The sequence below is a fragment of the Gopherus evgoodei genome, chromosome 9 (assembly GCF_007399415.2).
Source record: "Gopherus evgoodei ecotype Sinaloan lineage chromosome 9, rGopEvg1_v1.p, whole genome shotgun sequence".
NCBI lineage: Eukaryota > Metazoa > Chordata > Testudines > Testudinidae > Gopherus > Gopherus evgoodei.
The window spans coordinates 81,961,150-82,027,289 of NC_044330.1; the positions used below are offsets into that span (position 1 = coordinate 81,961,150).

Consider the following 66,140-nt stretch of genomic DNA (forward strand, 5'->3'; position numbering starts at 1 on the left):
GGAGTGCTGAATCTAGGCTATGAGACTCAGTCCCACAAGAGATAAGAATGGTGACAGGCTTCATGCAGCTTTCCCACAATTAGTTTTCACACACAGATACACACAGAAAAAAAACAACCAAAAATTTACTGTATAAGGGTATGTCTACACTACGAAATTAGGTCAAATTTATAAAAGACAATTTGTAGGAAGCGATTTTATACAGTCGATTGTGTGCGTTCCCACTAAGCGCATTAAGTTGGTGGAGTGTGTCTACATACCATGGCTAGCGTAAGCCACAGCCTTTCAACTTCTTCAACCTTCATAACATGTGGGAATGGTTTCAAATAGCAGCTCCCTCTTTTCCCATACCAAGCACCCATTGGGTTGACCATTTAAAAGGAGGGGCTGTACTGGCATCCAAAGTCGTCAGGGAAAATTAATCATTATACATGTTTGCTTTTAAACCTTGCATTATATTTACAAAGGTACACTCACCAGAGGCACCTTCACCAGCTCCATGGTCCATGAGCCTGCCTTGGAAGGGTTGGGAGGGTATTGGCTCCAGGGTGATAGACAGTTCCTGCTGTTGGGGAGAATGGTTTCTCTGCTTGCATACTGTGCGCTATCCTCCTTCTCCTCCACCTCCTCATCTTCCTCGTGGCAAAAATTCTCATCCTTTTTGCATGAGACTCTCCCCTTGCAGATGTCCACGGACAGGAGTGGGGTAGTAGTAGGGACCTCCCCCCCTGAATTGCATGTAGCTCACCACAGAAGTGTCATGTCTGGGGCTCTGTCCCAGAACCTCTGTTTGCCTCTTTGGTTTTTTGGTAGGCTTGCCTGAGGTGCTTAATTTTCACATGGCACTGCTGCAGGTCCCTGTTGTAGCCTCTGTCCATCATGCCCTTGGAGATTTTTTCAAATGTTTTGGCATTTCATCTTTTGGAACGGAGTTTGGATAGCACAGATTCATCTCCCCAAACAGCGATCAGATCTAGTATCTTCCGTTCGGTCCATGCTGGAGCTCTTTTGCGATTCTGGGACTGCATGGTCACCTGTGCTGATGAGCTCTGTATGGTCACCTGTGCTGATCAGCTCGCCCCACTGGCCAAACAGGAAATGGAATTCAAAAGTTCCCAGGGCTTTTGCTGTGTAACACGCTAGTGCATCTGAGTTGAAAGTGCTGTCCAGAGCAGTCACAATGGAGCACTCTGGGATTGCTCCCGGAGGTCAATACTGTCGAATTGCATCCACTGTAGCCCAAATTCGACCCGGCGATGTAGATTTCAGCATTAATCTCAAAAACTGAAATTAATTTTAAGAACCCTTTAAGTCGACAAAAATGGCTTTGTTGTGTGGATGGGTGAAGGGTTAAATCTGCTAAATTCAACCTAAACTCATAGTGTAGGGCTAAGCTACTCACACTACAGTCTGCTCAAGGAACAGAAAGAGACTATTATGTTTTTCCCCCTATGTTTAAGTACATAGAAGGTAGTTACATACTAAGGTGATGGGGTCATATAATTACTGTACCCAGATTGATATTTTACAGATGCATACACTGAAGCACTAAGTGGCTTGCTCAAGATTAGCATGACTTTGTGACTGAGCTGGGAAGACAATCCTATTCTCTTGTTTTCTAACTGCTGCATTGCACAATGCTTTCTTGGCTTCCCTGTTGGACAAATCTTCCAAAGCTAGTAAGTGTTGTGAGCCTGGTTTTCAGAAGTTATGAGCACTCCCAGTTCTCATTGTCTCTAAATGCAGATGTTCAGCATCCATGAAAAACAGATCCCATAGAGGTAATAATGAAGTGTTGGAAAGGGATACTGTGGGCTTTTATGATACTCATAAGCCTTATTGGTGGCATCATAGATGGTCAATAATGCCAAGTAACAAGTAAGTGAGCAGGCTGTACATGCAAAATAAGTTTCTTTTGCTCTTAGATGCTGATTCTCCAGTGTGGCCTTAGTTTTGTTCCTCTTCTACATTATACCCTCTTTCATTTGCACATCCCATCCCTTGATTCAATGGTGACTAACATCAGGCCCCTTTGACTTTGCTTGAACTGATTTCAGCATCTAGTGTTTTTATTATTTCCAGCTGTCTTCATTTTTTTCTCACTTTTAAATTCTCTACTGACTTTAATTAAAGTTCTCTCTTGAGACATGGGAGCCTTTTCTTATTTTCTCAAGCACAGGAGAATTTACTGCCAAGATCTTACCAAAGGTGGGCTCAGAGCTGTGCTTTGCATACTTAGAAGTCTCTTTAGGTACTGATGTCTGACTCTTAAAAACATTGATCGGATTTTTTCATTGCCAAAAGGAGAAGTGTGAGCAGAACCTTGTATGGAATGTCATTCCGTTTACATCATACCTCAAGTAAACTATTCCAATCAATGTTTTGTATTAGCTTAATTGGAATGAGCAGTATGGTCACTAAACCTTTTGATTTTGCTCTTATCTCACAGTTGGGCTGGCTTAACATTTTCTGTTTATCTCTGAGCTCAGCCTCAGGCTCTATTATGAAACAGTAACTCTGTCAGTTCAGAGCCTTTTCATGTGTTCAGCATGGACACAATAACATTCCTGCCTTTGCTTATTTGATGAAGAGAAGATGGAAACTCAGTATTCTATAAACCGGTGACACTGGCAATAATGATCTTCAGGACCTAAGTGGCAGAAACCATGCTGCTTCCTTTCTTGTTCATAAGGGAACATTCTATAGGCTCACATGCAGATTGGTTTAAAGCATTTCACCTTGGAGATAACTGTTTATACATCTCTGGGGAAATTCACCCTGTGCAGTAGAGTCCCAGAATATGGGTCATGTCCCAGGGAAGAGATCTACCTGGCACATAGACCATTTGATATTTCATGCTGTATTAGGCTCTTGGGAAATGTCAGCGGAAAAATGTTATCTGGTTCTGACATTGTATAATGAATGGGAACTATGAACGGGTGAATAAATTCCAGTCAAATATTGAATCCTGACAAACCTTTGCCCAAATCTCCAACTGCACGCAAGCACAAGCTTCTGGCAGATTTGAAAAAGTTTGGTTAACTTTTTAAATCCATTCTTGTCAACCTCTGTATTTCGTGGTTTTGATGGGGCCCAAAAGCAGCAGTACCAAACCACCAGATGTGGTTGAATAATTTATAACGTTTATTTCCAAATATTTTCATGAATAGGGCTGGATGGGGTATTTGACCATCCCTAGAATGGATCTCAACCTCAGCTGCAGGCATAGGATCTGATCCCGTAAACACATGTGGGAGTAACTTTACTCACATCAGTAGTTCAATTGACTTCAGTAAGTGTACTTACCTAGGTAAATTTTCTTACATACTCATTTGCATGATTGGGAGCTTATCTGGTACATATGGTTGTACAGAGCATATCTGTGCACTTTCCAAGATTTCTGTTGGAGTCAGGTGTTTAATGGCAATAGGCCAAATTACCCATTGGTACAATGACACTGAAGCCAAGCAATAGGAATGATTTTGACTCACTATTTCTCTCATATTGAATATCCACAGTGAGGGCTCTATTCTCATCTTGATGCATATGGAATTCATTTTAGGCTGTTTCCTCTATCTGTGCAAGTCATTATTTCATATGAAACAGTTGTGGAGAGTCTCAGGCCTCTGTTCAGCAAAGAGCTTGAGCACGTGTTTAACTTTAAACTTAACTTCATAGGCAGTTAAATCAATGGGAATTTTTTGTGGCTAAAGAGTAGAGGTTCAGGGCCTTAATTTGCAGCGCTGGTGTTTTTTTTTTTATTGTAAGGACCAGCGTTTAAATACATGAATATTACCCCATTGTTTTCAAGATTATTAGAAGTGTCATATTGTCATTGACTCCAGTTATTCTTTATGGAAAATAAATAAACAGCAAGTATTTGTCAATCTCAGCAATAAACTATCGTGGCAGCAAACTTGATCTGGTGTTAATTAGGCTTGTGGAAAACTAAATCAAGCATCAAAAACCACAGATTATTTTAGGCTTCCTCTAGCATAAACAGAAAGGCTTGAGGATCCATAACATATTATTTTTGTTGACAGTTTTCCACTTTTCCTCCAATATATTTTATGAATCTGATACGTTGTTCCTTGATTGCCTCTAGTTCTATCTTCTTTTGGCCTCAGCACAGCCATTTGCTAATCCTTCCTATTTCTGTGTATTTAAGCAGGATTACAAACTTCAAATATATTGTAAAAGGAACCTGTATACAATCTTTCAAAACCACTTAAGTGGGCCAATGACAGAAGTACCGGTCTTGCTAGTAAATACAGAACATTTTGGAAATCATCCCGAGTGTTTATTTGTCAGCCATTTTTAATTACTAAGCAGGAATGAATGAAAGAACTGGAAAATGTAAAATGACAGAGGGTTTTGCATTGAATTACAGCTCACACAGAACAAGGGAGTGATCACAGTGCTTTCAAGTCCACATCATTTCACTGTGTGATTATGACCTGCTGGTTTATTGACAGTCTAATCAAAAAATAAACTGCAAACTCTTTTTCAAATAACAGAGAAGCCTGTTAAAAGGGGGGCCATTGGGTAAAACAGAGAAATAACATAAAACTGCAGCCGGAGGTAAAGAAGAAAAGTAGATAAGAGATGGATAGATAGTGTAGTAAACTGAGTCCAGCAACTAGATGAGCCACGGGACAGTAAGAACTGTATGCAGCTTGTAGATGGATCTGTGCTATGGTGAGAGAAGAATGTGCAGAAAATGCAAAGATGGATCTGGTGCCACAAAACAAAGAGAAACTGGAGCTATAAAGTTCGTTCGGATGCACAGCAGGACTTTCTCCACATTTGGAGTTGTCTGGCTCTGGAGGTTTGTTCAGCTTGCTGCAGGGTTTAGACCCGGAGCTGAACTTCCCCAAAGTTTGGAGGGTTTTGGTTCAGACCCATCTCTAGATATGCAGGAGATGTTTCCTGTGGATGACAAATAAGGACATTCTTCCTCATAGTGAAAAATACTCTGCTTTTGAAAAGTGAGCACTCCTAAAACTCCCAAATCACTCTGCTGTTCAAAGGTGCTGTTCAAAGGTACCATTCAATTCATGACCCACAGGCAGGGCCGGCTTTAGGCCTATTCCACCAATACCCCTGAATCGGGCCCCACGCCTAAGGGGGCCCCGTGCCTAGTGAGAATCCCTTCCCTGGCTAGAGGCGCCTTTTTGGTTTTTACTCACCTGGCGGTGCTCCAGGTCTTCAGCAGTGGGTCCTTTGCTTGCTCTGGATCTTCAGTGGCACTTCGGCGGTAGGTCCTTCAGTGCTGCCTAAGACCTGGAGCGAATGAAGGACCCACCGCCGAAGAGCCTGAAGACTCGGCGCACCACCCAGTGAGTACAAGCCCCACATGTTTTTTTACATGTGGTTTTGTTTGTTTGTTTGTTTTTAGTCATCCCTGCCGGGGCCCTGTCAAAACTGTTTGAATTGGGCCCTGCACTTCCTAAAGCCGGCCGTGCCCACAGGAAGCTGCTCTTGTCAAATCAGGCTTATTGGTTTATTCATCCTAAGCCAAGACACGGACATGTAGCAACAACCGAGAGCTAAAACCACATTGCACTACACCCAAGCAAGATTTGATCTGATAGGATGGCTTTTCACCCAACAAACTGCATTCTACCTATCTGACATACATACACAATTCCAGCATCTGCTTGTGGTGTTACCTATAGATGACCACATCTTGATGAACACCTAGATAGAGTCTATACCAAAAACAAGCTTTTCTGTTAGGCTATAACAATGTTGCACTATTGCATACACCTCACTGCATATAAGGAAGTGTACCAAAAAGAAAGAGTATATCATTTATAACATTGACCTGTATATCCACCTCTGCCTTTACATGTAGCTAATTAGCAAGGTTCCTGTGTACCTAACTGTAAATACCTTTAAAAATATAAACAAATGGTTCAAACTAGTTTAAGCACTGATCAAGAGGGTATATAATCTTGCAATTTGCTATCTGATTTAAATAGGTAAAATGTAGTGGTCTAAGGTACAGATTCAAAGGTACAGAGCAGTGTGCACCAAAGAATGATTCCAGCAGTAGAAGGCTAGGTGAGAGAGGTGGATTTGGAGTGTAAATTAATTTGTTGCACAGGTACTATGCCAAGTGTATGGTTGACATGCAAATTGCATGAGTTGAAGAAGGAGGTAAGGGAAACACTAATCTATATCCAATTGAAATTATCGAGCAATTGGAGGCTTTTTGGAGCCCCTACAGATAAGGTGAGGATGCTAGCTGTATCACTATCTGTGAACCACAAGTACTACCCGGATTTTTATTTATTTTATTTACTAGTCCCAAAACTTCTGCCTCAAAAGCAGTAGTTCCAACAATGGTATTTCACCAGCAGAAGCACTGATTGCCTGCTGCTAGGACATCATTTGGAGAACAGCCTTCTAGAGGGGTTCCTTCTGAGAGGGAAGTCCAGTGTGATACTTCAGTGTAATTACAATATTTTAGGGGCACCAGCATGCACTGGATGTTTTACTTCTGGCCTGTCTCTAGAACTAATGGCACTGGAGATTTTCCAAACAACTCATTCCTATCATATTCCCAGTCCCCAAATTTTCCCCAAACCATGTGTTCTGCACTCTCCAGCCTTTCCTGGCCAGTTCAGATATTAAAAGTCCATTGCCCCTGTAAAGGTCAATATTCGACAGTTTTCTACTTTAACTGGAGTTACCAATAGTTCCGTTTAAACACAGCACTGGATTAATTTTTATTTTAAAAAAAACAAGTTTATTTAACTACAAAGAAAGAGATTTTAAGTGAGTACAAGTATAAGTATTAAAGTCAGAAATGCGTACAAGAGAAATAAAGATAAAACACTTTCTAGTAGCTAAAGTTTAACAAGCTAGACTTGGTTCAAGATAAAATCCTTACCACAGGTTCTGAGCAACAATGCTGATCAAATTTTCACCTCAAGAATTCCCACAAAGTCCAAGGGCTGGTTTCTTTGTCATCTTAGCTGAAAGAGAGAGAGAGAAACTGGGACAGATCAGGAGAGAGAGCTCGGGGGTGTTTTTGCTCCTCACTTTTATGGTCCAGTCACCATTTCAAATGCATTTTCCTGAGGATTACCACTAGAAAAGTTCATTCCAGCTGTGAGGACAGAGACATCAAGTCTCAGTTTGAAAGAAATTGCATGTGGTTGTTTGCTAAAATTCAGATGGATGTGTTCCTGCCCCTCTTCATTGCCAAAGATGGCCACTTGATGGGTGATTGCCAATCGACTTTGACAACACCAGGCTAGAGGCATCAGCTTGTCCTTTGGGAAACCAGTTTACCCTCCCCCCAACCCAAACTTGTCTGATGAACACATTTTAGTCATAATTTCAGCTTATGTCCATAGCTCTTAATATGCATTCATACATTACACAAGCACATTAAGGATCAGTGTGTTATTAGTTTTTAAATTATACCTCAAGATACATTTTGCACAAAGATTATTACAATAGTGTGTATGGTATGAATACAGTAATGCTTTGGGTCTCAAGCACAAATAAACAATAAAAAGCACAACTAAATTGTTTAATTGCATATAGTTTGTTTTAGTAGGATGGGAGGGCTTGTATCAGTACAGTGTGAGGGAAGCATGTATATGTAACGAATTCTGTGGTTTATGGGCAATTCTGCAGAGTGAAATTAAAATTCAATAGGCATGAAATTCACTCCTAAAGTCTTCAAAATTGGGCTTAAATAGGATTTAAGCTGTGCAAAGGGTTTAGGCTGGCCCTTTGAGCAGGGTAAATTACATCCTAAGAAAGGATTATAAGGCCCTGAGTCTACAAAAATGGATGCACATGTTTAACTTTAATGGCTTGATATTGTAAAATTGTATGAAATCAGAAGTGCGGTGTCATGGTACAATTCCCCACTCTGAACCTTAGCGTCCAAAAGATGGAGTACCAGCATGAATTCCTCTAAGCTCAATTACCAGCTTAGAACCTGTAGCGCTGCCACCAACCAGGAATTCCAGTGCCTGGTACACTCTGGTCCCCCCAAAACCTTGCCCGGGGACCCCCAAGACCCAGACCCTCTGGATCTTAACACAAGGAAAGTAAACCCTTTCCCTATGTTTAACTTTAATGGCTTGATATTGTAAAATTGTATGAAATCAGAAATGCGGTCCCTGAGTTCAAGCACTGCTTGAGTCTAGCACCTCAATTCAACTGACAGCAGACTTTCTGAGATGGTGACATGGAGGGTCACAGTTCCACATCTCTAGACATGTCCGGGCAACTACGCCTGCACAGGAGAAGGAGGACATGCTACAAGTGCTCTGAAGGTGATGTAATAGCCATGCATGGGCTGATAATTGGGCCTACACGTTTATCCTAATTGTAAGCTCAGCTGTGAAAAATGAGTGAAAGTTTATAAAATGACCCAATAACCTATAACAACAAATGTTGATGGGGAAAGATGCAAAAGTGAGACAGACCAATTTAGTCCAAACAAAAAGGCCACAGATGTGGTTAAGATCATGCCTGGTGAAGCAGAGAAGTGTGGGATCAAAATTGGTGTATCAGAAATTAGGCCTGGCTGGTGAAGAAATTAATGAGGGGATGGACTATTCCACCCATCACTTCTTTCTGGGAGAAGAATTGGCTATTTGAGCAAGCTTCACCATCATAGCTACCACCTTCACCATCTCCTGGGACCCCAAACCTTCTTTATCCTAATCCTGACAGACATCTTGACCAGCCCGGGCAAAAGAGAGGGACCCAGATGATATTGCCACCTCCACTGGCTCTGGCTGAATACCAAACACTACTTGGGATGTGAGACTTTATGTCTCCCCTGACCCTGTGTTCTTTTCCTTACGCACATTATTTCTTCTTTCCCCTCTCTCTCCTTTGTTGCCTAATATGAATCTGGCTTAGCTGGCCAAGACTGCATATTTTGAAGCATTTCCTGTGACCAAAAAAAAGCACCTAAAAGCAATGTCTGATATTGGTAGAAGTTTGCCAGGTCTTGGAGTGGCTTGTGGTGAATCTGTGTTTTTCCAACTGTGAGGCTGCAAGAGGGAGTCAACACCAGAGACAGAAGCTGTATTTTTTCTCATTGCTTTCTCATTCTTTTCCTATTTGTCTTGTTTTGCCTTCTAGGACACGGGACTGGACTGTAACAACAACAGCTCCAGCCCATCTCAGCTAACTTCTCTTTTCCCCAAAAGATGGTTTATCACCATCCTTAATACCTTCTAGGAGACTGTCAAACAAGTGTTTTTTTTTTTTCCTTCTAAAGAGTCTCTACAGCTAAAGAGAAAGGGAACAAGGGATGAAAGCCACTCTTAATACTTTACATTTCAAATGCTTTTACTATTTTTCCCCCTCCTTTTCTGTCTCTTTAGTAAAAGGTTTAAAGGATTTTTAATGGTGTATTTGCCATGATAGTAAACACCCTGATATCTCTTTATACCAGGGCTGCCCAGAGGGGCGGGCAAGTGGGGCAATTTGCCACAGGCCCCACAGGGGCCCCCACGAGAGCTTTTCGGGGCCTCTGGAGTGGGGTCCTTCACTCGCTCCGGGGGCCCTGGAAAACTCTCATGGGCCCCGGAGCTTCTTCCACTCCGAGTCTTCAGTGGCGGGGGGTCCAGGTCTTCAGCAGTACTTCAGCAGCAGGGGGCCCCCGTCGCGGGTCTTCGGGGCACTTCGGTGGTGGGTCCTGGAGCAGAAGGACCACCCGCTGCCGAATTGCCACCGAAGCGTGGGCCCCCCACCGCCGAAGACCCCAGGCCCCCTGAATCCCCTGCTCTATACCAAACTCTGGACATTGTTTAAAACTGCTTAACGTTAAACAGTGAACAAGTTATGTTAACACCTTTGACACTGTGGGCCCATATATTCCATCTACATGGGTGCATCAGGCATCACTACTACAGGGTTCAGTGTATAGGCACAATGTAAATGTAAATGCTAAGGCATATTTGTAAAGCTCTCTCCATACATAATGTTGAGTCTAAGTATTTTTATGCACTGACTTTTGAAGTTACATTCTTAGAGACAGTGCACTTACTGAGCATGACAGGTGGTAACTACCAAAATGAAGATACTTTGCTGGATTGTAGAAATCCAAGGACCTACAATTGGATACAGTGATTTATTAGAAATCTTAAGTTATCTGAAAAGGAGAATGATGGAAATAAACTGATAAATAAAGGATAGCAGAGAAGTGATAAGGAGAAAACAAAATAAAAATAGCTAAACAGATAAACATAATAGAGCACGCTATTCCTGTTAAACATAAACAATCCAGCAAAAAGTAATTTTGGCCGTTTATACACATGAAAGGGAAATCTGTTACAGATGAGATTGGTTTAGTCAACATACTGAACACATTCTTTGCCTCATTATTCAGCAATGAAACTGGAAGGTCATCCTGTTTCAGGCTAGCAGACATATTACAGAGACAAAAGGAGCCATAGTTCTTTCAGAATCCTTTATGATTCCGGAAGACAGCATGTTTGGAGAATTGAAACTAGCAATGGCTGATGTGAATTCAGGCCCAGATTAACTGTACTCTGGCCTGGTTAACTCAAATCAATTATTATTCTTTAGTTTTAAATGCCACTCATCTGTGATAGTGGTGAGTGCATTATGAATGCATGTAATAAAACAAAAAATGCATCATTTTTCTAAAGGAGGTAGTAAATACATAGACTATGCCCCTTAACAATGAGATTTCTCCTAGAGCCAGACGACTAATAACCAGATCAACTTAGAAGGAAAATATTAAGGATGTGCCAACACCCACAACCAGGGAAAAGCCAAACCAAAGAGGTATTTCTTTAAATGAGACCAAACGGTACTCTGATGTATCTTCAGAGAGTTACTGCCATAGCTACTGCATGTATCTGAGAATAACCTTCTCGCAGCTCCTGCAAGTATAGTCTTGGAGGGCAACAACAGCAGATTCCCTATCAATCAATAGACTATGGGGAAGAAGTGGGTCCTAACTGTTTCAGGCATTGTGGGAAATCAGCATTCAGAAGTGAGAGCAGCCACTAAAGAGCCTGGAGTGTAGCTGTAATAAATTCTCATCTGTATGCCTACCAAAATAGTGGTAGCTGTATTCTGTGCTAATGTAAGCTGCCAGGCGGCATTCAAGGATGGTCCAAAGTTGGCCACAGCCTGAAGATGAGGAAGGCATGGATAATCATAGTAAGGCCCACATCAGAGAGAAAGGGATGCAAGCTTTATGCCAGCTGATGATTAATCAGACATAATAAGAGGCAGTCACTTTCTGAAGATACATCACAGACCATTTGCTACATGTAGGTCTCATTTAAAGAAATACCTCTTTAGTTTGGTTTTTCCCTGGTAATGGGTGTTGGCACGTCCTTAGTATTTTCCTTCTAAATTGATCTGATTATCAGTCCTCTGGCTCTAGGAGAAATCTCATTGTTAAGGGGCATAGTCTGCTACAGAGCAGAGATGAATTCCATAATAACCCAAGGTTACTTCATAGGCAATGAACATACAGACTCAAGAAAGGCATAATAATTGGCCTCTTTTAAGTTCCTCAGAGAACTCCCCACTGCCACAAAAACCACCTCCATTTGAGCCATCATGAGCTTAAGCCAGATGAATTTCATCCAGGTTCCAACCTTCACAAGATACTGTGAGAGCAGTGGAACATCAGTGTCTGAGCGGGATGGAAAACAGGCACAGGACCAGATTTGTAAAGGTATTTAGGTACCTAAGGATGCAGATAGGTGCCTAAGGGGATTTACAAAAGTGCCCATCTGCATCTTTATGTGCCTAAATACCTCTAAAAATCCAGCCCAGAGAGCGAACCATCCTTAGCCTATGGATAACACTTCAAACACCTCATAATGCTCAGTCTGAGGTGGATGGAGACTGAAAAACCTCACTGCTCCAGTGGTGCCTGACTGAGCATGCTGCTGCCAACTGAGCAGATGTGCTGAGGAAGGAGGGGCTACCTACCTATGTCATTCCCCATGCCACAAAACAAGCGCCCCATGTGGAGTGGCCACAATTTGCTTGAAAAAAAAGGTTGAAAATTATGGCTGCTTTATGCCACACCAGCAGCACAAAACAGCCTTAAAACCAGTGTAGGATTACCCAAGAGCTATAACCCCACTGTATTGGATATCTCATCCCCCTCTCACCCCACCCTCTCAGATAGGGATGGGTCACCACAGAGATAAAGGACTTTCTTCATGGGACCTGAGAAGCAGAGGTGCAGGAGTAGAGGAGAAGGTACAGTGTGGGCTGGGAGTTGGGAGTTGGTGGTGGTGGGACAGACACGGTAGTGGGAGAAAGGGGCAAAAGAGTTGCAGGTGGTAGAGAGTGGAATGGAGAGAATCAGTAACAGAGGAGAGAGGTGACAGAGCAGGGAGGAGTGAACTGAGTATGGCAGAGAAGTCATGAACATTGATGGACTGGAGTTCACATAAGGGGTGGGTGGAGAGGAAATGGGATAGTGCTGGCAGTTTGAGGGAGGGAATCCAGGGACTGAAATATGGGAGAAGCACTATGTTTAGTGAAGACAAGGGTTGAGTGAATGGCCTTTTGGTGAATGACAGAGTTGACCCAGAGGGGTAGGTAAAATAAAGATGTGAGGGTGAGGAGGCAAGAGGCTAAAGGCTCCGATAGGATGTCAACATGGAAGTTGAGGATAAGTGTTAGGGGATCGTGATGAGACGGAGAGCCAGATATCAGACCCAGAGCGTTGGACCATGAACAGGAGTCACGTGTGTGGCAGGTGACACCAATATAGAGCAGGCGAGAAGAGGAGGGTAAATGGAGTGTTGTCAAAGGAGCTGGAAAAGAAAGAAGGAGGAGCTGGAAGCAGCAGGAGAAGCCCAGTGCTCCTGCAGTTCTTTGGAAAGGACTTACACCAGAGGGAGTGACAGGAGAGGCCACTTGTGCTTTGCCCCTATCAAGGGGAGCAGCTGGTTGATCTTCATAGTGCCATAATCCCTAGTCCCAAATCCCAGGTATGAGGTGCTGCACAAATAGTTCTTGCAGAGCTAAGGTCTCTGAGCCACTGAAGGTACTCACCCTGTTTAAGGGATTCCCAAATTCTGACTGCACTGAGCAGTACAATCATAAGAGTTCCTGTGGGCATTTTTTTTTTTACAGTAGAGCTTCTTGATACCCTTCTTCCTCCAAACGTATATCAGAGGGGCATTCAACAGCATGGTTGGTTGGCCTTGCAGTAAATTGATTATGCAGTCAGTGTATAGTTGTTGTTACAGCCTAAATATAGCTAAGAGGGACACTGGGCTGAGATAGGAGAAGAAGGATTTCCCCCATTTTATAAATGAGGAACTGAGGCACAGGGAGATTAGGTGATTTGCCCAAAGTCACAGAGAAAATCCATGGCAGAGCTGGAACCTAACCACAGAGCTCCTGAATCCCACTCCAGTGCCTAAACAACCAGCCCACCCACTCCCCTTCACACCTGCAGATTCAAAGAGGAACGGAGAATAAGGAGTTATAGCAAAAATTGGCATGAAGAGTTTACACCAGTTTCTGAGCACAAAACAGAGATAAATATGGGTTCCTTTAGCTCAATCTAGCTAGTCTAACATGATGAAGCCAGTCTTCTCTGACCTTGGTGAAACTGAGATGTAGCATTTTCTCAGGCATGAGTTTTCCTTAAACAATTTCTCTTCACCATTAGACATAGGCATGTTTTTTATATTGCGGTCACAAGACATACCATTGTTGTCCACTGCTTGTTACAAGACTCTTACTCACTGTGGTCAATGCAAATCAAACTTCCATTCTCTGCTTGAATTCATATTCCTCCCTTCGTGTGCCTCTTACAGTAAACCAGGGCACTGACACAACACGGAATCCTCTTCCAAACCCATATGTGCTTTTCTGGATTCCCCAGAAAGATTCCTGTGTCTTAAAGTAACCACTAGTTTGTCATTCTAGCAGTTTTGTCTTCCATGCCCCAGTGCTGTACTGTCATTGACATATGAAGACAGCAAAGATGCAGCTCTGTCATTCAGTATGTAGATGCTTCAACAGAGTCATTTGGAGGGTGAACAGCCAAGAAAAAGTATGGTTTTGCCCTTTACAGATTCTATGAGGTGTACAAAAACTGTCTCCAAATAGATTTGAAAAATATCTTAGCTCTTTTACATTAAACCCTTACCTCCTCACTTCCCTCTTCATGCCAGAGCAAGAGGGATCTGCAGAGTGATGCCACTGGAGGACAAAAACTGAACTGCAGACTTCCCTTCTCCCAACTGCTTCTAGATAGAGGACCTTTAATTGTGACATTTTAAAAAGCAGAACAATTATTTTAGGTCATTTCTAAGAGTTTTTATGTCAATCCCAGAGCCCTGTACAACTGGACTCAGGGTAACTAATGCACTTGGTTTTAAAGGCAAAGATCTGCAAAGACAAGAGTCCAAATAAAATATTTGAAAATGCTCTAAACATTTCTAAAATATTTTTTTCCTGAACCATATGTGCAATATACAGAATACAGGATGGTGTGGTGTGAAGGCTTTATCACCATTCCTTTGGAATGATCTGCACAGTCCATCATGGCTTTGACATTTATAAGGAATGCTGCCATCCCAAGATTATGTTGATTAGACCTTTATACCACACCATAATATCATAGGTGGGATACATGATACTGTGGTGCAGTATAAAGTTTTAATATAGATCCTATAGCCCTTATACAAGATTTGTGTTGCTGTTCAATCTGTGCACGCTTTGGATATGACAACAGCAGAAGCAATAATATAGCTATACTAAAAAAATCAAACTCATGAAGGAGCTTTTTCATTCTGAGACATGATCCAAAATTGTTTCTGCGTCTTACAGTGCCGAAGGCTGTTGCTTCCTTGTTTGTTTTAAGGGACTGAGTACATTCAACTCTGAGATCATATTAAGAGAGAAGAAGTCCCTGAATATCTAGAAAATCATTTCTCAGCCTTGGGGCCACATTGGGCTGCAGGGAGGTGCCTGTAGGGTTGCAACCAAGTTAAAACACAAACCTTGCAAAGTGGTTTGTAGCCTCACAGTGGGCATACACACATGCTCATAGCACATGCACAAGCTGTCAGAGTTGCCAAATCTGACTGAAGCTATTCCGGGAGACTTTTCCCCCCAGCATGATGTAATGTCATTTTCTTAAAATAGCCTATTAAAATCTCCTGAGTTGCTTTCAATAGTCACCGGGAGATCGATGTCGATTCCGGGAGACTCCAGGCCAGTCCTGGAGTGTTGGCAATCCTATGTCAGCACCACTATAGGAGGCCTTATTTGTCTCAGTGTTTACTCTTTCTTTATTCAACTAAGCTCATGGTGAAGTCAGTGAAAGCTTGTCAGAGGTCTGGATCATCCTTAGCCCTTAGACTACATAATATTCATGTGCAAGATGATTTCATTTGGAAAGTAAGATTTTGTTCTTGTCTCTTCCCAAAAGTGAAATCATGTGCGAGTCCATGAAGAGCCATCCCTGCATTGCCTGGTTTCGGTCACTTGGCATATTTAGTGCCAAACTAAAGCCTCAAAGTAAATAGTTCCTACAAAAATGATTAAGGAATAACAGGAATACAGTTCCTTAAATCTACTGCCACATCACTACTGCGTTAATTAGTAACTCAGTATTGCAGTTGGTATGGGGAAAAATAAAAAGGGCCCGAAGAAAGCATGATATTTCAATATGTTAAATGTTCCCTAGTTGCTACAACTATAAACCAAATCAATTGTAATATTTCTCCACATGCGAATTAAGCTGAGCAACTGCTTCTTCCTGCACTCATCCATATTTCATTCTCATGTTCTCGGTAACCACAGACGGGAAGGAGGACTCATACTCAGCTCCTCGATAGGACAGTGACTGTCAATGTATAAATATCTAAGATAGACCAGTATTGATCTGGTGAGGGAGACAAGATTATAATGATTTGAGATGCCCCCTACATTACATAGAAGCAACAGAATTAGCAAAGATTAGAGTAGTAGAATACAACCATTAGTCGGGACGACACCCTAAAGTTGGTACCCATTAAGCCAGCACCTTAAAGCAGCCCCAAAGTTCCCAGAAAAATTTTGTTTTAACCTTCGTATAATGATCTTCAGTATTCAAATACTACAGAGATAGCCACATTGGAAATATATGGATGGAAGGACAGATAAATGCATCATCTGTGCTATGCAGCTAGTTTTGACTAGTCTTAGGTTGTTGCTTTAGAGAGGGTTCAGTGTACTATATGTAAAGTTAAAAATAGGCCTTATTGAGCAAACGGTTTTATACTCCTTACATGTTCATGAAAGGATGCAGAAGACAACATGGTTTTCCATCCTATCAAACTGTTCAGCTGAAAGTTAGCCCAACTGTGTCACTTTATTAGAGCTAGCTCCCTGAGGCTTGTCTGAGAGACAGCAGGATTGAGCACTGACTCCGTTAACATGCATCTCTCCACTCATTTGTGGTACTATGCCCCATTCAACATAGGGTCAAACTATGAAAGCAAATCTAATGAATACCTGGACTGGCAACAATACCTCTCCTTAGGGAATGGTGGGTAACGGTAAGACAGAACCAATTGTTCATGTGTTTCTGACTGGGTCAGGGATGCTGTAGTAATAGAGGGGGGGAATGTCTATTTCACTTTGAAAAAAAACATGAGGCAAATTGCCAGTTTAATAATATGGAATAGCTGAGAGTGGTAACATGTCACCAGGATCAAGTTGTCTTAGCACAATAAACCTCGAGGACAAATGCCCAAGACAAATATCCAGCTCCTGCTTAGTGACTAGCAGGGAGCTATGCATTAACATGACACTACACAAATTTCCATTACTTAAATAGGATTGTGTACGGTGCCTTATATTACATGTGCACTCTGGAGGAAGTTTTCAAAAGCACAAATGTAGAAGTCATCATTCACAGCTGTCTACCCATGGATCAGACTGGGTGATGGGAGGAGGCATGTTGCTCTTACCAGTTTTGGAAACAAAACACCCTCTCTCTCTCTCTCCTGTGTTATTAAAATTGATTCAAACTTAGTTGAGAAATGTGAAACATTTTCCAATTCTAAATCAAACAATTTTGAATCCAAACCTCTGGATATTCATTCTTCTCACATTTTCTGGGGAGCTGCTGACAATCTCTTCTTGGCTTCTTCTGTCATCAAGTTCAAGAGGAAATTAAGTCACATTAACTGATGAATGCGTGAGATGAAGGACGAAATCCTACCCTGGTCAGTCTAAAGTGCATGGTTAGTTCAAGAAAAGACGTTGCTAAGAGCTGGCTGCGGAACTGATATCTCTGCCAACTGACCTAAATCCAAATATAAGAATAGTTATTTTGTTCTGGTGCTCACTTTGCTTTGCAACACAGATGTAATTTTAAAATGGACACAAATTATGTTAGACAAGGGAACACAGCCAGCACTGGACAACAAAACTTACATTTTAGATGCAAGTAAGAGAACTTTCATGTAAGTGCACTCAAATGTAATCATATTAGACTGAATTGCATTAGATGGGTTTCTCCAGAGGTCTGTTGGTTGGACAGATGGTTTTTGCTGTTGCCTACAACAATCCTTTGTATATTTTTGCATTAACAGTTTATGGCCACATGCTCCCTTGGACGACATGCTGATAAGGATTGAGCTATTTGCTAGAATGGCTGCCTCCACATTCTACATACAAGCTACAGGCTCCTGCTGCTTAGGATATTGCCATTGGTTACAACTTACAGCGCAAAGTGGCCCCAACCTGAAGATGATAAAAATCTTTGCAAATGCCCGGAAAAGGGGGTGTGGTCTGAAGAAATGAGGGAAGAGTGAAGGTAAACACAAAGTATTTTACAGCCTGCACTGGAAAACAAATAAGATCCTGATACTGCAGAGGGATCCACCTGTGAAGAGCCCCACTGAATTAACTGGGACTCACCACCAGTTCTCCAATTACAGAATTAGAGCCAATGACTATCTGAGTTATTTAGAAGTGACAAATGTTCCTTAACTTTTTTTCAACATTTTATTTGAGGATGTGTTACAATTTTTTTGCTACATTTTCCATGTTCCACAAAATGTCCCAGGTCTGAAAAATTAATTCATTTGCATCTGAAATTCAGAATTGGACCATTAAAAATATTGTACTTTTCATGCAGAAACAAGACCACTCTTCAAAATCACAATAAAGTGCCAAAAACACTGAGCCTGATTTCCCCCCTCTGCTAAACCAGCTGTATCTTGGCGTAAATCTTCTGATTTGAGTTACACTCTATAAATATGATGTAACACAGACTGTAGGCCCATTTTCAAGTAATGCTTAATTTCATTGTGAAATGTCTGCTTGTTTTCTATTACCTCAAAACAGTGTGATAAGGCTTACCATCTAAAGTGTGGGCTAGCTGCCCTCATAAATACCCAGGGTCCCAGTTGGACTCATACAGCCTGTGAAGAAGCCCATGCTGTCACAGATTCACTGCTAGTGGTACTTACCTAAACTAGCTTTAATCTAGGTAGTGCATATCTACACATGCTGCAGTCACACCTCTGATTGCAGTGGAGACATATCCTTAGTGAGGGCTTCTCTAAACCACATTAACTTGCTATCAACAAAAATCCACAACCTGATATGGCAGAATAGAAATATTTTTGTTACTGCCTAAGCAGATAGGAATCATCTGCAAGGGGAAAATTACCATATTCCCTGGCTCCTTACTATAGATTCTACCATATGTGAAGCTGCGCAGGACTCAGGACTCACACTTCATTGACTTTAGTGGGACTACTCATGCACTTAAATTTAAGCTCATGCGTTAGTGTTTGTAGGATCAGGTCTTAAATTATTATAGAGAAAGGGACAGAAAATGAGAAAATGTAAACGTTTGATCTTCATATTAGGTGAATTTGCTCTACTTTGCCACAAGATGGAGCCTTCAGATTAAATTGGATGCTTAAGAAAAAATTGATTATTATACAAAGGAAAAAGGCCATTTTCAAAAAGCTAAATTAAAGATGTTTATTTATTTTTCTCAGATAATTGTCTGTGTGACTTTATGAACTATGAAACTAATTTTCACCATACACTATAAATTTGAGGCTGGGCAAACTGTGAAACCTCTTCCAAAGGTAGTGCACCCCTGTGGGATTATTCAGCAAGGAAACCACTGAACAATGTGGCTTTTGTTTATTAACAACAAATCATGCGTTGATATGATGACTTTGGGGGTAGGGGAGGGTTGGTAGAAGAAAGGACAAAACTGCTGCAAAATCGACAGGAATGAGTGATAAGAGAGAAATTTAGGGAGCCAGTGGACATTTTTCCCATTTGTTTTTCTCTTTAAATTTTGCATTTGTATGTCCTGTTATTATTTCTGAACAGTGATTAAAACAGATATTGAAAGGGTTTACTAGGTTCTACCTCTTGTAAATCTTTCCATGGTTGTTTCTACTGAACAATAAAACTTGAATCAAGACCAACAGTTCTCAGCTTTATCTATACATCGACACGTCCTTCCTTCTTTCCTTCTTTGTTATGTTCTTACATGACTCCCATCACTAGGATAGCTGAGCATCTCCAAAAATATAAAGCATATTTATAAGGATATACGGCATTTCTCTTTCTGTTTCATCTCTCTTCAGCCTTGAGGGCCTGGACAGTTTATTTTGTATGATTTCTTTGTTGGTTGGGTGGGTGGTTGATTGTGTTATTGTGGGAAAGCTTGAGAAACAAGTAAAGTTTGGATTTCTCTCTGAAGGTGCTTGATGTTCCTGATCATTCTGAGAGTTTGTGGGAGTGAGTTTCACAGTTATATGCCACCCATTGGGGAAAATCTGCATGTGAGTCTCGGTCTTGAGACTGATAGTTCCATTGTTCAAGGGCAACACAGCAGTTATGGGAGATGGTCCCTCAAATAATTTGGACCAATCATATAGAAGACTAGGAAGATTGTGACCAAAACTTTGAACTTGACCTGGAATACCATGGGGAGACAGAGGAGTGAATGGAGCATGGGGATCATGTACTTTCTGTGAGCTGTGTTCTCATGTTTAGGAGTCTCAGATAAATATATGTCTTCCATGGGAAAGAAATGAACAAATAGATTGGCAACGATTTTAGCCTTAATAAATAAACAGAAACAAACTTTGCTCTCTGACCTTCACTGAGGCAAGTCCAGCTAACTTGGCTCAGGTGAGTGGTCTAGTGATTCTAGCTGGACTGCACACCTGAGTAAGGGGAGCAGGATTTGGCCCTGAGTATCAAGTCTCTTAGAGCTTGCTGTTATCCATCAAACCCCAAAGGATACATGATTATCCCCAATGGGTCTGTACACAGCAAGGCCCCTCCATGGGCTGATCTCTTGGCAACATAGCACAGGGAAGTATCTCCTCTGTAGCACTTTTTCCTACCTCAGCAATATGTAAAGTCCTTCGACAGGTGTTCCATGTGACAAGATGTCCATGGTGTTTTTGCAGTACTTGGTAGGTAGGAGAAGAGCAGAGATCTGTCCACATTCCATGGCACCATCTTCTGTTGTCCTGTCATTTTTCCATGTGAAAATCTGCCTGTAATTTATTTATTCAGGATCCTTTCCATGGCTTCTACTCACCAGACACAGAGAGACCCATCCAGTGGCAACATGGCTCCTACTGGGAAAATGCTTGCTGGCCTGGTGTGTGGATGAGCAGCAAAAGGAAATAACCATTTCTCCAGACCCTCTGCAAGGCCCTTCCTTGTGGCTCACTAGGCTCTGTTGAGTTGGAAGGCTGCAATCTGAGGATGCTAAAAGCCATCCTGTATCAGGGGACAGTTCACAAGGCCTCATGTCTCCTGTGAACTTGCCCACAAGAAGAGATCCATCTGGGCTGCAAATATGAAAAGCCTGATCCTGCCTTAGGCCGCATTAACTAAGCCATGAGTTTCCCCATCCCCTTCAGCACTCCTGTTTGGATCTCCAGGGAATGACCCCAGCCCACGATTTGTAAACTGACTTGTCTCTTGAAAGAGAACCAGCGAAAACCCTGCTAGAGCCATATATAACATATATTTTCTCCTTGGTGGGAGTGTGAGATGTCCTATCAGGACACTAACTTCTGATAGCTATTGGAAATGAATCTGATACAGAGCTTTAGTAGCGTGAACTTTTTAATGTACTATAATTAGAGCGGCTGACCATTCTGTCTTCCATAATTTGGCAAGCCTGTAAACAGAGTATCATCTATTCCAGACGTGTTTGCCTAGAAAATATTTTATATTGAAAGTGAGATGTTTGCCTTCCCATGTGCAGACACACAGGTCTGCATGGAGAAAGTGGATTATTCAGTTAGGATCTAGTCCTGCTTGCACTGAAGTTAATGGGAATTTTGCTATTGACATCTGTGGGAGCAGGACCAGACAAGTTTCTTGTGAATATCTTCCTGCAACATCTAGCAATATGTGTAGTTATTGTGTAATTTTTCATGTGGAGCAGGGTATTTTCTTATGTGCTGTGCCCACACCCTCCCATGTGGCATATTGTAGCATGGGATAAAATGAAAATATTTTTGTCTTTTACACAAAGATATTGGTGCACAAGATATATTTGCCTGCTGAGGAGATAAACATGTTCTATATTTCTGGTTTAAATAACAAGTGCATCATTATTTTTAAATTAATTATTTCAGTGGTGTCTTTGTCTTCTACTATCCATTTTGTGGTGATTGGGCTCTTGCTTGCAATACAAACAAAGCACCAGAGGTTCTACCATGGGCAAAATCCTGACTCTGCAGTCCGAGCTGCAGAGTGATGCAGAGCAGTGACTGAGTCATGATGAGTCCCTCACACGGGGCAGAATGGCTCAGAGAACATGGGGGAACACACCTGACTGCTATTCCTAAAGGAGCAGCATGCATCACTACTTCCTTAAAGCAAGCTCCTGACTGTAGTGCCTGCACAGTGCTGGGAGCCTAGCCATGCCCCTGAGACTGGATCATCTGTGGGTGCACTAGCTGCTTCTTCAACCCAGCAGTCAAGAGAGCACTAAGCTGGAATCTTACCCAGCTAATGTGTGGGTGGCTGGGGAGTAAGAGTGCTTGTATACTACTGTGTCTTAACGTGGATCAGAATTCCATTCTTTGCTACTTTTTTTCTTTAGTGCGTTGTGTCTTCTAAGTGTTTGTATAGCATCTAGCACATGGTGCAGGCTACCATCATAAATTTTATTAATAAACCCAGCTTTCACCTGCACTGATGTAAATCTGTAGTAATTCCATTAATGTCTCCACGGAAAGAGACTAAGGGTATGTCTACACTACGAAATTAGGTCGATTTTGTAGAAGTCAATCTTTAGAAAGTGATTTTATACAGTCGATCATGTATGTCCCCACTAACTGCAGTAGGTTGACAGAGTGCGTCCTCAATACCGTGGCTAGCATCGACTCACAGAGTGGTGTACCGTGGGCAGCTATCCCACAGTCCCCACTGCCCACTGGAATTCTGGGTTAAGCTCCAATGCCTGATGGGACAAAAACATTGTCGCGGGTTGTTTTGGGTAGATGTCGTTAGTCTCCCCTTCCTCCCTCCCTCCTTGAAAGCAATGGCAAACCATTGTTTTGCACCTTTTTTCCTGGGTTACCCATGCAGAGGCCAGAGCACGGCAAGCATAGAGCCTGCTCAGCTCACTGCTGCTGTTGTGAGCATTGTAAACACCTCGCGCATCATCCTGCAGTCTGTGCAGAACCTGGCTAGGACATGCCAGCATGAGGATGATTGTGAGGAGGACAGGGACACAGATGTTTCTGAAAGCACAAGGTGTGGCAATTGGGACATCATGGTGGCAGTGGGGCAGGTTGATACAGTGGAATGCCAATTTAGGCCCAGCAAACAAGCACAGACTGGTGTGACCACATAGTGTTGCAGGTAGAGGATGATTCCCAGTGGCTATGAAACTTCTGCATGCGTAAGGCCACTTTCCTGGAATTTTGTGAATTGCTTTCCCCCAGCCCTAAAGCACAGGAGTACCAAGATGAGAGCTGCCCTGACAGTCGAGAAGCAAGTGGCGATAGTCCTGTGGAAGCTTGCAACGTCTGTCTGCTACCGGTCAGTCGGGAATCAATTCGGAGTGGGCAAATCTACTGTGGGGGTTACTGTGATCCAAATAACCCATGCAATAAAAGATCTGCTGATATCAAGGGTAGTGACTCTGGGAAATGTGTAGGTCACAGCTTTGCTGCAATGGGATTCCCTAACTGTGGTGGAGCGATAGACGGAACACATATCCCTATCTTGACACTGGACCACCTTGCCAATCAGTACATAAACCACGAGGGGTACTTCTCAATGATGCTGCAAGCACTGGTGGATCACAAAGGATGTTTCACCAACATCAGCGTGGGATGGCAGGGAAAGGTGCATGACGCTCGCATCTTTAGGAACTGTTCAAACCGCTGCAAGAAGGGACTTACTTCTCAGACCAGAAAATTACCATTGGGGATACTGAAACTCCAATAGTTATCTACTACTGGTAGGGTCCCCTCCTAGAATGGCATGCAGCTGATCATAGAAGGAGCATGTATGGGGCTCTGACCCGGAGCAACCATTTGTTTCTTTTGTCTTGTAGTAGGCTTGCCTGAGCTCCTTAACTTTCAAACGGCACTGTTGTGTGTCACTGGTATAGCCTCTCTCCACCATGCCTTGTGTGATTTTGGCCTATATATTAGCATTTATTTTTGATGTGAGTTCTGCCTGCACAGATTCTTCTCCCCATACAGCCAATCAGATCCAGTGTCTCCCGTTTGCTCTATGCTGGAGCTCGTTTGCAATTCTGGGACTGCATGGTCACCTGTACTGCTGAGCTCACCACACTGACCAAACAGGAAATGAAATTCAAAAGTTCACAGGGCTTTTCCTGTGTACCTGGCTAGTGCATTGGAGTTGAAAATGCTGTTCAGAGCGGTCCCATTGGAGCACTCTGGGATAACTCCCAGAGGCAATACCGTCGAATTACACAATACTGTGTCAACACTACCCCAAATTCTATTCAAGAAGGTTGATTTTAGCGCTGTTCCCCTTATCGGGGAGGAGTACAGCAGTCAATTTTAAGAGCCCTTTAGGTCAACGGAATGGGGCTGGTTGTGTAGACACGTTGATTGTAAAATTAACCTAACAAGGCTAAAATTGACCTAACCTTGTAATGTAGACCAGGGCTAAGGAAATAGACTCCCAGCAGTCATATACTCCCTGCTCATGCTGGCCCAGAGCCCTTATTCTCCCCCATTCCTGCTCAGGCATGGGTGGTGAAGGGGCTGAGTGTTGGGTTAAATGGGTGACTGTTGAGTATGGTTGGTGAGTGAGTGACCCATGGCTGGGGAGGGGGCTGAATGTGGAAAGTGTGTTCTAGGTGAGTCACGGGATGCACAGAGACACAGGGTGGAGTCCAAGGAGTTGTAGGTTGAGTGGATGGAACTGCTGAGATTATGTGAAGGGGAGTGTTAGGCCAGGAGCTCCCTGGAGAAGCACACACACCTGGATATGGTGCACACTACATGAACACACAGGTACACATTTATTTCCACTAAGTTTGCTGTAAATACTCCCAAGTCCTGTATACAGATTGGGAGGTTCACAGGTTTCTTAAATATTTTTTGGAGGTTGTAAACAATTCTCGTCTGTACTCTCTCCTTTATAATGCCAAATTTCAGTGTTTTCTTGGTGGGACACAGCCCCAAGGACAGAGATGTTCCAAACTTTTGAACTACCAAGGAAATAATTCATTAGTATAAACAGAACTCAGAAAAATCTCTTCATTCAAGTGATGTTTGGGTGACTGGAATAACTTACACAAGGAAACAGAGGGGCAGAATGAATGTCAAAAGGGAGGCACATACGCTTTCTCTAGTTGCTAGGCCCTTTTCCCTACTCTGTGCTCATTTTCTCGGTTATCTTTCTTTCTCCAGAAAGTGCTTCCAGGTTCTCTTTTCTTCTCTTCTCTCTGACTCCTCCTTTCTCTTTATTCACACTGAATAAAACTTGTCGAGCAGCTTCATCTAAAAAAAAAAAAAAAAGTCTGTGCAATATCCTCAGCTGAGTGCTTCTGTTCAATGTCTGCATAACGGAATCCAGGCCCGAGACTGCACCTTCTCTTTTCAGCACAGTAATTGAAGAGAAACTGGCCTCAGTTAATATTAATCTCCAATATATTTTGAAATTGGCCAGAAACATTTCAGCTCATTAGGATGAAAGTGCAGTTGTATCTAATAACTAGAGCTGTGCTCCTAGAAAACAGTCCCAAAGATATTCCTATTCATTGCCCTCTGTCACTTTAATATTCTCACTAGATTTTACAGGAGACAGTGGGAGACCCTTTAATGCTATACTTAGCTCAGTGGCAGCTTTTCAGACTGAAAAGGAATGCCCAACCCTGTCTAATGAAAATAGCTAATATAGATGTTTCAAATGCTCTGTATAAAGAGGATTCTTTGGAAATACAGGTATTATCATAAGGGACACTCACATAGCAAACTACCATGAAGACCTGCTTTACCTGTATCCTCCAAAGATCCGAACTATCTGAAGAAAATCCATACCCATTTTTCTTGTAAAAGCTAAGGTGAGATACTAAACACCCATAATCTATATTGCAGTACTGAGCATTAATTATATATATACTGTCTGGTATTGCATGGGCCAGTCTACTGGAGAAGTGGCAGAGCAAAGCAGTGTTACAAGAAACAAATCCATGATCACACTCAGAGTCCAGTGCCTAGCTCCCTACACCTGCAAAGACTATGCACTCACCCCCTGAAAAGCTGTTTCTTGTGAGAGGCCATTTGGGGGACACCGAGCAGCACAAACTTTAGAGGGAGTGTATGAACACATCCATTCTGTCCATCCTACAGTGTAAAAACAGAGATGAGTTGCTGCAATGTAGAGATGTGGGGAATGGGGAAACCCTGGAGGACCCCTCAATAATAAAAAGCACGCAACTGCATTGTGGATGATGAGCACACACAAGAGAGACAATTATCCAAGTTTCCAGTCAGCTCTCTAGCAGGCTCGGGACAGGCTGGCATGAATCAGTTGCATGTTCTTAGAAGACAGGACCAGCAGGTAGCAGGACAGTGGTGATATCTGAACACAGCAGTTATGATAAAGGTTTAGGGTTCAAGATAGCATGGTATCAGTACGTCAAGCACAGGATATGCAATAAAACATGCGGATGGATCAGAATTCCTTCCATAAATCTGAAAATCTATATTTAGGAAAGACATGGAAGGGAAGAGTAAAGTGACACTCAATTTTCCCCAGCCATCCTCCTGGAGAATCTGAGAAAATTATGCTTAGACAACTTTAACTTTCCTGCTGAGCATCCCTGGGCTGTGGAATCCCAGTCATATACCAAAAGCAGCTGTAGGCTGGGAATGGCTCTACCAAAGCCACACTGCCAAGGGCTTTGGAAAGCAACATAAATCCTGGAGCCAGTGCAGAGGCTCAAGGCCTTTGTGTAAATGGCCCTATATCTACAGTGAATCCCCAAGAGCTGTGCAAATTTCAAGGCCTTTGTGTCTTCTCTGTGTGTAAGTCAGTGCAGAATTTGGCTCCGTTTATCTGAAGGTTAACCACAGTAGAAAATGTTACAACACAGCTGCTGCTGTTTTGAAAGCTCGGAAGCATTTTGTGATGATGAAATCCCTGCAGAGACTGAAAAGCACAAACATTCTAACAAGCTTTTATGATACTTTCTTTAGAAGTAGGCAATCTCCAGGCCAACAAAAGGGACTAGTCAGTGCAAATTATTTACATTTTAGATACTGAGTTCTAACAATGTATTTCATACAAATACATTATTAAAATGCTAGCAAAACTGCAAGAACCTGACACCTACATTAGTTTGCTCGCATACAGAAGTCATAAATCTCTACAGAAATCACTCTGCATTGTGTATGATCTCTATATTTTCTATTTGCTCAACTGTGCCATGTAGGTAGATCCTGGTGTTAGAAGTGATGCAGAGTGGCAAACAGAGGAAGCATGGCCTCTGCTATACCCCTTCAAAGGTGTAGCTTATTCCCCCTACTGTGTTGTACCAATTATATTAGACCAGTAAAAACCAGCAGGATCTTATTAAAGGAGACAAGGCAAAGATGCCACATTTATTATTATAACAATTTATGACTAATAACCAATATCTTAATTCTTATACATACACATTATACCTATTACCTATACACACACACACACACACATTCACATTATACCTAATACCTATACACACACACATACACATATTCACACACACACACATCCACATTCATCAGGTGTTCTGCACCTGCTGTATAGTTACCAGTCCTGAAGATAGCTTAAGTTCATGGCTTGATTTTGCAGCTTGGGTTCGTAGCTTGTGGCAGCTAACTGGCCAGGAAAGCTGGGCACAAGGCTGAGCTGGATCTCTGTTGGGCAGGCACCGATTTTCTTCCATGTTGGCAGCAGAATGTTACCCAGAGTCTCTCATCTCACCCTTCTTTTTTATAGGCTTTTAGTTTGGATTTAAAGTCTATAGGTTTTGCTGTGTCACGCTGCCTCTGGGTTTAGATTGATCACCCATCAATTGCAGGCGTGACTTTCAGCCTTGGACCTGGCTTTGATCTTCCTTCTGTTGTTCTGTTGTCCTTTTCTTTTTAGGGTGGATGCTTCTTACTTTGTTTAGAGCTGTTGTCTAGGTCTTCAGCCATTGGTATTTGAACTTTATCTCATCAGGACAGGCTGGGGCTGGAGGTTGATTCCATCATTCATACATACCTCATTCACACATCTAAACTAAACTAATAAGATTACAGCAGGGTTTGCAAAAATGAAGGTTGGAGGAAGCTTTTACAAAATGGAGTGAGTGTTTTAAAATGGGGTTTGAATTACAATATGGAACAGAAGTTACAGTATAGGCAAGTGTAGTGAATGGTGAACAGAAGTTAAATTAAGAAAAGTGAACAACTGAAAACAATTTCATTTATCAGTTCTATAACTGCACCATTCCTACTCTGAAAACTTGTGTGGAGGGGAGAGGGCATTGCACAGCCTCTTCCCTGCACCCTTTGGAGCGCAGTACACCCCCGGGGGAGTAGGGAAGGAGCAGTCCCTCTTTGCCTGGAAGGTAGGGATTGCAATTATGCCTGACCCTTACACAGGCTCTACCGTAGAGGGGACATCCACTTGCATGCTTTATCCCCACTGCACATCCACGTAAGGTAAGGGCCAAACACAATCTGGTTCTGTATGATATTTGTATATTGACTAAATAAAGATGACATATGCCTCATGTCAGCAAACTCATAAGCCAAAGTCAAAACCTTATTGCAAATCCAGAAGTAACTTTTGTCCAATATATCGCATGGCCTTTTGACTCTTAATTGTCTAGGAGTTCATGTCTGACCATACAATATATGCATTCAGAATCTTCCAAAAAATGAAGTGTGTGTGTATGTGCACACACACACACACACACACACACACACACACACACACACACACACACACACACACACACACACTATATATATAAAATACACACACACACACTTGCATACCTTTAAATACAGGATTTTTGTACTGAATTATATACATGTATATTCAGTATTAAAATCCTGTATTTAAAAGTATGATTTAGATTGTGAAACAAATCAACAAAATACAGCAGATTCAGAGGAATGGATGCCACAGAGCAGCTGTAATTTAACGAGGCAAAGAATGATCCAGCATCCAGCTTAGCACAGCTTTTACAGATTTGGTAGAAGGAGGAGCTCCCTGGTAGATGAGAAAATTCTGCCCCTAATACCAGATTGGAAAGGATGCTGCCTCAGACCCACATTAAAAGCTGATTGTTGGAATCATTAGTGGCCATGGATTTAAAATGGGTAAAAACATGAAAGAAGAGTAAATCATATCAGAGAAGAGACCATATGCTACACTACTTTAAGGGGTGGCATAGAGCTGCACACTCCTTATATACCTTGAAGCTATGGGAGGCATTGCCATTAACTCATGAGTTTCTACTGGGCAGTCGCATCCCTGCACCATCCCAGCACAGGGCCACTAGTTAAATAATATAGGTCAGCCCTTAGTATCTTGTAAAAAAATATTAGGTGGAGTACATACAGTAGTGATTCAGTCCTATTACAAGGAGTACTCTGTTGTTATTTATTTTAATTACATGGTCCACTATTAAGTGATGACTCCGATAATATTGTAATTTGAACTTCACATTTGATGACCTCATTCTCAAAATGGCTGATTTGAGCATGGCATATATTCCAATAATACATACCCATGACAACCTAGGCCAAATTCAGCCCTGGAGATTAATTTTATCCATGGGGTGATTAAATGACTTGCTGAAGGATAGACAGCAAATCAGTGACAGAGGCGAGATTAGAACCCAAGTATTCCTGGCTCCTGCTCCTATGCTAGTCTGCTAGACAACATTGCTCTGCAAAGTTCATACACATTCTATCTTTTGGCCTCGATTCAGGACAGCATTTAATCATGTGCTTAACATTGACTTAAACGAGACTGACATATATTCTCAAGTGCTCTCCTTAACAGAGGCGCTTTCCTGAATCAGGGTCTTTATGCAGAAGTATGATAGAAGTAAACAGTAAGACTGCTCTAGATTTTTCTAATTCTGCTGCTTCAAAAACCTAAATATTATGCACTATGCTTTCTTCTAGAGATGCAACACCTTTAAAGATAGCATTGAAGGGGCCTCATCAAAGACTTCTTAAATCACCAGGTGTTTCCTAAGTATGAAAACAAATTCTATGAAGAGATTTCTTTCAACGCAAAATTAAGATGCCACAAGTAACTTCCTGTATCATTATCTCGTATCATATGGTTTCAAAACACTTCCTCCTGCACTAAACTTTGTGGCCTAAAATGATGCAGAGAGAGAACTTTACTTTCTTTTCAAATTGGAAGCATACAGAGGCTTATACTCAAAACAAAATACAGTGTAAGACCTGCTCTTTCCCCTATGCACTGAAGAGAGAAACCCTGAGCCATGCATGATAGTTTAAGTCTTAGACAACTGTTATCCTTACTCGTGAACAGAAACCTGATTTTGTTGCGGCTTTGGCGCTCATAGCATTGTGAGTGTCTCTTCACTCATGGAGATAAATATCACATCAGAGCGAAGCCATCGTATGTTCTGTTCCTTAACAGAAGATTTACACCTCATGTGCAACTTATTTTACTACGTGTAAATAAAAAGATAACAAATCCTTTCAACTGAAAATGGTTGTACTGTAAGCTGCTGTTATGACAGGTGTTCTGTGGTATTTCTATTTTTGACATTTCAGGTTTAAAACAGATTAGATACAAAAGCCACCTGTACTCTACAAAAAGCCCACATGAGCTGAGAAGGATAACCCTTCATTTTCCATCAGAGTTTCTTATTGGGGGGGGTTCATTTCATTCTTTAAAACATAGCAGAAATGCAATAAATTGCGGGTGCATTCTCACCCAGATACAAATAAGAAGGCATTAATGGACTGAAATTTGGTACATAAATTGCCTCTAGAATTAAAAATATTCTTTAAAAAAGTCTTACAAATGGATTGTATTTGTATGATACCTAAAAAATTGTTTACTTTTCTTCAAAAACTTTGTGGGAAAACCAGGGGCGGCTCTAGACATTTTGCTGCCCCAAGCATGGAGGGTCCGACTGACAGAGGGCCCCCTGCGGCTTGCAGCCCCAGGCACGCACTTGGAGCGCTGGTGCCTGGAGACGCTCCTGGGGAAAACTCTACCCAAAAATTAACTGGAGACATGGAAAAATTGTCAGTAACATATGCTCCACATTGAAGGGAATTTATTCATGTTGGCAGAATCATACAATTGTATTATATATTTTCCACTAAACTATAACCTTTGATTCAAATATAGCACTGTACGCTAACAAAACTCTACTGAAACGTTTAGCAGGCTTGCCTCAATTTTTCATCTCAGTTCTGCAAACTTCTCCAGCTCACTAACTTCATATCATAGACTTCACAGAATGGGCTACTTTGTAGACTGTTTCTCAGCTGTACTTGTAAACAAGGATGTAGTATGTGTGAAGTGTTGCAGATCAATAGATCCATCTTTAATGCCATATTAACAAGTATAGCTATGCAATATGCAAAAGAAGCAACATTGTGCAGCAAACTGCGAGATACAAGAATTGGACTAAATGAAAGTTCTTATTACTCAGGCTGCCTGTAAAGTTTTGACTACAATGAGAAAATTAACCAGTACTGATCTGAGTTTAACAGCTTGTAGACAAGCACAGGCCATGTTCAGTGTTGTTTCAGAAAATATGGTCATACAATGATGAATGCGGTTTGCCCTTTTCTAGGCTTACAGTTAAACCAAGTTCAAGCTGCACTAGTAGCTCAATTGCATTGTCAGCAACAGGTAATTTTCCTTGTGCAGACAAGAGAGCCTGGAGATTGCAAATACCTGTAGTGGTAGAGTGCAGGTCTTGTCACTTGGTTGCACTACATTCCAGGTGATTTGTGCAGCAGTTAAACAAAGTATCCACTCTATGGGCTAAAGGTGAGACACCACATTGCAGTTGTTCAAGAAAGTGGAGCAAAAATATGACCAAGGATAAAGGGGTGGGGTTAACTCCATTCTCTTCCCATTTAGGGAGTCCAAGAGGACAGGCCTTCTCTCAGCCCCTGGGCCAGGGGGTGGAGAGACACTTGGCGTCAGTGTAGAACAATCCCCATCCTGGTCAACACACAGAATGGTGTTGACGAGCCATGGAGTGAGCCGCGTCCAGCCCACTTCAGCCAGAGGGAGAATTGCTAGGGCATGGAGCCACTGAGGGTGGTTGTAGGGGGAAATGTAAACGAGAGAAAAAAAGGGGGACCTCAGAAGACACCCCACAATGCAAAGGTAAAAAACAATACATGTCCACAAATGTATATCTGGTCAGTTCAGCAGGAGAGATCTTGATCTTTTGGTGTTTCTTGGGTTTCCTCTAAGAATAACATTAGCAATGTTTATTTTGAATTGCCAAAAGAGATTCTAGACTTAATTCAACTCTGATGAAATTCCACTGACTTCATTAGAACTACATCAGAGGCTAATTGGACCCTGCTTATCATTACTGGTTGCGGCTTGTTCTGCAGATTTTGGGGAGTTTTGGAATCTCTTGTGGAGTTTTATCTTGTGAGTCACTTGCTGTGTGGGCAGCAGAGTTCCTATCCAGTCTTGAGTCTGAACACAGTAATTAGAGGATTTGTTTTTTCACTCTGTTGCTTAATCAGTAACCACCTCTTCTTCTGAGTCTCCTTCAAACTTGCCCTTCTGGTAAACAATTTCACGGTATGTCACTGCATACAGAGAAAATGAACTCCTGTGACTCTCCCTGAAATGTAAATAGGTTCTTTTCTCTTTAACTTACTTTTTTGTTGTGCTTCAACAACAATCAAAAGAAACCTACAACATTTTATGAAGAGACAATCAGTACAAATTATATCCACAAACTCCTTAAAGTAATAATCATAAGCTTTTTGCCAAAAATATTAATCCACTCCCACTACAACAAAAAAACCACTCCAGTTGGTAATGGGAGTAGGTGGAGTGAAGGACACTTGGTAATTACTGCACAGAAACAGGCAGTGCTTAATTTGTAATGAAAAGGTTTTGCAGCTCAAGCAATTTTTTTACATTAATAACTGATGCCACAAGTCCAGAGGTGCTGGGGCAATGAACTGCCAAGCCAAGAGGTGCCAGGGTTCAGCTCTGACACAAATTAGGCACTGGAAACAGCTATGCTCAGTAATAGTTACAACTGGAGTGGGCCAGTAATAGGCCAAAATCATTCCAGTTATAACTTCATAGAAGCCAGTGGAAGTAATCTTCCCTGACAATAGCTTATATTTGAGAGACAATGTAGGTGAGTAACAATATCTTTTATTGAACGAGACTTCTGTTGGTGACAGAGACAAGCTTTGGAGCTTACAGAGAGCTCAAATTCAAGTCTCTGTGTAAGCTTGAAAGCTTATCTCTTTCACCAACGAAAGTAGGTCCAATAAAAGACATTACCTCACCTTCCTTGTCCGTCTAATATCCTGGGACCAACATGGCTACAACAACACTGCAAATATCTTATATGGGCAGCCTTCACCATGATCAGTTTCAGATTCTAAAAATATGGATGGATGCTTATTGGGAGTCTTGGATAAGTGAGAGAGAGAGAAAGGGACTAGAGTCACTGGTTAGGGAATTAACAGAGAAAGAGAACATATCAGAGCTGGGCAGGAAGAAAGACAGAGTGAGGGGATGAAGCAGGACAGATAAAGAGGAAAGGCCAGGAAGAGGGATGAAAATGGATGAGAGGCAAAGACAGGTGAAACCTGAAATATCTGGATAAGCACAGATTGAATCATCCATATTTATTGAGGCTTATTTGTAGCAAATCTTTGAGGGTCTCCCATTGCTACGCTTACTAATGTCCCTTTGATTTTGAATAATTGCCACATGCAAATTAATCATTGTTTAACATTTTGCTAATTATTCCATTTCTAAGGACTTTCAAATTATAACTATATCTTACATTTTTAAATGATTATTTATTATAATTGTTATTATTATTCATTATTTGTTTTGTGGAAGCACCTAGAGCTGGATTAAGCTCCCATTGTGTTGGGCACTGTACAGATCTATAAGAAACATTAGACGCTGCATGTGTAATCTGCATTATGGATGCCAGCATAGGTGCTGACTTTCCCTCTGCCCCGTGAGTGCTTGACTCCCACTCCCATGGCCCCACCCCTGCACTGCCCTCACCCTCCCCAATTCCACCCCCTTCCCCAAAGTCCCTGCCCTGCCTTTTCCCACCCTAGCCCTGTCCCCTCCCCACACCATTCCACCCCTTCTCCCAAGTCCCCACCCCTGCCCCACCTCCTCCCCCGAATGCCCCGCATCCCCCCTCCTCCTCCTCCCTCCTAGAATGTCCTAGGTGCCACCAAACAGCTGTTTGGCAGCGAGGGAAGTGCTGGGAAGGAGGGGGAGGAGTGGGGATGTGGTGCACTCGGGGTGGGGAGAGGGGAGAAGGAGGTGAGGAGAGGGGGAGGGGAGCTTGGCTGCCGGTGGGTGCAGAGCACCCACTAATTTTTCCCCACAGAGTCAGCACCTATGGATGCCAATTCCATCCTGATTGAATAAGCAGTTTGAAACCCAAGTATCCAATGAGGCCCCAGCCCAGCAAAGCATTTAAATACACACTTAACATTAAGCGTGTGAGTATCCCATTGGAAAGTTAAGCATTCACTGAAGAGTTTTGCCAGACTGTAGCCCAACTCACCAGTGATTTGTTTGAACTATACAAATAAAAATTAATCAAGATTATGTATTTATACAGCATCTTCTATTCAAAATCTCAATATTTTACAAATATTAACAAATGATGCATTATACTATCTCTGTAAGGTAAGAAAATGTCTTCATTTTATAGACGGGGAAACTGAGGCAAAGGGTTAGAATAAGTAGAGTGAGTTTTAAGGCATGTGTCCTAAAGTGTTTCTAAAAAGAGTGTAAAAACCCCTTCACACTAAAACAGTTTTAACACTGTTTAGGTTGACCAGAGAGGATGGGCCAAACCACATTTAACTTTTAAAAAAAACCAAGCTTTAATTTAGATAATGACAATGCTTACAATCATCTTAAGAGACTCAGTTCCCATCCCATTGTGGATGGTGCCAAAGAAAAAATGAGTCAGAAAAGCAGTAATGCTACTGGCCTACAATGCAAAATAAAATTAGTTTTATGTATTTTGTATTGCAATGCTACTCTAACATCACAAACACCAGCTGGATTAAAGGGCTAATTTAGATTCTCTTGAATTTCAAGGGGATAAAGATGATCTCAGAGTAAATACCAGTAAAACTAGAAATAGGGTATCTGGTAGAAATAAAACCCAAGATAATCTGGAGTTTTAAAAAACAGATGATAGAATCATAGAATATTAGGGTTGGAAGAGACCTCAGGAGGTCATCTAGTCCAATCCCCTGCTCAAAGCAGGGCCAACCCCAATTAAATCATCTCAGCCAGGGCTTTGTAAAGCCGGGCCTTAAAAACTTCTAAGGATGAAGATTCCACAGTCTCCCTAGCTAACCCATTCCAGTGCTTCACCACCCTCCTAGTGAAATAAAAACTGGTCTAGTTATCGTGGGATTTTGTTGACTCCAGGATTGGATTACAGCCAACAAATTGAGCAGTCTGAAGGAAAGTGGAGCCAATGCCTGGTGGAATTATCTGATTCAACAACGGTTTTGTAGTCAAAGTACTAAGAGGTAGTTTTGGAGATCTTTCACGTTAAAGTCAGATCCCCAATATTAATTGATACAGTAGTTAAAGTAGGGCTTTAAGCATAGGCGCCAACTCAGGAAATTTTTTTAGAAATTAAACTTTGTGGAAGTTCTGAAATGTTGAGATAAATGATTTCTTTACATTTGGTTTCACGCATAAACTGGAAGTAGAAATGCCAACTAAAATCTCACAAGGAAGTTTGTGAGATTTCCACCTTAGTTTTGCAAGAAGTCTGGATAAATTTCAAGAAGGCTCACACACTTTTGGATGCTTACCTAGCACTGAACTTCTTGAGGTGCATCCATCTCAAGTTATGAAGAACATGGAATTTTGAGAGTGATCAAGTTGAGACATGCAAATAAAATCCAGATAAATTGCTTGTCTCTCTTAGTTTTATCATTTTGGAATTCTGCTGTCTTATCAAGAAATATAACAGTATTCTCTCTCTCAGACAAAGACAATAGATGCTAAAGGAGAGATAGATAAAGCCAATTTGGGTAAGAAATACTAAACATAAATAAATTGTATTAGATAAAGGTTATGCAAATTATTCATATAAAATATAAAATCCAGATTAAAAGTAAAGGACGTGAGGCTTTGTGCAGGTCATACAATTGCTGCAAAAGGAAAATGAACATGGCTGTGGTACAAGATTTATCTAACCTGATTTTGGAGCTGTGTTTTTTTATGAACTTTGAGGGGAACATGGCTGAATCCATTCTTGACATGCTAAAGCTAAGAATGAGAAATAAATCCTTAGCTAGCTACTTGGTGAAAATGAGGAAAGACTGCATTTTGTGATGGGCGTGCTTAGCAGACCTGGACAGGTTAAACAGATATAAAGGAATTGATCATCCTCCCTTGAAGTCAAAGGCAAAATTCCTATAGATATAAAAGGAAACAGCATTATGCCCAGGACCTTGAATGGACATAACAGTGATATAGTCATCTGTAGAATAAGAGGAATATGTCTGACTGTTGGAATGCACCATTCATTTTGTTTACACTAATTTGTAGGCATTAATGATTGCAATATTTGCACAGTAATTAGTTCTGTTTAATTATGATTAACTTGCTAGGATGGCTCAGTGATCTAAGCATTTGATCTGAAATACCCAGACTCCTTGCTGGAACCATAGGGTCAAATTTCAGCAGGATTGACTCAGACCTTCGTCAGTCTAGAGGAGTTCTATGTGGTTTGCACTGTGAGGGTCTTTCACATGAGCAATTGAACACTGAAGTCTTGTCTGTCCTGTGTGGCCATTAATGATCCCTTCATGAGAAGGAGTGTCACACAGATATATTTTGTCAAAATTTCCCCCCTCCTCTACATTGATGTGCAGCATGGTGCCATTCTGGTTGCCACCCACCCATACCAGAGGTGTCTGCCTTTCATTGGTGAGTGATGTGGTACCTATTTGTCTATGTCCTAGTAACTTATATATTATTATAATAATATTATTATTATAAAGTAACTTTTTATATGTGCGTGTATATATATATTGTATTGTATGTTAGTGTATATACACAGACACACACTAAACATACAATACTTAGGGCCCTACCAAATTCACCGCCCCGAAAAACATGTCATAGACTATGAAGTCAGACCTCCCCCATGAAACATAGCTATTGGAGATGAGAGAAAGGGGCAGGGCTAGGGGCTTCTACTGTTTACCAGACTTCAGTTGCTAGTCCACCAGGCTGGGGAGGGATGGGACTTCCTCTTCCCCTAGTCTTGGAGGGAGATCAGACCTACCTCTGGTACCTTCCCCTCCTGCAGGCAGCACAGCTGGACTCTGAAGGTAGCTCAGAAATGAGGGTGGAAATCATGCCATTCCCCCCACAAAAGCTTTGCAACCCCTCAGGACCTCCTTTTGGGTCTGGACCCCCATGGTTGCACCATGAAATTGACCAATTTTAAAATCCTCTAGCTGTGAAATTGACTAAAACGGACCATCAGTTTGGTAGGGACCTAATAACACTATACCAAAGAGCAGTATCTCTCCCAATGAGTGATGTCTTCCTCCTGTTGTCTTGTCAGGACCGGAACCTTGTCTTCATATTTGCCTCTTAAGTGCCCCACACAATTATGGCAGGATATAAGTAAATGATACTTAATAACGATTAAAATGTTTGTAAAACACTCCTTCATGGGAGGAAAGTTGCTTAGGCAGGACACTAGGGACCTTGCGAGTGGGTTGTAGGGCTGGTGGAAGGCTCAGCACCGTATGCACTCCTCAAGGCAGGGAGGGGAAGAGCCAAAATTCTCTTTTGTTAAACTGTTAAAAAACACATTCAGATGGTGTTATCTAACTATCAGTATGCCTGCCTGCCTGCCTACCTAGCTGAGAGTTTCCCATAGCCAGACTCCCAAGCAAAATCAATGGTGACAAAGTCCCTAGTGGACTTCATGGAATCTCAGGCCCATCTCCCTTTTGGGGTCAAAACTCTGCTTGGGGGGAGGTTTTCTTTGTTATTAATTTCCTCCTCTGAGGGTGGGGTTGGCAGGGCACAGGGGGTGGCAGTGTGGGGCTGTCATTCTTAGGGCCCAAAGGCCTTTCCCAAGGGGGACCCCGTTCCCCCAGGAGGAAGGTGGCGGGGCAGCGCTTAGGCCCCGGTTGAGAGCAGCAGCTGACAGGATGTGCGAACAAGCGGAACCGCCGCATAACTGAGCCAGACAGGCGGGTGTCTTACAGGCAGCGCTGGGGTAGCCCCCGCGCTGTCGGCAGCCCAGGCAGGAGGCCGAAGGGGGTTGGGGATGTTTTAACTGGACTGTGGAGTCTGAAGCCATGAGGCAGCCGGGGCTACTCCCGCTCGGCCTCCCAAGGTAGCCTCCGGCCCGGCCCGGCCCGGCCCGGCAGGCGGCAGTATTGTGACGCGGCCGGCCTGCAGGGGGCGCCCCCGCCTCGGCTCACCTCACCGCTACGAGCTCGCGGTTTGACTGACAGGACGCAGCCCGGTCCGCGCGCGCGCACGGAGAACAGCGGCGGGGCGTGCACGCGCTGGCTCCTCCCCCTGGCCGGGGCGGGGCGGGCTCTAGTCAGCAGCGGCAGAGTGAGTTGCGATCGGACGCTGCGCAGCTCGGAGCAGGTAGCACCATGGTGAAAATCGCCTTCAGTTCGCCCTTCGCCCAGAAGGTCCAGCCCAAGAAGGATGCAGCCGAGGCACTGGTGGCTGACAAGGTGCGGGACGGGCTCTGCGGGGACCGAGCCTCCTCCGCCGCCGGGGAGCGACGAGGGGACCCGGGCCGCCGGCGCCATCTTCTTATCATGTCTGTTGGCTGGGGGCGGATATAGCGCCCCCAGCTAGGGGCTAAAATGGCGGAGGGCGAGGGCGCCCCCTAGGGAGGGGGGCTTCCTCTCGACTCCCCCTGCCTTGCTCCCGGGTGAGCGGGTCATCGGCCCTGCCGCGCTAGGGGGAAGAGGGGCCTCCGGTCCCTACCCGGGGGAGGTGTCTGGTCACCTTCCCCCCAGGCCCGCAGCGGGGCCGGGGCTCCGAGTCGGTGAGCTGCCGCCGCGGAGCGGGGCGCTGGGTTCGGCGGTGCCTTTGGCCTGCCCGGGCCGCTCTTGCGCTTGCTCGGGGAAGCGGACTGGGGGAGAGAGCGAGGGGGGGAGAGAGGGATCCATTTTGTGTGTGTCGGGTGGAGCGGTGTTATTGTTCCTGTCTCTAATGGAGGCCGGCCGGGGTGTGCAGGGCCCTCTCCGCTCTGGCTTCTCCACGGCCATTTCCTTCCCTTTAACCCACCTTCTGTTTGGATGGCGTCACAGATTGCTGGGCACCCCGCAGGGACCCGAGCTAGCCAGCGTGCGGCGAGCCCCGCTTAACCAATGAAAGCCCCGCTGCGCAGCAGCTCCCGGCTGTGGGGCTAACGGGGGCCGGGGGTGACTTGTATGGAAATGCAATCGCACATGTCCTGCTTTATGCTCTGTGCCGTCCTGCTTGAGCCATGGATCCTCGCCGTCTAGGAGTACGTCCTGCTCCGTCCTCGGCCAGCCCCGAAGTTAGCTTTAAAACCCTCTCCACGCTCCCAGTAAACAGCGTGTTCTCACGCTTGGGAATGATCACACTTTAATTAACGAGCTGACCTGAGTGGTGTTTTCAAACTCTAATCTCTGTGTCAAACGTGGCATAAGCATTCATAGTGAAATTGGCAAGGAGAGTATTCTGGAAGGACTGAGCCAACTAGCTCAAGCAGTTTTGAATATTTTACCTAAATCATGTTGCTGGTCAAACCCTTTTTGTCACTCAAAATTGGTTCTGCTTAAACATTCAACTGCCACTGCTGTTATGAAAGCGTTGTTGCCAATTGTTAGGAAAGATGGAATTGTTGTAAACTGTATAGGGTTATGGCTTGTGATCTGACCTACTTTGTGTTGACTGTATTATACCTTTCAAAGTAGTCTATCAAACTAAACTACATACATCTATTGACAAACTCCTCACTCCAACTCCAGGGTAATGTAGCAGATGGTCTTAGAGGTGCATGAATACCATGCAAATCCACTTAGCCAAACTGAATTAACTTTTATTTATGTTCTCTTCCTTTTTGCATTTGCTATAATAGTAGAAAGCAAACAAATTTTCTAGCACAAATGTTTGCTGAAACAACACATTTTAAGAGAACACCACAAAATACTTGTACAGAAAACATTTTAACTCGGATGTCAGAGTTCACACACAATCTCTTTCTAAGATAAATAAGCAAACAGCAAATGCCTCATGATTTGTGTATAGTCAGCACAAACCAACAGTTAGGGTTTTTTTTGTTTTTTTTCCTATTTATTATAAATTGAAATAAGCACCCATCTAGACTGTTTAGGGTACCTTCACAATTAGAACCACACTATTCAGTAGCACACCAACATTTGATTCAAGTAATGAGAAAGGATGGGGAACTATTCAATGGTGTATGTATGAATAATATCAGTACAGTATCATGATAAAGATAGGCAGGTGCAAAATAAAACTGATCTCAATAAATGTAAGCTTTCTTTAAAAGATGTTTTATTTTGTGGCACAATCTAAATGTCTGTATGGTGAAACAAATTCTCACTACGCATAAAATGTAGTAATTTTTAAATGATATTTTCCAATCTACTGCTAGTGGCCATTTTGATGAAGCAATACTTGTTACACCAGTAGCACGTGAGCAGAATGTCGGATAAACCAGCATCTGACATGGACAAAATTGTGTTAAAACTGATTACTTAAGAGCTAGTTCCTTCCGTATGTGAATTTTCAAGTTTGTGATTAGCAAAACATGGATATGCCTTTTAAAAAAGGAATTCAGTAATATTCTTACGAAAGGCCCTTTTAATGTGCTTATTTATTTATATTCCAGTAGTACTTAGGGGTCCTAATCATGAATTAGGGTCCCACCGTGCTAGGCACAAACAATAGATGGTCCCAATCCCAAAGAACTTGGAATCTAAGTCAATACTAATCTCTTTCTGCACTAACCTGCCATGGGAAATCCAACCTGTAGTTGTTTTTAGACGTTTTGATGCTCCATTTGCTCAGCATATGCTGTTGGGGGTGTGTGCAGTTGGCAAACATAGCTAAGGGACACAGTCAGTTTAAGATAACACTTATCTGAGACGTTTGCTTCCATTTCTTAGAAGTAGCATTTACTGTTACTTCTCTGAATAAAAATACTTTCCCCATTTGTTGTGCATTTGGCAACACTGTGTACAGAGCCCACCTCCTGGCTGTATGGGCCACTTACACAGCAACAGAGGGAGAAGATCACTTAAAGAATTGGAAAAGGTTATTGTAAAACCACAAAAACTGGCATGGGACTGAGGGTAATAGGATGACACTGAGATATTTACATAGCATCTGGTGGATGTTGCTTTGCACCCTCTCCTGTCAGGAATAAGTTATGAAAGGAGGTCATTGTGTTAAACAAGAAACCAAGCTTTAAAAAAGCTTGAATGAAATAAAAATGATCTTGTCTGCTGCTTTAAAAGTTTTTGAAACTTGCTGGAGTTTCTTCAGTTAAGATATATGAAGAAGAATAGTTATACACATGATAAATAGACAGTTGAGAGGTGGCCTCAAGCTCATGAAATCTGCTGTATCTCGAACGTAAGACATAACAATGAAATTTTGTAGATTTTTCAAATCAAGTTAGAAAATGGCTACTCTTAAAGTTAGTGGAAATGTGTGTTTTTGTTTGTTTTCCCCTATACTTTGAGTCTATTGTGAGCAGTTATTTATTTTAAATATTCTGAAATGGAATAGTTTAACTTCAGAGGACATGCCATTTTTGCCCAATTCTGGAATTCCAAAGGATTTTTTAAATTTCTGCTATTAGCTGTATGTTCACACTAAACACTTTCATTGCACGTGTTTTTTAAAAAGTTGGTCTTCAGTTGCCATGGCATCATACCAGGAAAACCTTTCTCAGGTACAGCCTTTTTCCCAAGAGACATATCTGCAAGTTTAGCCATGCCCATGGTGACACTCTATGTGGATCACAAGTCAAGCTTGAGCACTTAAACAGGTAGCAGAATAATGATGACTGTAAATTCCAGGCAACTAAATTGTGTCAAATCTCTTGTTCCTTTTTCTATAAAGGATCCAGAAATTGCAACACATGGAAATGAAAATTCATCTGGAAGATGTTTATTGACCCTTTTGGGTCTTGCATTCATCTTAGCAGGAGTTGTGGTTGGTGGAGCCTGCATCTACAAGTACTTCATGCCTAAGGTATTATGAATATTTATTTGTTCAGAATAAATGTTTGGTTTTGTTAACTTTCATATTTTGACAACCCCTAAATCAAAATACTAACTAATTGTAAACAGTAAGTTTATTACAGGATTTCTGTCATGGTATTGATAAAAATTCAGGCTTAATAACTGAAATGAGTCACAGGCCTTGACAGTTGAAGCTTGGGTAGAAAAGAACTACACTAAACTTCTGATTTAGCGTTAGATTAAAATTTTAAAATAAAGTGCAACATCAAAAAACAGCTGACTTTTTTTTTTTTTTTTTTTTTAGCATAAGGTGTACCGTGGGGAAATGTGTTACTTTGAAAATGAAAATCAGGATCGTGCTCTAGAACCCTACTTCCTGCCCATTGCAGAAGAAGCTGATATTCGGGAAGATGATAACATAGCAATCATTGATGTTCCAGTTCCGAAGTTCTCGGATAGTGACCCTGCAGCTATTGTTCATGATTTTGACAGGGTGAGTTTAAAAGGGGCATTTTAATGCTTTTAGAATATGGGTGGCTTTTACTTCTTAGGTGTCCTCTGGATAATAGTTTTAAATGTCAGCTTTATGTGACTTTGTTCTTGAGACTATATCCTTTCAGTGTGGCACCAACAATTAGGCATCTCCCACTTCTGGTAATGAAATGTCTGTTGATAATCTGTCCCTTAGTGTTAACAAAGTTTACTAGTCTAGGTGTAAACTCTAGCTACTCCTCTGTCTCTGAAAAGACTTTCAGTTTTAAGTCATAAATTAAATGAAACAGGTTCATTTAACAGAATGGATGTGTCAGTTGCTGTGTGATTTGACAATGTTGCCCATGATAGATTTTGGGAATGATTGGGCTATTTGAACTGGGGAAAGGAGAGTTTTGAACCTGAATTGGGACAGGAGAGTAAAAATTGCCAATAAAATAGAATTTTTTACATACAAGATGTTTTTGTTGTTGTTGTTGTTTTTAGTTGTATACTACAGCAAAATGCAAACTGAGGGAAGCCCCATGCAGCAAAACAAATGTCACCTTCTATTTTTTTTTTTTTTTTGGTGGGTGTGGCAGAAAGGAAGCTTCTTCAGACAAATTCCTAGTTTAAATGTATTTAAAAGTAGTTGAAAACCAGGAACTGATAACATTATTGGGCTATTCATATATGGCTTCCTAAAGCCAGGATTCTGTGGGGTGCAGTGTAAAAATATTGCTGCAAAAGTAACCAAAACTTATGTTTAACCTAAAATATAAGAATCTCTTAGATGAAAGTGTCTTTTTCAAAAATCATAACAAAGGAACCCTAGGTACTTAGTTTGAGGAAAAACTGCCCTCAAAGTTTGGATCCCAATCAGTCTTCTCCAAAACTGGTGGTCTTGTCAGCTACTCAGACATCAATCAGAAATTGGCATTTTTGAAAATTCCACCCTAATTTTGCAAGGTTAGGGGGTGGGAAATAAAGACCTCCTAAGAAAGAAAGCAAATCTGGGAGTATGCCACCTTGAGAAAAATATTTGAAAATGCCTACAATTTAGTGTATTTCAGAAGTTTAAAAACAACAACAATAAAAATTAAGTTGCTTTTCAGAAGTGTATACTGAAGTTTGTTTTTATCCTTGGACAGTCCAAGACTTCTGCAGGTGAAATTTAAACTTTTTTGGGTGGGTGCGGGCATCTCCGGAATGGAAACTCAACATATGAAATAAACTGAATACCAAAATGTGTATTCTTCTTAATGTTTAACATTTCAGGTTTCTGCTGACTCCTTTTTACTTCATGTTTTCTTCACCCCCTGTATGCCCTTTGTGTACTTTTCTTTTTCCTATGTTGTGCTCTTGCTATACTCCTCCACACGTAGAGTATGTGTATGCTTCTGTCTATCCATCCCCAGTGCTTCATTGCTGTAAGGCAATTCTTTTTAACTCAGTCTCTAAAAACCTTCCCCTAGTTTTCTTTGGCTGTGAAGCTATAAATCATCCCATGCTCACTGGAAACAACTGTATTTCCAGAGTCCTGAAGCAGAAATCACTTGTGCTGGAGAGTAACGAAGCCTTTTTCCTTCCTTGGTATAATTTGAAATGTCATTTTAATGGACAATTTTTTAACTTTTTGTTCTCTTCCCCTCTTTAATCCCATGAAGTTAGCAGCTTTTGGCTGCTAAAATCATGTTGGGGTTGGGGAGGGAAGGAGAAGGATAATCAGCATGATGTAGGTGTTTTAAAGATGTTTCATGACCTGCTAGGTTTAACAGGCTAGTACAGTGCTTTCAAGCCAAACACTTTTTTTCCAAGATCGGGCTATAAAATGGGCTTTCTGATAATATGAGACAGTTTGCCTCTTCTCTCTGGATTTGAGGGAGTCTTTCATGGCCCTATGTGAAGGGCGAGACTGAAAAAGGCTACAACTGGGGTTTCTGTGTAATGAAGTCTACCTGGACTATTGTTGAACCTTTGAGAGCAAAAAAATCATACTAAAATGCCTAAGGAATTACTACTTAAGACTTAATACATTTTTTTCTCTTCTAACCACTACTAAAACTCTCACTATTGTTTGTTTATAAACATATCACTTCTATAAACAGAAATTGCTTTGAGTACTTAGAGGTGGCATCTACAGTTGTTAAGGATAGATTTATTTTTTTTGACAGAATCTTACCATCAGTTGAAGAGACTAGGCAGTTTATGGTAACTTTAGTGAGGTTCTGCGAAGTATTGTGCTAAATTATACTTCATACAAATACTCTAGTCTAGCTATTTATATTAGTAACTACACTGCCCCATGAGAGTTCTCTGTCTTATAGCTAAAGGCATTATAATGTAACTGGAAAGTGACAAACCAGGGTATGTTTCCAGAAAACTAAGCCAGAACATGGATGTGCTGTTTCTGACTAGCACTATATTTTAATTAGGCTCCTATAATTACAAGAAAACATCTTCAATATATCAGGGAGAGGACTTGGTATTAACTGTCATAAGATGCGCCTTCCTGGTAGGAAGACTCTCTCTTAAAGTATTAAGGCATATACTCCCGTGGTCTGTCTTTCACTTCCAGTTAGGAGGCTCTCTTATGCGAGGTAGAGCTATAGCCTTTTTCATGTTCTGAAATTACCAACAATAAACTTATTTTTAGTTCTGTCACTGCTTGGTCTAAAAATACTAATTCTGTTGTGATGTTTTTAATATGCCTGATCTTGGCCTGCTAGATACTTAATGAGTTTTGTGTTTCACAGAATCTAACAGCCAGTTGTAATCATCACAAATTAAGATAGCACTTGATTTATTGAAAACAGCTGTTAAACTTCTTTCCATAATAGCTTCTGACTGCTTATCTTGACTTACAACTGGGTAACTGCTATGTGATCCCTCTGAACACATCCATTGTTATGCCACCAAGGAATCTGATGGACCTGTTCGCAAAACTGGCGGTATGTACAATTTCTTCACTACTTGGAATAGTATAGCTGAAGGGAGTGATTTCTGATAATAAATGAAACTGCAAGGAAAAAGTTCAGTAGCAATAACTGTCCCCTTTCCAGAATGAACCTTTTTTGCTCCCGAGGGTATTATTCCTCAGTTTATTGTCATTGTGGTAAAGCTTCATGGTCACTCTTTTTAGTACATTTTGTACCTGTTGAATGGATAAAGAACTTGAGTTTTCAGGGTAACTGCTCTCAGATACTAAATATCTAGCTTTAAGAAAGTTAAGAACTTGCAGATAACATCAGATCTGGCCACTATGGAGAAACATGGAGCAGAATTGGAAAACAGGTCTGAAATTGGAAGTTAATGGAATGGTTTGTTTTGGTTAAATAGAAACGTTCACAAAATAACTGAATTCACTTGTTCTTCTAATTGTTGACCTCAGATCATTCACTTAAGTGCAGTTGTGAGTTTATTTCATGATACAAATTCAAAACCAGTTGTGTGGCAACTGTTAAATTCTGAAACAAATTGGCACTTTCGAGGGACTCTGCTTTTTTAGAGTTAAAGTAAGAAAAACCTGATTTCTGCCTCCAAATGAGATTTTAAAATGGATTAAACTTTCTCTGGCTGTGTTTTTATGTAGAAATTTTTCAAAGCCAGTGTAGACTTGTGCAATTTGAGCCACACATCAGCTTGTTAAATACAGCAATATGATGATTTTTCACCTTCATGAAGACATGAAACTTTCAAATAACCTAAACTTTATTTTTTTAAACATTTTTAACCCAAACAGGAAACCGCTATTAAATTATTTGACTTGATCTTAAATTTTAGAATTTTTTACCCAAAACCAAGAAAATCAGATGGCCTTTTGAAGCTATTTAAAACTTCTAATATTATTCAGGCTCCCTGCAAACTAAAAAAAACAAACAATGTGTCATGACAAAGCATTGAAATCAATAGGCTGTAGTTATCACCTCTGACCAAAGAGACAAACTTAAAGGCTGCTGGTTTCTCGGTTTAGTTACTTATGTTGGAAACAGTAAAGACTTTTGCTAGGAAGTGCCCATATCTCCATGGAAGCAGACTTTATAATCCTTTCCGATGTAGTAGTGTATGTGTGTTTTGAGAAGGAGCAGGCATGATAGTCTCATAGCTGGAGTGAAAGAAGAGGATCGTGTTTTAGCACAGTGTTTCTCAAACTGGGCTCGCCGCTTATGTAGGGAAAGCCCCTGGCGGGCCAGTTTGTTTACCTGCACTGTCCTCAGGTCCAGCCGATCGCAGCTCCCACTTGCAGTAGTTCGCCGCTGCAGGCCAGTGGGAGCCTCTGGAAGCGGCCGCCAGTATGTCCCTCGTCCTGCACTGCTTTCAGCAGCTCCGATTGGCCTGGAGCAGTGAACTGCGGCCAGTGAGAGCTGCGATGGGCCAGACCTGTGGCCAGGGCAGATAAACAGACCGGCCCGCTGGGGGCTTTCCCTACACAAGCGGCGACCCCAGTTTGAAAAATGCTGTTTTAGCATGTTGCGCGCTGCTCTTCTGGTCATGAATATTACAACTTTTCCTTACGATACCATATGCTATACTGGGCATATGAAGCCGCTGCATATACAGAGAAGTTATATCTGCCATGTCATTAATATATTTGGAAGCTGTAGCTGCACTCTTTTGTGTATTCATGGTATTTGGAGATATTTTCCTTATTTGAGGCAAACTACAGAAATACCACTTTTGAATAATGGGGGTGGGGTTGAACAATTTACTAAGGCCATGTCTACATCTAAAATTTTGCAGCGCTGGTTGTTACAGCTGTATTAGTACAGCTGTATAGGGCCAGCGCTGCAGAGTGGCCACACTTACAGCAACCAGCGCTGCAAGTGGTGTTAGATGTGGCCACACTGCAGCGCTGTTGGGCGGCTTCAAGGGGGGTTCCGGGAACGCGAGAGCAAACCGGGGAAGGAGACCAGCTTCGCCGCGGTTTGCTCTCGCGTTCCCGGAGCCACCCTGCAAACCGCAGGGAAGGAGACCTGCTTGCTCGGGGTTCCGGGAACGCGAGAGCAAACCGCGGCGAAGCTGGTCTCCTTCCCCGGTTTGCTCTCTCGTTCCCGGAACCCCGAGCAAGCAGGTAAGGAGAACCGCTTGCTCGGCGGTTCGGGGAACGAGAGAGCAAACCGGGAAAGGAGACCAGCTTTGCCGCGGTTTGCTCTCTCGTTCCCGGAGCCACCCTGCAAACCGCAGGGAAGGAGAACCGCTTGCTCGGCGGTTCGGGGAACGAGAGAGCAAACCGGGAAAGGAGACCAGCTTCGCCGCGGTTTGCTCTCGCGTTCCCGGAGCCACCCTGCAAACCGCAGGGAAGGAGACCTGCTTGCTTGGGGTTCCGGGAACGAGAGAGCAAACCGCGGCGAAGCTGGTCTCCTTCCCCGGTTTGCTCTCTCGTTCCCCGAACCGCCGAGCAAGCGGTTCTCCTTCCCTGCGGTTTGCAGGGTGGCTCCGGGAACGAGAGAGCAAACCGCGGCAAAGCTGGTCTCCTTTCCCGGTTTGCTCTCTCGTTCCCCGAACCGCCGAGCAAGCGGTTCTCCTTCCTGCTTGCTCGGGGTTCCGGGAACGAGAGAGCAAACCGGGAAAGGAGATCAGCTTGATTACCAGAGGCTTCCTCCTTCCACGGAGGTCAAGAAAAGCGCTGGTAAGTGTTTACATTGGATCACCAGCGCTGGATCCTCTACACCCGAGACAAAACGGGAGTACGGCCAGCGCTGCAAACAGGGAGTTGCAGCGCTGGTGATGCCCTGCAGATGTGTACACCTTCAAAGTTGCAGCGCTGTAACTCCCTCACCAGCGCTGCAACTTTCTGATGTAGACAAGCCCTTAGACTGTCAGACTTACTTCAAGTTAGTTGGGGTGCTATATTAGGAAAGTTGTAGTTAGCTAGACTCACTCACACAACCCAAGCATATGAAAAAAATTAACAATTTGAATGTGACCCTTAATAATGGGTAGGTAATGTTAAAAATGAATCCTGTTTTTATTTAACAATCTAATGAACAGAATTAACACTCAAAATCCAGTGGTGGTCAAAATTATTTATTCTTTGTTATGTGACCATCCAGAAGACTAGTACAGTTTCTTAACAGAACGTTAATGAAGGAATTTAACTCCCTTTTTCTCTGTCTCTTTTTAAAGACTGGTTCTTACTTGCCTCAGACTTACCTAGTTCGTGAAGAAATGGTGGTAACAGAAGAGATAGATAATGTGTCTGATTTGGGCATCTTCATTTACCAGCTTTGTGTAGGAAAAGAGACCTTCAGACTGCAGCGCAGAGATCAGAGAGCAGGTGAGTGTTTCCTACAGTATAGGAAATGTACTACCTCAATAGAGAGGGGAAATAGGAAACCTGAAAACTTCACTCCAGAAACAGGTAGGTGTTAATGCCCCACTAAACAGGCTATTGCTACGTTTTTATTTTAATGGCGAACAAAACTACTTTGGAGTTTTTGAGTCTGAAGATTTTCTTCTCCAGTGAGACATGGTCTATTACAGGTTACAAAACCCTCATTGATATGCCCAAAAAAACAGCCTGAACATGAGTTCACTTTCACTCTTTCATTCTAGTCAGAGGTTCTGAGATGATGGAGTATTTGGAATTTGAGAAACTAGCTTACATATGAATCTTGTTTGCAGGGGTGGGAGGGACATCCAATTTTAACAGTCTAATGTTTGGATAATTGGCCTTCAGATAATAGGGAATTTCTCTTTTTGTTAGATTCTGCAATTTGGCAGAGTGTAACTATTTTAGATGCTCGTTGTCACAAGTAATGAATGCTTTGAGGGAATCTAAAAGGAAATCTGAAATACAGATGCCTAGATCTGCATGTGATACCAACTGACTTTCATGCTTTAAATCCTAAACATTTTGATGCAAGATTCAATTGCAACCAAACTAGAGCACTGCCATCTATTCAGGAATGAATTTGGTATCTAAGTTGTTTGAAGTGGGTCTGAATACACAAATATGCTGCCAAAGCCCTAATGATACTGGGAGCTTTCTGGTCATCACAGCTCTTTAAAGCACTCAAGGGGGGTTTTAATAATAAACTATACTGTGAGGTACATACAGTAATTCATGTCAGTATCTTCTAGAAATTAAACCTTTGCGTCCTAATATGTAGGGGGTTGGTTAGAGGAAGTTGTTTGCCAAACAATGAACTTGAGATTCTTTTTCCCTGCTCCATTTTACAGTGATCCTCCTGTGTGAAGTGATCTGAAGGGGTATTCCTTGACAGCCTGTTGGTGCTGCTCTTTGTATCTTAAATTTGGAGGTGCTTATCATGGAATATCAGGGTTGGAAGGGACCTCACAAGGTCATCTAGTCCAACCCCCTGCTCCTAGCAGGACCAATCTCTGGGCTGGCCAGGGAGCAAGGGACCCTACTAATATGCGCTGCTGTTAGGTAACTGGTACAACTCCACCTTGAATCAACATTTATCTTTGTCGTCTTCCTGCTCCAAATCCACCAGGATTTTGTGTATTCCTTTGATATTGTTGCTATTGGGAGAATAAAACTAGAAATAGAAGGATCAGTTGTTTTGTTTCTGCTTCTGTTCTGCTGACAGAAGTAGGACAGCTTTATATGCAGATACAGGGGAATCTCTCCGTCCCCCTGAGAAGCTTACAAACATGCAGGGGAGGATGTTAATTTTAACGCCCTTGGTAGGCACACACTTTTTTTAGTTCAGATGGATGCTTTGTCCCAGTGAGTTGTCGATGCACTGAAGACCTTGCATAGTGGACTGCACTTGCCTAAATACAAAATCAGTTTTCTTTTGCTCTAGTGTATTAACCCTCCATTAGTGTTGCTGACATGCCATACTAATGCATTAGCATTGACTGCAGGAGTTCAAATCTGCAATTTGCATGAGTTGCTTGCATGTAGATCTTTTCCAGGAAATAAATAAAACCACTTTACTGTGGTACAGTATGTTGCTGTAATTAAGCTGGTTTGCCCTTGCCTTTTTTTTTTTAGGGTTTTGTGATTGTACTTTTAAGAGAATTGCTTGGGTCTAAAACTCTCCATAGAAAATCCTAGTCTAAAAGATAATGTCTTCTTGTTAATATGTAGTAAATGCCTCCATGCCCTATATAACCAGGGACACTAAAACTGATGAAAATCAAATGGTATATTCTCATTTTGCAAACACTTCTTTTGGGGGAAGAGAAGAGGAAATAATGGGAGAGACAAGAATCATGTACTTAGTAGACCTTCCATTCAGCTGTTAATTTCCAAATAATTTCTAGGCCTGATATTAGGGATTGAAGACGACACGGTGCCTTTAGTTAGAGGTGCTTGACTCTTGGAGTTAATGTCCTGGAATTTTGCAACTCATTTGTTGACACTTCAAACCATGTTTTCCCAGGAAGTCTTTTGGGCTTGGGGAACAGAGGAGGAGGACAGTAGTGTGTGGCTTGGTTTTGTTGTTCTAGTAAATTTTTTAACTGAGACTCCATATGCAGGGCAATTTTATACAGAACTTCCCACTGACTTTATAAACCTTCTGCAAAAGCTATTTTCAAATGAGCTAAAATTCAAAGTGAAGGCCAACCTTCTTGTCAGTTTATCATAACAGCTAGTACTCTGGAGGAGACTTTCATCGGAAACTCTTGTTCTGTGTGTTCTGTTAAACTACCCAAACAAAACTGTTTCTAATAGTCAGCTTCTTAGTTTTCATGAGGTATCTGACATCACTCAGAGCACTCCACTAGAGAGGCTGAATTTGATCAGCTATTGCTTTGATTACAGTATTGCCATGTTTCTCTTGTCATTCTGTCTAATCTTTTTTCATTAAAACCACGTGGGAGAATCAATTATGCTGTGGTAGGGGTCTGCTGCTGACATGCACTGATAGCGCTCTGTCAAGTTTTTAATGTATTTTATACATTGTTAGCAGAGTGGCAATCAAGGGCACAATCATATTCCTATCAGTGAGTGGAAGCTTTGCTGTTTATTTCACTGGGACCAGGATTGGGCCCCAGAGTCGTAATCTCTGCAGTGTTTTGGTGTAAGTGTGTATCTGGCTGAACAAAAAGGGATCGTGTTCCAAACACCCTCTCTGCAGCCACTTCAGAGTTTTCTGAACCCTGGAGGGGAAGAGTTTGGAAGAGCTATGGTTTAGTAGAGGGGCTTATGGCATGACCTTAGTTTAGAGACAACAGCTTATAGTTAGAAGGGCTAAAAGGGTACTAGAAACAAGGAAATTACATTTATTCATAAGAGGTATTTAACACCTGTTTGTTTAGTCCTAGTATAATGTCAACACAGCTCTCAGAATAGTGGGCTCTTTATATTTAATCAGTAGAAACAAGCTTGTGTACAACCATAGTGACAGACTAAGCTAGTCATAAACTGCTATCTCTTAAGAAATATACAAATACATCTAGCTATCTGTAAAGAACACAGTCTTGTAGCTTGCTAATTTGCATTTTTCTTCCAGGTCTCCAGAAGCGCTCAGCTGAGAACTGTCATACAATCAGACACTTTGAAAACTCTTTTGTGGTTGAAACAAAGTTCTGTCAACAGTGAAAGACACTGGATGGAAAGTGACTATTTCACATCTTCATTAAAAAGTCTGAGCTTTACAGTTTGACTTCTAAATTAAAATGTGCAGTGATAATCAAAAGCCTTATTATGCATCTCCTGTGTATTGCTTGTGTTACAAAACACACAATCACCATTTCAGCTTTCTTTTGATCCTTGGTATAACAGACTATTTTTAGTTGTCTTACGTAAAACTGAAATTTGAGACCTTTAGAAGAAATGTGTTATCAACTTATCCATTGAATGTGTCTGACTTAGAATTTTTCTGGGAAAGGCAGAAAAAAATATATATAATGTTAATTGATTCCTTGATCGGAATTACTCCTGGGGGAGTTCTATACCACTGTGCATGCACAGAATTTGTCACTGTAGATTTGTTCGTTTCCCTGCAGAAAAATGGCTTTCTGACGGGGAAGCTACAAAAGTAATCATGCGACCCTCCCCAGCAGTACATTTTTGGGTGCCCAGGACAGCCAGCAGAGAAGTAAATCACTGTGAGGCAGGACTGGAGAAGACACAGCTGATGATTCCTACCCTGCACCAGTCTCAGCTGCTAGTCCCGGCTGGGCAGGGGAGGATTGGACTTCCTCTTCCCTTGCACGGCATCTGGGGCTGGGTCAGATCCACTCCCAGATTTCTCTGCTAGCTGTAGGAAGCTAAACACTCTTCCTGCACCCATCGCTCCTCAGCTGCAGGGATCGCTGTACAGGGAGTTGCTCCACCATCCATCCACCCCTGTGCATTCAGCACCACTCACACCCAGACGATCCCGCCAAGCCTCACCCTTCTCCCCCCCCCCGACATGCCCCATTCCTGCTGCACTTGGATCCCCACCCTACCAAGCCCCAGCCAGCTGCTCCTGGCTTGTAAACCCACTAAGCCCCCTCCCCCAGCATCTGGACTCCCACAAACACCCAGGCCCCCTGCTAAGCTCTGTCTCCTCACACTAGGACCCCCCTCTGCTAAGCCCCAACCACATTCACCTGGACCGCCCTGCAGAGTCCATTACTGTTGCACCCAGAACCCCCCAACAAATCCCTGTGCATCCAGATCCCCTTGCACTTGGATCCCCCACTGAGCCACCTGCACTCAAATTGCCCCACTTTGAACCCACAATTGGATTCCATCCACGCTTGGATCCTACCTTGCTGAGCCTGCCTGCCCATACCTGGTGCATGGAGGGGCAGGGCTCTGGGGTGTTTCTTGAGAGGCCTGCTCCTTGCACTGTCAGGGTGGGGTGCAGCCTCATTACTGAGTCTGTCCCCCAGGAGGGGGGAGCTGCACAGTGATCTCTCACCTCTGTGCAGCCAGTGGCCTGTGCTTCCCGATGCCATGCTCCACATTTATTTGACAAAACTTGCAGAATTTTAAATTGTTCTTTTAATTTTTTGGCCCAGAATGCCCTCAAGAGTAGCCGGAATCAGTTCTTATACACCTTTTGATTTTCACAGAACGATTAAATTAATGCATTAGTAATCCGTGGTTTGCACATTTAGTGTAGTTCTGTAGAGTTGATCTGCACTCAGTTTTCTGGTTTAAAAAAAAAAAACACGACAAAAAAAACCTTTCAACATTTATTGTTAAAGGTTTTGTTTTAACTTCCAGGTGTGAAGCATGTAAAAGCTAACCTCAGTGATTATAAACTTCTAACATTGCTTTTTTTCATTTTGTGCAATTACTGTATTGAACTTTGTATGTATATTTGGAACCTTCCCTAAGTTTACATTTAAATTCTTTATACTTTTGTTTGATTTTTTTTTTTTGTGGTATTTAGTTGTCATAGATTTAGTTGCTGTTAATCTCTAAAGTTAGTGTCAGTATTTTGGTTATAAATTGGTTTATCTTGTAACTGCTTGTTTCATTAAACCTCTCTTGATATGGCCCACTTGTGGATGTGACTGTAGCTGTAAATTTAACAACTTTGGCCTGTACAACAAACTTTTTAGATCAGAACTTTTTATGAGCAAGTAGCATTATTACTGCAGTGGGAGTATTGTTCCTTGTTGAGAACTGCAGTATAGAGATGGCAAAGAGTTGCTAGAGTGCTGCAGATTCAAAACTTGAGTCTGTTTTAATAAGGGACTTTATATTGGCATTATTCCTGCAACCTTATAATAAATGTTTCTCTAGAACTATGGTGTTGGTCTTAATTGACACTTAAAGTGGTGGCTGGGTATACCCTAATGAATGGGGGTGGGAGGAGTGGATTTAGTGTACTGTCATAGCATATTTCTAAAAAAAAAATGGTAAATAGAGATGCAGCCTTATGAAGGAAATGCTCCTATATCTGCCTGATCATTCTTGTTCCTCTAATGTACTAGTGGGTATCTAAACTCAATGTGGAAATTTCCAGCTCTTTACCAGTTGTTTTTCCCCTTAAAGGTGCTAGTTTTTGTTTTGTTTTTGGAGGATGTGGGGGAAGAGGGCTTCTCATTGTGTTCTTTGTGGGTGTCCTGCAATTCGGTAGTGAAGAAAACTTTTGGACTGTGAGCTGCAATTGACAGCTCCAGTGCAACTAAAACCATAAAAATCCTTTCACAAGGCTCTTCGAGAGCAGGATTAATAAAGATAACTTTGTTTTTTTTAATTTTTGTTGGGTACATTGAGACAGACAAAGTAATATTCAGTAATTAACTTCCTCGCTCCTCAACCAGACAATGCAGATATTACTGAAGTTAACAGCACTGTAAATGAGTACTGATGATGATCATGTAGCTCATGTGGCTTCGCTTTGAACTGAGATGTGTGCGCACACGCTGAAGTGTCTAAAATAAAAAGCTCACTTAACTATTATTGCAGAATTTCATTTTTATATTGTAAATAGAAAATTTTGCTAGCAGTTGAGCGTGAGGAACAGCATGACATCCCTGAGTTTTTACCTTAAGTTTAAGAAAACCCAAAACTATAAATGAGGTTACATGTGCCACAACATATGACACTGCTATACAGAAATAGGTAAGAGCCACTGTAATGGCTTTGTAACCAGTCACTGTCCCTGTCACTCAATCCTGGTGTTGACTTCTTTAGAAAAAAATGTACCAACACAGGTTAATGTAGCACACCTCTATAAAACTTACATTTCACTTTGTTTGGAAAATGAAATGGTTATCATTCTGCAGACAGAACTGTGATTCAGGAAATCATTCTAGGTAAATGAGTGCTTTGTCAGAAAAGCTGGGAAGCAATTGGTGGTTCCAGAATGCTGCTTTTTTTTTTTTTTTTTTGGACAGGATGCATGTTGTAGCCATATCAGCAGAATTTAACAGCTGCTTAAGCAATGGGATAAACTGATACTCGGGAAGAGGGGGATAACTTTCTGCAGGGACAGTATATGCATTGTGCAGACTTACCCAACAGGTTCCATGAAGCTGGTGATAATGGTCCTATCACGGGGTGGTGAAAAAGGGCAGTGTGACTTTGCCCAGATTGACACGCCCAGAGCTGAGAGTATGTATCACTGTCTCTGTAAGCAGAGGCTATGCTACAGACTCGCAGCTCTCTTCTGAAGGTGTTAGGGCTTCTCTTCATATCATTCTATAGGGAGGAGCATGTGGCCCTGTATGGCTCTAATATTCAGTAAAGCACGGAAGCATGGTAAGTTGTAACACATGCTTCAAAGTACTTTGAATAGAGAGAGAAGGTCATGCTCATACTTCAAGCCCAAGCTTTGCTACAGTGGGAAAGAAGTCTGACTGTGTAGGATAGAGTCAAAAGAAGGGCATTCTGTTTGTCCTTAGCCCAGACTTTCTAGGGGAAGTCACTCCATCTCTCCCTTGATTTTTCCTCATGAGTAATACCTCAGAGGATGGATTGTTTTAATTTGTTTTGACACGCTTGTGTGGAAGGACTTAGAATGTTTAATACCAGTCGAGTGGTTACACAGCACTTAAGTCTCGTCTTGCTCTCTGATCAAGATCTTGGCGGAAGAGCAATCTACGTTTCTAAGGACATTTCCAATAACCCCCTTTTTCCCAACTGGGCTTTAAGCAACATTGAAACTCACAGCTGTTGTACAATGCTAGCACTGAATCCATTAGATGTGTCACCTAACCTAGAATGCATAGCAAGGATAATAGAGCAGATGAGTGCCTCAAAATACCCAGGCAGCTAAAGCTTCCTCACTCTTCGAATGGAGCTACCTACAGATCTAGGCAGACTTTTTTGCTTTGTTTTGGGCTGCCAGCTTGCAGCGCATGGAGTGCAGCAGATGGTGCTGATAGTCCTCTGCAGCCAAGTTTCTGGATTATCTAACCCTTTTTCGTTTTGTAGGATCAATTGACATTTCAGCTGCGCACTTCAAAATGAGGCTGGAGTTTATCCTAATGTTTAACAACTCTTGCCCATTTTGTATTAATTGACAGGTATAAGAATGGGAGGGTCAGGCTCTAAGGCCTAGATTCACAAAGGGAATTTAATGCCTGACTGTCCCTTGAGATGCCTCAATTCAGCATCAGGCACTGCCATTCACAAAACCGCAGCTCAGTTGCTAGCTAACCCTGTAGGCACCTTAAGCACCTAATTTTCCATTGGTAAAATCCCCTAGGCACTTCAATTTCTGGTACTGGGCAGGTACAAAGCCACCTAAGAGGAATGCCTAGTTTGTGAATTCCCCTTAACTTCCCCTGTGAGGCCTGATCTGGTAGGTGTACTCAGAGCCCACCTAGCCCCTCCCCCAAAAGACAGGAGGGCGCGTGGCCTCCTTATTACCAACAACTCAAGCGGTTAGAGCACTCTCCTGTTGAACTGTTCCACTTTATGTGAAATACTTAAACACTGGGCCAGAGAGAGAGAGAGACTGACTATACCCAGTGGGTAGTGGGAAACCTGGATTGAAGTCCCTGCTCTGAATAGGGCAGAGGAGGGATTTGAAGCTGGGTCTCCTACATCCTGAGTGAATGTTCGAACTACTGGGCATAAGGTACTGGCAGCACCCCAGTTTTCTTGAGAAGACTGACCTTGAATAAGGCTCCTAACTCCAGGAGAGGATTGACTGCTAGGCATCCCAAGTGACGATAGGTTTCTAACACTCTTCGAGCCATGGGCTTAAGGCACTTCCTGCTGGCTAGTTGTGATTTCTCAGGCATCTTGCTCGCTTTTGGGAATCCTTGTTTTTAGGTACCAGTGATCCCCTTGCGTTGTACCAAGAGCTTGGGCACCTAACCTGGGGTTCAGAGTGTCAGTGTGGGTGAGTTAATATCTTCTATTGGACCAGTTTCTGCTAGTGAAAGAAGCTTTCAAGCTACACAGACCTCTTCTTTAGGTCTGGGCTTGTGTAGAAAAACTCCACAGCTTGAAACTTGTCTCTCTCACAAGCAGAAGTTGGTCCAATAAAAGATATTACTTCACCCCCTTTGTCTCTCTGATCTCCTGGGACCAACACAGCTACAACACTGCAAATAACTGGGAATTGTCAGTTCCACTAGGTGACACAAAGCCTAAAGGTTAGACACTGAAATGTCAAATTGTCTTTGTCTATCTCCAGTCTCCATCTGCTTACTCTGTCTCCTATAAACCTTCTCTCAGGATTTCTTGTTGGCAACCAATGCATCAGTTTTGCTTTACTTTAATGCAGGGCTTCTCAAACGGGTCGGGACCCCTCAGGGGGGCATGAGGTTATTACCTTGGGGGGGGGTCGCTATCTGTCAACCTCCACCCCAAACCCCACTTTGCCTCCAGCATTTATAATAGTGTTAAATATATTAAAGTGTTTTTAATTTATAAGGAAGGTTGCATTCAGAGGTTTGCTATATGAAAGGGGTCACCAGTAAAAAAAAAAAGTTTAAGATCCACTGCTTTAAAGTGTTCACTAAACTTTTATGTTGTAGTAAGTAAACATTTTGACCAGTAGGTGGCTCTTTAAGCTAATTTTTGTATTTGTTGAAGTCTACTACTAAAATAACTTAGTGAAAGTAATTGTCTATTTTTATGTACTTTAAGGTTTCCGAAACCTCAAGTACTTTACGTAATGTCTCAGTGCAGACATTCTGCTTTACAAACCATCTTACAGTGGTTCTCAAACTTTTTTTTTTACTAGTGACCCCTTTCACATAGCAAGCCTCTGAGTGTGACCCACCCCCCCTTATAAATGAAAAACACTTTTATATATTTAACACCATTATCAATGCTGGAGCCAAAGCGGGGTTTGGGGTGGAGGCTGACAGCTCGTGCCACCCCATGTAATAACCTGGCGACCCCCTGAGGGGTCCCGACCCCCAGTTTGAGAACCCCATGCAAAATAAAACATAGTATCCCTATCTATATATTGAAAGTATAGTGATTTCTCATAATACAAACCGTTTGATACACTGCTTTGGTTTTTGAAAGAAAACTGCTTGTATCTGAAATTTATAGAGTGTTTTAGCAAGCATCTCATTATCATATATGACTTTTATCCCTATTAAAGAATACTTTGTAGAGTGAATGAATGTAAACTGCAACATAACTCCTTTTTAAAAAACTTAACTGGTTGAGACCATTCGTCAAAAATCAGTGTAGTAAGTGAAGCTTATAACTGAAATGAAAACTCTACTCCTGGTCACAGTCATCATTTTATATTGTAGGTCTGTGTCCACCAAAACATCTGCTGTCAGTGGGAAACCACTGCCCAGGGGATAGGCTGGGATACTTACTTGTTGGCAAGTTGTCTTGATGCTAATATGCAGGCGACATGCCTGACCCCTTAAAAATATCTTCAACTAGTGCTAAGTTTTGAAAATCCATGTGCAAGCGGGAGGAAAATGTTATGAAATTGCCAAGAAAACTACCTCGTGCTCATAAATCCCATGTAGTAGATGACTCATGATCTCAAAACCTACTTTTGCACTATTCTGTGTATACTAAAGGAAAGAAAGCTGCTGCTCATGACAAGCTTAAAATAGTTTATGTAGCTGAGGTACTGCTGACCTTTGCAGCAGCCTCTAATAAGTCTCCACTTAACAGCCACTTGTAAATGGCCAGATCAGGCATGTGCTGTTAATAGTATTTGTTAAAGCTATATGTGTGAATCTGTATCCTCATCAGAGTTAAGGTGTTAACCTCATTACCATGTAGGTCACTGTGGGGGGTTACAGATACCATAAACTTTGGAGAGCTAAAACCCACTTCATCAGATGCATTGGTTTTTTTTCACTCCATGCATCTGATGAAGTGGGTTTTAGCCACAAAAGCTTATGCCCAAATAAATTTGTTAGTCTCCAAGGTGCCATAAGGACTCCTCGTTATTTTTGCTGATACAGACTAACACAGCTACCACTCTGTAACCTGTCAAAATTATCATATTTTTAAAAAGTAAACTGCCTTGGCAAAGGAAAATTGATGAATCCATGCTACCTCTGTGATGAGATAGAAACTGAACACATGTTGCAAGAGAGTGTGGTCTAACTCCTATAGCCAAGAACAATGTGAGGACAACAAAAATCAGTGACCTTGACAAGTGAGTAATGTATAGCAAGGGGAAGATCAAAGTGGCTGATGAAATGCTAGGTAGGGGAACATCGCTGAGATAATGGGAGTGACAATAGTCCTTGCATAGGGGACAGCCTGGCCTTTACTCAGCATGCTACTCCTGATAAAATACCTTTGGCGGAAATGGTGAAGTAACTTTACCCTGATAGGATAATGAATTCCAGGAACTGAGACTTGTTCATAAGCAGGTTGGGTGAAGGATAGGGAAAATTCTTAAACTTATTGTTGCTTACATGTTAACTAATGGGCTAAAAGCCTAGTCTAGACAAAAGGTTGTAATTAGTTGGCCAAGTTAAACCCTATGGCAGGGATTGGCAACCTTTGGCATGCAGTCTGCTAGGGTAAGCACCCTGGCGGGCCAAGCCCGTTTGTTTAGCTGCCACATCCGCAGGTTTGGCCGATTGCGGCTCCCACTGGCCGCGGTTCACTGCTCCAGGCCAATGGAAGCTGCTGGAAGCGGCGTGGGCCGAGGTATGTGCTGGCCACAGCTTTCCGCAGCCCCCATTGGCCTGGAGTGGTGAACGGCGACCAGCGGGAGCTGCAATCGGCCAAACCTGTGGACGCAGCAGATAAACAAACCGGCCTGCCAGGGTGCTTACCCTGGTGGGTCGTGGGCCAAAGGTTGCCAATCCCTGCTCTATAGCCTTGTCTTCACTCAGTAAAATAAGGTGTGTCCTTAACTCAAGGTAAAACCCTCGTGAAGAAAAACCAGTAATTTTCACGAGTTAGCAAATCAAGGTTAAACCATAGACTCCCCCATAGTCTTTAATTCAACCTGCTAATGTGTTTAAACTACAAACCCCTATGTCTTCACTAGGATTTTGACTTGAGTTAATTAACTCTGTTTTTTTTCCCTAGTGAAGACACAGACTGGGGGATGGGGGGAAGCCTAGAGTTTACCTTGCCCAGCTAACACTTTAATAGATTTAAAATTTTTATTAAAACTAATGTAAAAATTATATAATACATAGATTAAGAAAAGAGTGTCTGTTCATCTGGGTATAGTGCCTACAACTGCCTTGTCTACACTAGGAAGTTAACATGTTAAAAACACAACTTTTTTCCTAGTGAAGATGAGGCCAATATGGCCCAAGGGGTCTTAATTTTTGAGATGCAATATTTTATTTGCTTTTCTTTGTGATTAAGAAAAGGGTGTCTAACCTCACTGGGCTTTGCAGAGTATTCTGATGAGGTACATTATGCCAAGAATTTGTTCTGTTTTACCACCATTCTCTCTCTCTTGTTAATAAATGTTGTTTTAATCAAGACAACTGTCACACTGGATAATTTCACACAGATCGCCTCTGAAAGAGATGAAAATTCCTCACCTGCAAGTGGCAGCCTCGTTAAAGAAATTATTTTCATCATAATTAAGCTTAAGATCAAAGATAAAGTATTCTGTAAGAGAGAGAGGTTGTTTGGAAAGGTGTTTAAGAGGAACTAGCTGAAGTTATGAAACTCGGGCATGTTATTGTTTTAAAGTAAAGACTCTATATTCTGGTTCAAACCACTAACAGAGTATGCTCAAGAGATAAAAATGGGCTAACTTATGTACAATGTACAACAAAAAAAAATAATCAGTGAGTAAAAGACATTGCAGGATGTGCCAGGGAAGTGCTAGAAAGTCAGGCTTAGTTAATAACAGTATCTGGAACATTGTTTTGAACAGAGGAGAGTAATGTTACAATTCTGGGTTGAAGATAAGACTTACTTGAATAAGAGCTTTCACTCGGGTAGTATCTCAATATAATCACCTCATGTTTAACTAGTATCACTTCTATGTCTTTAGCCTACCAAGAGAAAAGTGATACTTGGTTTTACTTGCAAATTTGGATGTTTTATGAGCAGGACAATTGCACCCTCAGGAACCAATGAAGGATGGGTCCTCATTGCATTAGACACTGCACAAACCTATAGAAATCACAACCCCTGGCCCAAGGAGCTTACAATCTACTTTGTTTATTAAAATACTGTTGTTTTTTTTAAAATGAGCTGCAAAGTGAATAATATAGGCTTGTTCTTTTTTTGCTGCTTTATGCTTTAAGGAAGTATTTCTTCACACAATACACAGTCAACTGGCGGAACATGTTGCCAGGGGCTGTTGTGAAGACCAAAAGTATAACAGGGTTCAAAAAAGAATTAGGTAAGTTCATGGAGGATAGGTCCATCAATGGCTATTAGCTGAGATGGTAAGGGATGCAACCCCATGCTCTGGGTGTTCCTAATCCTCTTACTGCCAGAAGCTGGGACCGGACAGCGGGATGGATCATGTGATTACTACCCTGTTCTGTTCATTCTCTCTGAAGCATCTGGCACTGGCTACTTTCGGAAGACAGGATACTCAGCTGGATGAACCATTGGTCTGACCTAACAGAGCTATTCTTATGCTCTTATGGCAGACACAGGAGGATTGAAAAGATTTTTTTTCCTCCAAAAAATGTTTCTGCTGATTATTTTAAATTATCCTTTTTTTTTTTTCCTGGAAGACAATATGAATGACTGGACAACTAGTAGGATTATTATGACCAAACTTCTACACAAGTGAAATGCAATCAAACTGAGAGCAGGAGCGATTTTGATTAAGATTGTTTAAAACTCTTAGGGAATGTAACAGGGTGGCACCTGTCTCTTTAAAAGGCTGTCTGAGGATTTTGCTATTCAGAACTGTCATGGTATAAACCCCCACTCTGAACCTTAGCGTCCAAAAGATGGGGTACCAGCATGAATTCATCTAAGCTCAATTACCAGCTTAGAACCTGTAGCACTGCCACCAACCAGGAATTCCAATGCCTGGTACACTCTGGTCCCCCCAAAACCTTGCCCGGGGACCCCCAAGACCCAGACCCTCTGGATCTTAACACAAGGAAAGTAAACCCTTTCCCTCACTGTTGCCTCTCCCAGGCTTCCCCTCCCTGGGTTACCCTGGAAGATCACTGTGATTCAAACTCCTTGAATCTTAAAACAGAGAGGAAAATGCATCTTCCCCTCCCAGATTCTCCCTGAGAGAGTAATCCTAACACAGAGAGAAATTAGCCTCTCTCTCCCCCTTCCCTCCTTTCTCCGCACCAATTCCCTGGTGAATCCAGACCCCGTCCCCTGGGCTCTCACACCAGAATAAAAAAGAAACAATCAGGTTCTTAAACAAGAAAAACTTTTAATTAAAGAAAGAACAAAGGTAAAAATTATCTTTTTAAATTGAAGATGGAATATGTTACAGGGTCTTTCAGCTATAGACAGTGGGAATACCCTCCCAGCCTAAGTATACAAGTACAAATTAAAATCTTTTCAGCCAAATACACATTTGCAAATAAAGAAAACAACCATAAGCCTAACTCGCTTTATCTACCTAGTACTCACTATTCTGACCTTATAAGAGCCTGTATCGGAGAGATTGGAGAGAAACCTGGTTGCCCATCTGATCCCCCAGAGTGAACAACCACCAAAATTTAACAGCATACAAACAAACTTCCCTCTCTCAGGATTTGAAAGTATCCTGTCCCCTGATTGGTCCTCTGGTCAGGTGACAGCCAGGCTCACTGAACTTAACTCTTTACAGGCAAAAGAGAAATGAAGTACTTCTGTTCTATTAACCCTTGACTATCTGTTTATGACAAGAACCTAAGAAACATTCAGCACCAGACACTGTCTCTCTTTGAGACCAAGCAGCTGGATTGGCTTTTAAAAGAAGAGGTAGCTCCAGCCCAGTCAAGGTAAAAGGAAATAGAATGTATTAATTTTCCTACCATGGGGTAAGGGACCAAACACAAGAACACACAGCAAAAGTTACCATAAATAATGGCAAAAGGGTCTTAGCCTATGTATTAGGCTCAGTAATCAGCTCTGAATTAGAGCCTCCCTACCTAGCCCACATTCTCCTGCGGTTTCTGGTTTGCTACTTTTTAAACTGATTCCCATTTGCTAACCTGCTGCAGCTGTGCTTCCAGCAGGGCTTGGGGAATCTGACTCTTCCAGTTGTTCATAACCATGGGCTGTCACCAATTTTAACTTTTGCATGGGCGTATGCAGTTGCCTATTTGTCCATTTCACCGATTTTTCTAGGAAGGATAAAAAGAAAGAACCTTGCAGTCATTAACAAGGGGAAGTACTACCTTTCATATCACAATCTCTCATGCCACCCAGCACAAGGAAACCCAGAACACAAACAAAAGCAGAATTACAAAGGGAAAAAAAAAAACCAGCAAGTCTTTTAAGGAGACAGAGCACCCTGTCACAGGGCTGAATTATCATTGCTGCTGAGATGAGCTTAGTGGGCCTGAGAAGGGCAGAGTCAAAGGTGTCTTTCTGTTACGTGTGCATCTACTAGGAGTGTTCTGTACATGATCTATACAGAACTTAACCTGCTGTGGAATCCAGTATTAGGGACCTAATACTAGCAATAACTGAATTTTTAAGTCTAGCCAAAATAATTACATTATATGTAAATATAATTATTAAATTCAAATTAGCATCTAATGTGTATCTATTCTTGACACTACTTAGACAATGTTAATGAGTGTGCTTCCTGTCTGAGTCAAATAACACAAGTGCCATGTGACTGTTTTGTCTCAAAAGGAAGTTATTCTGATATAATTTACCCTATCTTTGCCTCATCATATCTTCTATCCTTAAAATACCTTTCATACTTACTTTTTTGTGTGTCAAAGTAATAACATACTAACAGAGGCATGAGGATTACTATCCAAGAATTTCTTAGTCTAACTATGAATTTAAAACATTTGTTATAAGATTTTCTAGAGACAAATTAGAAGTAGTTCCATCTTAAGGCTTGTCTGCAGGTGAAGTTGTTCTTGATTAAGTCTGTGTGTGGACACCCTTATTCTGGAATGAGAATGCCTTGATCCTGTTTAGCTAAACTCCCTTTCAAAGTGGAAACACTTATTCTGGAGTAAGGCTGGCCACAAATGGAGTTAATCAGGAACAACTCCATGTGTGAACAAGCTCTTAGTTTGTTTTTGACTACCATAAGCCTCTCATTTGTCTCTCTCATTGGAAGGAGGCAACGTCACTGACAACACTCCAGTTGTACTCTTTCACACAGGTAAGTAATTTAGTACTACCATTGCCAAGTACAGACTCAAAGAATACAAACCAACTTTTAATACCCTAGTTTCTCAAACACTTCCATTTTGGAAATCTAGCCTTCCCCCAAGGAAGAAGTCAAGGGGAAGTAGGAGTCTCCATCCAGGGAGTTCCACTTTTAGCAGCAGAATGACTTTCATGCCTGTAACGTGCTTATCTCACAGATTATGTAAATATTCCTGACAGTTAACTTCTCTTCCTCCTCACCAAGTGCTAATTAAAGAAGGGGAATGAACCTCCTTACACTATGTAAATGATAGCATTTTCATGCTTGTGATTCAAACTAGAATTCTCAGCCCCTTGCAGCCATGACACAACTATTGAAATGAACACCTCTCTCTTTGAGCTGATACTGCATTACAATGCTCTGTTGCACTGCTGCTCTCCTTTACATCCTCCAGTCCCTGCTACTCTTTTCACCACTACAATATATGATCATTGTTGACTTTTGAATGCAACGACTGCCACATGATTCATGGGATGGATTTCTAGACAGCTTCTAACAACAAGTGAAAATCCTTGGGCCCTGTTTGGAAATATGTTTCATCTGGAAAACTTTTGTTGGGATGGAGGTGGTAGCTTTGTAGAATTGTTCTTGCATATATCCTTATATGCTAACCAGTGTGTCTCATACTCTGATGAACAGTGAGTTGGAAGCATGTATCATTGAGCACTACAATTAGATACGTGCACTCTAGTGTCCATCAACATTTCACCAACTTTTGTCTTGTGTTTAGACATTTTTTACTTGTTCAACTCGTGTTTTCTTCTGCCTTTCTTTCTAATGTATTGTCTAGGTATTTGTTTTATTTCACATACCAGGATATTTCATGGGGTTTAGGTTTGCCTACTGACATTGATGGGAGTGGAATGGATTAAATCTCCATGCTCTTTACATGTTGCAAATGTAGGTCCTTGATCCTGTATTTGGGTCTATGCGGGGCAAGGGTCTATCTGAGCAAATCTGAATGCAGGATCAGAATCCCCATGCAATGTCACAAATGGAACAGCATTTTATGATGAGGTTTTTGAATACAAATCTATACTGTTTGTTGTCTACTGCTACAGGGTATAGTCCCTTTTCAGAAGTCAGACTATTTATTATACGTCTGGGTCTCTTTAAAGGGCTTTTCTCCAATGGCTATAGGCACTTCTGCAACTTAAAAAGTAGGGACAAAAATCAAACCAATCCTGTCCTTATGAAAACCTGTCTATGGGAAAAACTCCCATGCTGATTTTTATAATGTGTTTTATAAACTTTAAGAAGAAAAATAAAAGTGAATGGAATCCTTTGTGAAATAGCCCACTCGATCTCAGTTCAGCAGAAATATATGACACTCTCTCATCCTGTGTTTGTACTAATTTCCAATTATATCCTTCTATGGAAGTAGTTAATCCTTTGGCTTTTACTGTAGCTCAATGTAATTCACTTCAATAATATATAAATCCTCTAAGAATAATCCTAACTTAATAGAATCATAGGCAGTAGGTCCAGAAAAAAAGAAAACGTGAGCTAGACAGGCTGACCTTCAGCCTGAGACCAGAAAAAAACCCAGTCGTCT

The 66,140-nt window shown here is 41.9% G+C and overlaps 1 protein-coding gene across 1 annotated transcript; it reads left to right on the top strand.

Moving 5' to 3' along the window:
- Positions 1 to 38,324: 38,324 nt before the first annotated feature.
- On the top strand, positions 38,325 to 54,146 carry ITM2A (integral membrane protein 2A). Its single transcript, XM_030576646.1, has 6 exons — positions 38,325 to 38,489; positions 41,887 to 42,018; positions 42,313 to 42,501; positions 45,320 to 45,430; positions 48,606 to 48,756; positions 51,911 to 54,146. The coding sequence occupies exons 1-6, from the start codon at positions 38,406 to 38,408 to the stop codon at positions 51,997 to 51,999; spliced, it is 756 nt and encodes a 251-aa protein (XP_030432506.1). The 5' UTR covers positions 38,325 to 38,405; the 3' UTR covers positions 52,000 to 54,146.
- The last annotated feature ends 11,994 nt before the right edge of the window (positions 54,147 to 66,140 follow it).

Coding starts and splice junctions, on each gene's coding strand:
- ITM2A (XM_030576646.1), top strand. CDS start 38,406: ATGGTGAAAATCGCCTTCAGTTCGCCCTTCGCCCAGAAGGTCCAGCCC. Junction 42,502..45,319: donor TTGTTCATGATTTTGACAGG/GTGAGTTTAAAA, acceptor TTTCCATAATAG/CTTCTGACTGCTTATCTTGA. Junction 48,757..51,910: donor GCGCAGAGATCAGAGAGCAG/GTGAGTGTTTCC, acceptor TTTTTCTTCCAG/GTCTCCAGAAGCGCTCAGCT.